Source organism: Hoplias malabaricus, chromosome 5 (assembly GCF_029633855.1).
Source record: "Hoplias malabaricus isolate fHopMal1 chromosome 5, fHopMal1.hap1, whole genome shotgun sequence".
Lineage (NCBI taxonomy): Eukaryota > Metazoa > Chordata > Actinopteri > Characiformes > Erythrinidae > Hoplias > Hoplias malabaricus.
This window is the reverse complement of record NC_089804.1, coordinates 18,460,835-18,532,923: the sequence shown is the minus strand read 5'-3', so window position 1 is coordinate 18,532,923 and position 72,089 is coordinate 18,460,835. Positions and strand designations below refer to the sequence as shown.

The following is a 72,089-nucleotide window of genomic DNA, read 5'->3' as shown; positions in this document are numbered from 1 at the left end:
CCGCCTTGAAATCCGGCCTGAATTAATAGGAGATCCACCAAGTCAGATCCCTCACTTTGAGGAAAAGGAAACTGAGCCCATGGTGGCCACACCAGAGACTGCAGTCTCTTCCTGGCCCCCTAATGCCATGTTAGAACAGCCGAGCACATTTCTGTGCACTTTCACTAAGCCTTTCACAACAGACACTCCAGGCCTTCCCATCGTGAATGGTCTCGCAATGCAGGACCATCATGTTGACAAGGTCATTCTGGCTCTGTGGACTGACAAGTCCGCCATAAGCCAAACCCTCTTTGAGACCCTGCGCCTCACTCAACCAAATATTCCTTTGGTGAGCAGTCCTTGTTGCTTTCCTCTCGACCCGACATCAAAAGTAATGTCACCCACTGATGGAATTTGCGCTCTAACCATCCAGTGGAAAAAAAGGGTACTCACCCATTATTTCTTGGTCGTCCCTAACTTGCCACATGACACTTACATTGGAAGTGACTTCTTGGTGCGACTTGATGTCCACGTAGACACCCTCAATAGTGTGCTGTGGTCCTTGACTGATGTTTCAACAGAAACCTGGTCCTCAGATCCCAGCAACCTAGGCTCAGGACAAACTATTCCCGAGGTATGTCAGGTTACTAACCAAGGTTCACTTGTGGTACCTGCGAACACCGCAAATGTACCCATCCGCTTGGTCATGCGACCTGGCCAACACTTAAGCCACACTCATGCGCTTTTCCAACCGTCACCTCAGTTCTTTCAATTAGGTCTCACCCTTGAAGCCACACTTTTGGTGGAAACACGAGCAAGGTCCACCTATCTGTTCGTACGAAATGAAACCACTCAACCCTTGACAATTCCTCATTCATCTTCTCTGGGTTGGTTGGTCAGTACGAAATTCCATGACTTCGAGTTGCGAATCCCTATTATAGGACCAATGCCTGAATCCCTACTTCTTGATCATCCAGAATCAAAGGTGTTCTATACTCATCCGACACGAGCTGTTGCTCTCTTCTCGGCTCTGAACATGGGTAAAGACGCCATTTGCAGAATAGATCTTGCTGATGATGATCAAATGACGGTCATGGTTCTTTCTCTAGATTTATCCCTGGAATCCTCCTGGGAACCATCTCTTCTTCCCGAAACGGGAGAAGACACTTTAAATCCACGCAATTCAAAAGAACTATCTGACTCTGAATTTAGGATTCAAGTCGAACAAGTTCTAAAGGAGGCAGATGCCCTCCAAAGCGAAGAAGAACGCGAGAAACTCTGTGAAGTGCTTCTTAAATACCAAAAATCTTTTGTCAAAGATTCAACGGACTGTGCTCTCACTGACATTCATTCAGTGCGCATTCCCACTCGTCCAGGAGCACCACCCACATTTGTCCGCCAATACAAAATTCCGTTGGCATCCTATGAACCGGTACAAGAAATCATTGATGACTTGCTGGAAAAGGGCATAATTCGACCCTGCAACAGCACGTACGCTGCACCATTATGATCCGTCATAAAACCCAATGGTAAATGGCGCCTGACCATTGACTATCGGAAACTAAATCAACAGGTCCCATTGTCTCGGTGGCCGATGACACAATTAGAGCAAGAACTTCCCTCGGTCCGAAACGCAAAATACTTATCCACCATCGATGTAGCCTCTGGTTTCTGGACCATCCCGGTGCAAGCAGAAGACCAACACAAGCTAGCTTTCACCTTCGCGAACCGACAGTACACATTCACTCGGTGCCCCTTTGGGTATGCCAACTCTCCAGCGGAGTTCAACATTTTCTTGAACAAAGCATGCCCTGATGCCCGTGAGCGAGGCACCCTCATATATGTGGATGACATACTCATGCGTAATTACTCCCTACAGGCACACATTGACGAGATTGACCATGTTCTTGACCAGCTCACAACAGCAGGTGCAAAAATATCACTCTCCAAATGTCAGTGGTGCAGAACAAAGGTGAATTACGTCGGCCTGCTCGTAAGCACTGATGGTGTTGAACCACAAGTGAGCCGAGTACAAGGTGTAACTGAGGAGTCTGCAACTACTCTCGCCAGTTCATAGAAAACTATGCGGATCTAGCTCGTCCACTTTATGACCTACTAAAAAAGGATACTCCATTCACCTGGGGCGAAGCCCAGGAACAAGCCATGCAGGCACTGAAATTGAAACTGTGCATGGCCCCATGCCTTGCCTACCCTGAGAGTAGCAAAAAATTCTACCTAGAAGTAGGGTTCTCTGACCACTGTCTCAGCTCCGGTCTGTATCAATTACATGACAGAGACAAACGTGTCATAGCCTATGCTAGTAAAACTATGCTGGCCGCTGAACACAAATACAGTGACTGCGAAAAAGCACTACTAGCAACAGTGTGGGCAGTCAAATATTTCTCCAACTACCTAGGTGGTCAGAAGGTGATTGTCGAAACTCATCATCAGCCAGTCACTTTCCTGAACAGCCAACGAATTCGAGAGTGTGTAGTAACTAACGCTCGAGTAGCCTCCTGGCTAATGGCTCTCCAAAGCTTTGATTTGGAGGTACGTTACGCACAAAACTACAAGAGCCCTCTAGGCACAGGCCTTGCTTCCTGCAGGCGATGTGAAGGAGACATTCCTTCCCAAGTGCCACAGACTCTAAAAACCCTCTTACCTACCGTGCCTAACCACCACTATTTCGACCCTAACACATGCAAAGACCTTGTCACTGCATATGTAGATGGTTGTTTGTTCCGCCGAGAACACAACCTGATGGCAGTGGTGGGTATTGTCGGAATAAACGGGTGGCCTCACGAACCCCTAATGTTCAAATTGGGTGCCCAGTCCTCCCAATATGCTGAAATAGCAGGAATTCTCATCACAATTCAATCTGCGGTCCAGAAAAGCGTAAAAACATTGGTGATCTGCACAGACTCCAACTATGCGTGCCTAAGCTTCACATGCCACTTGAAACTGTGGAAAACCAACAACTACACCACATCAAACAAAAAGCCAGTCAAACACAAAGAGCTTTTCGCGGCGTGTGAACACTTGGTAGACACACATGACCTGCAGATCTACTGGAAGAAATTGAGGGGTCACTCCCAAGTCCCGGGAGATGACAAAGAATTCAATGACCAGGCAGATAGCTTATCCAAACAAGGGGCACATCATGGACATTCGATCACTCCCTTTATCCAAACCCGCCCGGCATCGAAGTCCTAGCTATTACACTGTCTCAAACTGTAGCGACGGCGTCTCCTGACAATGCTAAAACCACCATTGTCTCTATTAACCCTGCTTTTTCTGACGCTGACTTAGTTACTCTCCAAGCTCAGGACCCATCTATTTCTAAAATGCTTAGCCATGTCTCTGACCCATCTACATGTCCCATCTCAGCCCAAGATCTTGACACCATACCAGGCCTTAGACCAATACGGTGCCAGAACATCCCTCCAAGTCGTCAAAGGCTTGCTTGTTCATGCCACTGACTCGCACACTTCACCTGCGTTCGTGGTTCCTCAGTGCCACAGGGGGGTGATGCTGATGCACACCCATGACTCCCCATCTGCGGGACACAAAGGGGTCAAAGCAACACACCATGTGCTCTGGCAGGTGGCATATTGGCCCCACATGGTAAAAGATGTGGCTGATTACATTAAAGGCTGTCTGGTATGTTGCCAATTTCAACCCTCAAATCCCCTTCATAGAGCCCCCTTGCAAAAGAAAGGGTTATCCTTCCCTTGGTCAAACCAAAGTAACAAGTACTTCCTCACAGTCATGTGTGCATTCACTAAATGGGTAGAATGCCTCCCCGCACCGAATGACACAGCGCTAACCACTGCATACTTACTGATGAACCATGTCTTCTCACAGTTTGGTCTACCCTGCCGTGTCGACTCTGACAGAGGGACACATTTCACAGGGGAGGTCATGCAGCAGCTCTGGCAACTCTTAGGAGTAAAAGCCAGCCTTCACATTAGCTACCATCCTCAAAGCTCAGGTCAGGTAGAGCGAGCCAACTGAACTGTTGTTAGCATACTGAAAAAGTATGTAGCAGCAAACCAGCAAGACTGGGATGTCAAGCTACCCCTTGTACTGATGGCCATACGGGAGACCCCACATGATGCGGTCGGGGTCTCACCCTTTGAGTTGATGACAAGGAGACAAATGACTCTGCCCCTACATCTGTTATATCAGCCCGGTGAAGCTGGCATAGCAGTAGCCTACACCACTCATCAGTATATGGAGGATCTGCAGAAACACCTCAAAGCCACTTTCGCCTTTGCCCAGCAGAAACTGGAAAAAAGTGCAGAAGGACGCAAAGCGTACTATGATCACAAGGCATCCCACGACGAACTCCAAATAGGGGACAAGGTATGGTACTACATCTTTGTCCAACCTGTTGGAAGGTCGCGGAAAACGGGGGAATCTGGCCCGCAAATTCCTACCCCAATGGTCCGGTCCCTATAAGATCACAGACAAACTGTCCCCCGTTGTTTACAGGATCAAGATAAACAAAGTTCGGGGCAGTACTGAGCTCCAGTTGGTCCACCGTAACCAAATCAGACCACACACAACCCCCATGGGACTTGTAGGGGATACTAACACTTGTGTTAGGTCATAAACAATAGAACCAAAGGCAAGAAGGGTGTTGGTTAACAAACAACTACAGCCTTCTACTCACACCTTAGTTCTTCTATCCTTTTTCCCCCTTTTCCTCTCATTTTTCAGCAGGCAACAAGCTTCTAACCAGACTGAGGACACTCAGGGTGCAAGATCCTAGTCCCTCATCGTCAATTATTGTAGAGTAAAAAAAAATTTACCAAAAGGGGGGTATAGTGGAAAATTTTATAACTTGTATAAAAACGACTCGCCGTAAATACGCTAAATCTAACCATGAGCATCTCTCCCGGTAGGATGGCCCCGCTGCTCATTCTCCTGATCGTCGGCTCCCTAGGAACCGCCGTGCTCCCTGAGGTGATTGAACCGGGTCCTGACTCCGGAATTATTCTGAAAGACCAGCCAGGACTGCTAATCACTAATTGCCGCCTCCATACCCAGAGAGTATTCATACGGTTGAATCCCGCTGAAGCATGTAGTAAAAACCTACTGATAACCACCTTGCAAACTGGCCGGAATGGAGTTAGATGGACTGAGGAAGCCATCAGCCATGCCGAAGCTGACGTAACCCATATGCTCCACCAGCTACAAAAGTTTGCCGTAACGCAATCAGAACTTAATGGTTTTAACAAACGGTCTAAACGTTTCATAGGCGGATTGCTAATGGCAGCTGCAACTGTGGGATCGCTACTGAGTCTCGGAACGTCCGCCATCAATGTAGCCACTGTCAAACGTCAAGTAGGAGAATTGCAGGCTGAAATTCCAAACATTAAAACCCAATTAAACAAGCAGCAGCAACACCTGCAAACAATTGGGCAAACCCTACGTGGCACCGTCGTAGTACTCAATGCTCACAGTGTCGCTTTGAACAAAACGCTCCAGACAGTTAACTCTGTGCTTTCAGTAGTGCAACTTAACCTTGCCCACATTCAGCTTGTGAATATGCTATTGTCTGATATGCTACTCGAGAAGTAGTAACTGATCTCCAGGCCCACCTAGCCTATACCTTAGGTAGCGCCATCCCAATTTATGTCAATCCTCAAGACAGAGAATTAGCATTCATCATTAACCTTCCCATAATGGCGCCTGAAAACATCTACCATTTGAAAGATGTTGTCAACGTTGGCTTCTGGCAAGATTCTGCCTATGTTCGTGTAAAGACGAATAACTCTGACCTATATTTGGTACCCAACTTGCTTATGTGCACACTCACTAAAGACATCCACTACTTGTGCCCTAGCAAACCTTTTATTCGTGACAGCGCAAATGGGATTCGTGGCCTTAAGCCTATGATGAGTAATACTCAATGTCCGGTTCTATTTCAAATGCACTTGAGCCCTACAGAGCAGGTTAGAAACTTGGTCTAATAAAATGGTTAAGTTCGTTAGACATAAGAGAGCCCAAAGAGGCGAACCCCCAAGTTTTAGATATGAAGCCGAAGGCCATGTCAAAGAACCAGCTCTCGAGGTTGCCTAAGACCTATGCCTAAGTAATTAGAATCCCTTCAGCATGCAAACATCAACACTCCATATGCACCCATACACTGATAGGAAGACATCAGCTCTGGAAATGTGTTTGAATATGCTTGCTGATCTCACCTTCCTCCACAGCAAAAGTTCTTTTCAGCTCCATGCTCCCTGCAGGACCATAAAACTGAAAAATGGGGGGAATGTAGTGGAGTATGGATCAAACCAAGAAATGAAAAGTTCTGAATAAAAAACTTCCCTACCCTGAATAAGGATTTTTTGGAACAGAACCCCACATTCCACAGAATGCGTGTGTGCTGAAAGACTCTGCACCCCCCACACACAAATTCACGCACATACATATGTCTGAAACAAAGGCTAAGCAGGACACTTTCCAGTGACCCCAGAATGAATGAGTTACCACCTTCCACCCAGATGACTAACCCCCTCTTCTTAACCCAGTTTATGATGCTTTTAAGCCGAAGGAGATCAAACAAAGTTTTGGAGACCAGAATTAAAGAACAAATCAACAGGTGGCCCCCAGAATTGACCTTGCGGTGAACTCTCCCAACCCTGGTTCAAACCAGACAAACAGCATGGACCAAAACCATACAGTTGATAGCCGAGATGCCCCTCTGTTTAATCCCAGTGGAATGGTTTAGGCATTATGGGTATTTTTTGAAAAATCCATATTTGTATGTATTTAATATGACTTTATGAGAAAAGTATACAATGAAATTTTGCCAAAACCATACAGCTGATAGCCAAGAGATCTCTCTGTTTAATGACAGTGGAATGGTCTAGGCATTATGGGTATTTTTTGAGAAATCGATAATAGTAAATATTCAGTATGAGTTCATGAGAAAAGTATACAGTGAAATTCTACCAAAATCATACAGTTAATAGCGAACAGGTCTTTCTGTTTAATGGCAGTGGAATGGTTTAGGCATTATGGGTATTTTTTGAGAAATCCACTTTGGCAGGTATTCAGTATGATTTTATGAGAAAAGTATGCAGTGAAATCTTACCAAAATCATGCAGTTGATAGCCAAGATGCCCCTCTGTTTAATGACAGTGGAATGGCTAAGGCATTATGGGTATTTTTTGAGAAATCCATATTGGTAAATATTCAGTATGAGTTCATGAGAAAAGTATACAGTGAAATTCTACCAAAATCATACAGTTAATAGCGAACAGGTCCCTCTGTTTAATGGCAGTGGAATGGTTTAGGCATTATGGGTAATTTCCAAGAAATCCATATCTGTAAATATTCAATATGATTTTATGAGAAAAGTATACAGTGAAATTCTACCGAAATCATACAGCTGATAGCCAAGAGGTCCCTCTGTTTAATGACAGTAGAATGTTTTAGGCATTATGGGTATTTTTTGAGAAATCCATATTGGTATAAATTCAGTATGAGTTTATGAGAAAAGTATACAGTGCAATTCTACCAAAATCATACAGTTAATAGCAAAGAGGTCCCTCTGTTTAATGACAGTGGAATGGTTTAGGCATTATGGGTATTTTGTGAGAAATCCACTTTGGCATGTATTCAGTATGATTTTATAAGAAAAGTATGCAATGAAATCTTACCTAAATCATACAGTTGATAGCCGAGATGCCCCTCTGTTTAATGACAGTGGAATGGTTTAGGCATTATGGGTATTTTTTGAGAAATCCATATTGGTAAATATTCAGTATGAATTCATGAGAAAAGTATACAGTGAAATTCTATCAAAATCATACAGTTAATAGCGAACAGGTCCCTCTGTTTAATGGCAGTGGAATGGTTTAGGCATTATGGGTAATTTCCAAGAAATCCATATCTGTAAATATTCAATATGATTTTATGAGAAAACTATGCAGTGAAATCTTACTAAAATCATACAGTTGATAGCTGAGATGCCCCTCTGTTTAAAGACAGTGGAATGGTTTAGGCATTATGGGTATTTTTTGAGAAATCCATATTGGTAAATATTCCGTATGAGTTTTTGAGGAAAGTATACAGTGAAATTTTGCCAAAACCATACAGCTGATAACCAAGAGGTCCCTCTGTTTAATGACAGTGGAATGGTTTAGGTATTATGGGTATTTTGTGAGAAATCCACTTTGGCATGTATTCAGTGTGATTTTATAAGAAAAGTATGCAATGAAATCTTACCTAAATCATACAGTTGATAGCCGAGATGCCCCTCTGTTTAATGACAGTGGAATGGTTTAGGCATTATGGGTATTTTTTGAGAAATCCATATTGGTAAATATTCAGTATGAATTCATGAGAAAAGTATACAGTGAAATTCTATCAAAATCATACAGTTAATAGCGAACAGGTCCCTCTGTTTAATGGCAGTGGAATGGTTTAGGCATTATGGGTAATTTCCAAGAAATCCATATCTGTAAATATTCAATATGATTTTATGAGAAAACTATGCAGTGAAATCTTACTAAAATCATACAGTTGATAGCTGAGATGCCCCTCTGTTTAAAGACAGTGGAATGGTTTAGGCATTATGGGTATTTTTTGAGAAATCCATATTGGTAAATATTCCGTATGAGTTTATGAGGAAAGTATACAGTGAAATTTTGCCAAAACCATACAGCTGATAACCAAGAGGTCCCTCTGTTTAATGACAGTGGAATGGTTTAGGCATTATGGGTATTTTGTGAGAAATCCACTTTGGCATGTATTCAGTATGATTTTATAAGAAAAGTATGCAATGAAATCTTACCTAAATCATACAGTTGATAGCCGAGATGCCCCTCTGTTTAATGACAGTGGAATGGTTTAGGCATTATGGGTATTTTTTGAGAAATCCATATTGGTAAATATTCAGTATGAATTCATGAGAAAAGTATACAGTGAAATTCTATCAAAATCATACAGTTAATAGCGAACAGGTCCCTCTGTTTAATGGCAGTGGAATGGTTTAGGCATTATGGGTAATTTCCAAGAAATCCATATCTGTAAATATTCAATATGATTTTATGAGAAAACTATGCAGTGAAATCTTACCAAAATCATACAGTTGATAGCCGAGATGCCCCTCTGTTTAATGACAGTGGAATGGTTTAGGCATTATGGGTATTTTTTGAGAAATCCATATTGGTAAATATTCAGTATGACTTCATGAGAAAAGTATACAGTGAAATTTTGCCAAAACCATACAGCTGATAGCCAAGAGGTCCCTATGTTCAATGACAGTGGAATGGTTTAGGCATTATGGGTATTTTGTGAGAAATCCACTTTGGCATGTATTCAGTATGATTTTATAAGAAAAGTATGCAATGAAATCTTACCTAAATCATACAGTTGATAGCCGAGATGCCCCTCTGTTTAATGACAGTAGAATGGTTTAGGCATTATGGGTAATTTCCGAGAAATCCATATCTGTATTTATTTAATATGACTTTATGAGAAAAGTATACAGTGAAATTCTATCAAAATCATACAGTTAATAGCGAACAGGTCCCTCTGTTTAATGGCAGTGGAATGGTTTAGGCATTATGGGTAATTTCCAAGAAATCCATATCTGTAAATATTCAATATGATTTTATGAGAAAACTATGCAGTGAAATCTTACCAAAATCATACAGTTGATAGCCGAGATGCCCCTCTGTTTAATGACAGTGGAATGGTTTAGGCATTATGGGTATTTTTTGAGAAATCCATATTGGTAAATATTCAGTATGACTTCATGAGAAAAGTATACAGTGAAATTTTGCCAAAGTCATACAGCTGATAGCTAAGAGATCCCTCTATATAATGACAGTGAAATGGTTTAGGCATTATGGGTATTTTTTGAGAAATCCATATTGGAAAATATTCAGTATGAGTTTAAGAGAAAAGTATACAGTGACATTTTGCCAAAATCATACAGCTGATAGCCAAGAGATCCCTCTGTTTAATGACAGTGGAATGGTTTAGGCATTATGGGTATTTTGTTGAAAAATCCATATCTGTATGTATTTAATATAACTTTATGAGAAAAATATACAGTTAAATTTTGCCAAAATCATACAGTTGATAGCCAAGAGGTCCCTCTGTTTAATGACAGTGGAGTGGTTTAGGCATTATGGGTATTTTTTGAGAAATCCATATTGGTAAATATTCAGTATGATTTTATGAGAAAAGTTTACCGTGAAATTCTACCAAAATCATACAGTTAATAGCGAAGAGGTCCCTCTGTTTAATGGCAGTGGAATGGTTTAGGCATTATGGGTAATTTCCAAGAAATCCATATCTGTAAATATTCAGTATGATTTTATGAGAAAAGTATACATTGAAATTCTACCAAAATCATACAGTTGATAGCTACGAGGCCCCTCTGTTTAATGACAGTGGAATGGTTTAGGCATTATGGGTATTTTTTAAGAAATCCACTTTGGCAGGTATTCAGTATGATTTTATGAGAAAAGTATACAGTGAAATTCTGTCAAAATCATACAGTTGATTGCCATAAGGTCCCTATGTTTAATGACAGTAGAATGTTTTAGGCATTATGGGTAATTTTTGAGAAATCCATATCGGTAAATATTCAGCATGATTTTATGAGAAAAGTATACAGTGAAATTTTGCCAAAATCATACAGTTGATAGCTACGAGGCCCCTCTGTTTAATGACAGTGGAATGGTTTAGGCATTATGGGTATTTTTTAAGAAATCCACTTTGGCAGGTATTCAGTATGATTTTATGAGAAAAGTATACAGTGAAATTCTGTCAAAATCATACAGTTGATTGCCATAAGGTCCCTATGTTAAATGAAAGTAGAATGGTTTAGGCATTATGGGTAATTTCCGAGAAATCCATATCTGTATTTATTTAATATGACTTTATGAGAAAAGTATACAGTGAAATTCTGCCAAAATCATACAGTTGATCGCCAAGATGTCTCTCTGTTTAATGACAGTGGAATGGTTTAGGTATTATGGGTATTTTTTGAGAAATCCACTTTGGCAGGTATTCAGTATGATTTTATGAGAAAAGTATACATTGAAATTTTGCCAAATTATACAGTTGATAGCCAAGAGGTCCTTCTGTTTAATGACAGTGGAATTGTTTAGGCATTATGGGTAATTTTTGAGAAATTCATATTGGAAGGTATTCAGTATAAATTCATGAGAATATTATACAGTGAGGTCCCTCTGTTTAATGACAGTGAAATGTAATCTGTATTTCTACATTTCCACCAGGATTACCATTCAAAGCCAATTAAGAGTTTATAGAAAAGTAAAAAGTACATAAATATATGAAATAATCAATGCATGTTTTGCCTCTTTAAAATGATTTAAAATGAAATATATTCCTAATGACTTGTTAATTTTAGTCCATTTTAGCACTGCGTGCATTTATTTAGTAACAGAGACATCGCTGCTCAAACGTGGGTTTCAGATTTTCTATCTGTCTTAAAGCAGATGCGGTGTTCTCCGCAATGAAAAAACGTAATGACGCGCCTATATATGCATTCGGATTCGAAGCGCAGATGGCTTGACCGTCAATTTTCAAAGTGCGGATAGCTTGACTCCAGTCAGAAATGACAGGAGGGAAGGATGGTGTTAAAAAAAGTATGGTTCCCCAAAAGATGTCAAATAGCTATACAAATTTCACAAGGATATCACTATTACATTGTTACCATATGTCACTTTTACTGTTTACTGCTAACTCATTTTGTTAATGTTACACAATAAATCATCTCAAAACTACAAACTAATTAAGGTTTGATATTGTCTCCCAACACTAAACATAAAACATGCAGAATTACATTAAAGGGAATTTCCACTGATTTTTATTTTTGCATAATTACATTGTAGTGATATAAAGTAATGTTAAGCCACTGAAGTGGTCTGATATTAAATATTTTTTTTCAATTTATATAAAAATAAATTTAGGCCAAAACTATTTTTAAGCAATGTCTCATACATTAGCTTGATGTCAGAATGCTACTAACCCCATACAACATATATCGATTTACTCCCAGCAAAACAGTAGTTATCTGGAAATAAATAAAAGTAGAACATAACCTTTAGTTGATGCTGAGCATTAAAACATGGCATGAGTAGCGTCTCTGAGCAAACTTCTGTGCAGTATCCTGTGTTTCAGTAACGGAAACTGAGGTCTCCAGGTGGAGCTGGCGCTCAAATTCAAACAAATGATTCTCGGGCATTCATTGGCTGAACTGTCTGTGACTCAGTCCAGGCAGAGTTTGTCCAATCACTACACAGAACTGCTTGCCGACATAATTTTCTATTGTTTACTAGTTTATTCTGTAAAAAAAATAAAATAACTGAGCTAATTTTGCAATTTACAACCTATTTTAAAGAGAAGAGTAACAAATTACTGAACAGTTTGATATTATTAAATTATATGATTTTCCTACACCTAGACATTTGAATGAATATATGCTAGGGTTTTTTTATTATTATTATTGTATTCCCAGTGGGTATTTCTTTGTGTGCATATAAAGGACCAACGCATTGCTATAAAATAAATAAATAAATAAAAATATTATGTTCAACATAGGTATTAAAATCTTGTCCCTTTTGGATTGCTAGATTAACATCTTGAAGTTGTGGAGCATTCTTTCTTTGGGCCGCTGATGAAGTAAAGATGGTGAGTGACTTGTTAACCCATCAGAGCCCAGATCCTGTTTACATTAAATGACAAAAAGGAGTATAAAACAGAACAAATGAGCTGTTCATTAGGACCTTTTCTTATTGTGTCACATAGCATATTCTGAAGCTATTTTCAGATTCAAATCCTGATGCTACATGTTAACCATTTTGCTTCATTTCAGTTTGTGACAGATGTCACCATGGGCATACTCTTATTGGGTAAAAGAACTTTTTGTCACTACTGTCCTGTAAGATCAAAGTAATTAATTTACTAAATAGGTTGTTTAGCCCCATAAATGCTTCACACTGACTGACAAAAAAAGGCATTAAGCCTAATCAACTGACCTTAAAGAGTTACAGTTTAGTCACACTGAAGAATAAATATAATTGTTCTGCTTCTGTATTTTTGTATACTATTCTGTATACTGTACTTTTATTGCTTTTATTTCTCACTATTTATTTCATTAAGTGTACTTAATTTGCACGCCATCAAATACTTACTACAAATAAATACACATTAATGTCAGTGAATCTTTGTGTAATTTATAGCTCTTTGCTTAGGGGGAATTTATAGTGAAACAAAGCTCTGTTTTAATGAGTGAGTGAGTAGTTGTGTATTTTATTTAACATATTTTACAGCTGGTTTGGTAACAGATGTATTAATTTGTATTGTATTGAATTTGAGAGAGGAAACGTAACAGATATTTTACTTAAAAACCATAATTCTAGGTTTGATCAAATGCAGAAGCTACTGTTTTTGATTGAATGCCATTTATTTGATATGGAACTTAACATTGGCTGTTTCCAAACAGCCCCTTTTTAATAATAAACTAGGGTGACCAGATCAGAGATGGTGAAAAGAGGACACGTCTCCGGGGTTCATAGAACTCGCTTCTCGAAGTTCTATGTAAGCTCTAGAAAAACAAAATCCCAGACGTTTGTGAAATTCTGCCCGGACATTTTTGTAAGTCTAAAAAAGAGGACATGTCTGGGTAAAAGAGGACGTCTGGTCTAAATAAACGTAATAATAATAATAATACTAAGCTGATTTTACTGAAGTATTAGTGTGTTTGAATTCGCGCATGCGCTTTTGGCATGATACAAGACACGATACCACCGTTTTTAATGGAGATGTTAGGAGCAAAGGAGGAGGCAGCGAGGAGACATTTGGAGCAAAGGAGGAGGCAGCGAAGAGAAATTTTGAGCAAAGAAGGAGGCAGCAAGAAGACTTTTGGAGCAGTTGTGGAGGCGCAGCTTGGCCGAGCTGTCACCAGAGTAATGTAAGTTATTGCCCGTTCTTTTATATTTGTGAAAATATACTGGTCTGTATGCTTTTTGGTAGCTTGAGTGATTGCTCAGTGTTAGCCATTTTCATAAGGAAAAAGTCTTCCATGTTAGTTTACATTAAATTAGCTGGCGATGATTAACGTTAATCTCAAGCAGCTTGCTTCAGTGAGTTACTTAATTAAACTTTAAACACTGTCGCTAGGCCAGGTTGTATGCTGGTTGTGATAAAGTGTAAGACCATTTTATAAGTTGTTTATTGACTTTAGCTCGAGTCACTTTGTCGAAGCATGTCTGAACGTATATCCCGCTTGTTCCCGGTGCTCCGTCTGTCATTTTTTTGGGGCTGTAGTAGGAACTTAAAGCTAGTCCATTTTAAAGGTTACTGTTTTCCACTGCTCTCACCGTTTACCGTGCAGCTACTACACAGGACAACTCTGGAACCACACTCTGGACCCACCACAACCCTGATAACCATTTACAGACAGTGAATGGATGAACGTGCAAATTGTAAACGTTCATTTTACACATGGTAAAAAGAGTATGGCACCGCATTATGTCGTACAGGATAGAGAGTGCTTTCCTTCAAACGTGTAAGGAAATTTTAGTACAAAATTGCTTGAGTTTCCAACTCTAAAATTAACACTTCTTTCTTTAGTCACGCAGCATGGGCCAGATATATTATAGAAATATTCGAAGTTATTTTCAGAGCGTGATTCAAAATCTCTCCCACTGAGCGGCGTCACTACACAGTGAAACGGGAGAAATAAAATCACAGTAAATGGCGTTAGGGAAGAGGAGTCGACTCCCACAATATATATTGAAATGAGTTCAATATTCTAATACAAGTGAAGATCCCCTCACGACAGCTCCATAAAACACAATTAATTCATCTTAACATTTTAAAGGTAGCCTAAATACGAATGTTGTAGTCTGCCATAAAGTAACCCAAAAAACAGTTCATTAGGGTTAATGTTATTAAAGTGCAGCTATAAAGGGAAGGCAACAGGATGAAAATAGAGATTAATCTTAGAGGATTTCTCAAAAAATACATTAAAAAACACGTCAAAATTATTTAAAATTACACATGCTTTGCCATTACAAAAATATAGTGTTACAAAGCAAAGTAAAGCTGCATGGGCACACAATTTATGGCTAAGAGCATGTTCTATAAATGTTTTACTAATGCCAGCTCACCAAAAAAAAAGGTAATTTGAGCTATGTTTAATGATGGTTGTCTTTAGAGTGTGTTGATTTTTTGTCCTAATAATGATGTCATTTAAATTCCAAGCACTTTTGATAGTTTCTTTCATATAATTAACTTGATTTTTCTTTCTGATTGCATGCAGCAGGACAGACGCAGTGACGAAACTTGACACATCAGGATCCTGGTTGTCTGTGGTGATGATGGAGAGGATCCAGAGGATGTGTCCATCCTTCTTGAAAGAAAGATGTTGCCAGGATGTGGTAGTGGATATGGTGTGCTAAAGCTTGCTCACTGCTTATGGGGCTAATTTTTTTCTCTTGCATACCCCCAACACTGCGCTACACAATATAACTATTCTTTTTAATTTTGCAAATAACTACCAACCACTTGCGAAAACATTGTTTGGTTGGATTCTCTGCTCACATACCGCTGTTGTCTTTTAATGAACTTCCACTCTTTGGATGAATCTTCAGATGCCATGTGCAGACACAGACTTGCAGTCCTCAGTTTTGCCTCTTCAAAAGACTGTTGGATATTGTTTGAGGAATGTAAGGTTTTAACTGACTATTTGAAAGGCACCATTTCATATGTGATGCTATAGATTTGTCTATGAGTGAGATAATATTGACACAAAAATATTTACTAACAAAGACATTTGAAATCTGATACAGTATAGTATTTTGGGACAAGAACATTGCATAGGGATAGAAGTGGGTTGGTGAGATACAGACATAGATTTGATGATTTATTTAAGAGACTGACGGACATACCTGGTAAACCCAAACGTGTAGTGAGGGTGTGCTGGGAAAAACTGGCAGATGACTCTGTCCGGATGGATTTCAACTCTCACCTCCGAGAGAACTTCTCACATTTTCCGGAGGAGGTAGGGGGAATGGTGTCTGAATGGACACTGTTCCGGACCTCCATCGTGGAGGCGGCGCATGTAGCTGTGGTCAAACCCTTGTCAGTGCCTGTTATGGCAGCAACCCAAGAACCCGTTGGCTAGCTCAGGGAACTTCCGATTCTGCGGATGGGTACTGGCAGGCAAAAAAGGCTGCAGCTGTGGCAGTTGTTGAAGCAAAATCCAGAGCATGGAAGGAGTTTAGAGAAGCCATGGAGAATGACTTCCAGGCGGCATCAAAGAGGTTCTGGAAAACACTGCAACACGTATTGTTGGGCCTTGGAAGGAGCACTTTGAGGAACTCCTTAACCCGAGAGACATGCCTCCTGTGCAGGATGTAGGGGCAGAAGTGTCTGGGGGTTCAGATTCCATTTCCTTGGCTGAAGTCACTGAGGTGGTGAAAACGCTTTGTGGTGGCAAAGCTCCAGGAGTGGATGAGATTTGCCCAGAGTTACTGAAGGCACTCGATACTGTGGGGCTGTCTTGGATGACACGGCTATAAAATATTGCATGGACCTCAGGAACGGTGCCTTTGGTAAACCAGGGTGGTGGTTCCTATTTTCAAAAAAGGGGACCGGAGAAAGTGTGCCAATTATTGTGGCATTACACTTCTCGGCCTCCCGGGGAAAGTCTATGCCAAGGTGCTGGAAAGGAGAATCCGTCTGATAGTCAAACCTAGGATTTTGGAGGAACAATGCAGATTTCGTCCTGGCTGTGGAACTATGGACCAACTCTTTACCTTTTCACAAAAAAAAGTAATGATTGAGGGGGTGTGGGAATTTGCTACTCCACTCTACACATGCTTTGTAAATTTGGAGAAGGCATATGACCATGTTCCCCGAGAGATTCTGTGGGAGCTGCTCCGGGAGTATGGGGTGCCAGGGTCGCTCCAGCAAGCCATACGTTCCTTGTACTCTCAGAGTTTGAGTTGTGTTCGCATCCTTGGTAGTAAGTCAAGCTTGACTCTGTCAGGGCTGTGCCTTATCTCCACTCCTGTTCCTGATATTCATGGACAGGGTGGCGTGGCGTACCCTGGGACAGGAGGGCTTCCGTCGAGGAGCTCAGAAGGTGGCATCTCTGCTTTTTGCAGCCGATGTTGTTCTTCTGGTTTCTTCGCACGGAGGCCTCCGGTGTTCACTTGAGCAGTTTGCAGCCAAGTGTGAAGCGGTCAGTATGCGGATCCGCACCGCCAAGGCCATGGTTATCTCTCGGAAACAGATGGCATGCTCCCTTCAGGTAGGGGGTAAGAATCTTCCCCAAGTGAAGGAGTTCAAGTACCTCGGGTTCTTGTTCAAGAGTGATGGGAAGAGGGATAGTGAGATTGACCGTAGGATAGGTGCAGCGTCTGCAGTAATGCGGTCACTGTAACACACCGTTGTGGTGAAGACAGAGCTGAGTCATAAAGCAAAGCTCTCAATTTATCGGTCAGTCTACATCCCCACTCTCACCTATGGTCATGAGGTCTGGATAATGACCGAAAGAACAAGATTGTGGATACAAGTGGCCGAAATGAGCTTTCTCCGACGGGTTGCTGGGCGTACTCTCTGTGATCGGGTGAGGAGCTCAGTGACTAGGGAGGAGCTCGGAGTAGAGTCGCTGCCCCTTCGCATTGAGAGGAGTCAGTTGAGGTGGTTCGGGCATCTGATCATGATGCCTCCTGAACGCCTCCAACTGGAGGTATACCAGGCACGTCCAACTGGAAGGAGGTCCCGGGGTCGACCCAGGACACACTGGAAGGATTATATCTCCCGGCTGGCCTGGAAACGCCTTGGGATTCCCCAGGAGGAATTGGTGGATGTTGCAAGGGACAGAGACGTCTGGGCTTCTTTGCTCGCCCTGTGGCCACCGCGACCCTGAAATGGAAAAGCGGAAAAGAAGATGATGATATGTAATTTGATTAAACGTGATATTCTAACATTTAACAATACAGGACAAAATTGATTTATGTAATGCGGGTCTAGACAAAGTATTATTAAGTTATTTTGGGGAGAAATGGCCTATTGAGGAGAAAAAATGAAGAAAGTTCATTGGTAGTTCCAAACATATTTAGGGTGTTTTTTACTCACTTTTGACTTTTGTCTCTTCCATCACATTATTTTTCTGTAATTGATTGCTCTACAGCATCAATTACATGCAAATGGATGATTATACAATTTATGTGAATTTATTTATTGATTTATTTTTGCTCAATAACACAAGTGAAATTTGCCCAAGGAGAACCTGGTGGGTTTTTCTTCACTTAAAGTGTATTTTCCTTCTGGGAAATGTTTTCCCATTTTCGAGAGCACTGTTTGTTGCCTGTGGTTTTCCTCACACAAAATTATTTTCTCTGCTTCTCCGCTTTTGAGGCTGCTTCTCTTAAACACTCCCAAGGGCGTAACTTTCTGGGTAGGCTCTGGACCCACCACAACCCTGATAAGCATTTACAGACAGTGAATGGATGAACGTGCAAACTGTAAATGTTCTAGCTTTCCCAATTTTACAAACACTGTTCTAATCCTTCTAATGTGTTCTAAGTGCAATATGTTTACAGTTCAGCACATGGGAGTGTATATTTATTTATTAATTTATTATTATAAACACTTCTTAATCTATCTTTCTACACTTTTTTCTTTAAACACTTGAGGTGGTACAGTTTTCAGCAAAAAATTTAGTATTTGTAGTGAGGAATTAGTAGTGAGGTACTGGTTCTTGAGACATCGCTAATATAGTAATGAACATTTGGTATATTCAGTCTACATATTTAGGAGGATGTCCTTTGTCACGTTGTGACAAAATGTTAATATTGTAAAAAATCCTCAGATCAATCAATGTAGGAAAACCTCTTGTGATCACCCAGCTCTTGCACACACCAACAGTTATGGGTGATAAGAGAACTTTACTTTTTAATACAGGAATGAATAACAACTTTTTACAGCTTAGGCTACGACATAGGCTAAATTGGCCTATTCAGGGGTCTTCTGCAAGCCTTCATTGAACTTTGTCACTGCTTGCTTTGCAGATTTGATCAGTTTGCTTGAAATGTCAGTGTCATGACACTCGGTGTCAATGAATTTGTTTATCTTACATGACATCATACTGACAAGTGTCTGTTGTGACAACTGACTCCTGAACTCTTGATGTGCCTCACCATATTGAAGGCCCTTTCCATATAACAACTGGAGTTCAGCAGCACCAGTAGCAGTTTCATCAGTTTCCCCCAGAACTCATCAACTTGTAAATTTCTGTCATTTGGTACCAGTGTTTTCAGTCTCAGCCAAAGTCATAATCTGTTTTGGTGTCACATCATCTTGGTTCTCTGGATTGACAACTGACGGTATTTTCTGATAGCTTCTCACATAAAATGCTCTCCCATCTTTGAAGAACTGTTTTGTTTTGTGAGGGGAAAGTGTTTCTTCACTTTGCAAATGACTTTGTCAAGAGTCCAACAAGAAGACCTTCATCTGCACAGTGAATTTCTGAATTTCTCACTCAATATTTTGGAAACAACAAACCTACTTGCAATGTCATGCAGGAGTTCTTCAACACTGCCCTTTGCCTTTTTAAGGAAAGGTGTCTTGTTTTGAAAAAATTGTGATATTGTGAAGAAAACAAGCATAAAGCTTCATTGTTGGGTCTGCCAGCCTCTTCTGAATATCCTTAGGATTCTGATTTTCACTGTGTGACTCAAAATAAGAACTAAAGGCTGGCCATTGGTTCAGGAGATGGTCCAAGCCTTTCCACAAGGAGAGCCAACATGTGGGACAGTGTTTTTGTACACTCTGCTGAGCTATGGTACAGATGTCCTGAAACTGCTTCAGTTCTATGGAAGTATATTTGGTGCAAAACCGCAGAGCACCTGTGACAGTGAGATTTGTAGTTGTAGAAAATAGTCACACATGTGTATCAGTAAATTTGAAGTCACAGAGGAAGTCAATTCAGGAGTTGAAAACCTGTAGATTTTTTTCCTGTCCCACAAGTACAGCTTAAGAGTTATACCTTCACAAACTCTTCACTGCAGCTGCACAAATCCAGTTCTACACACACAAGTACAAAAATATCATATACTCACAGTTTTGATCCATTTGTAGCTGTATATATGGTGCATAACACATTCGCACACTTGTATAGAACTTGCACATTTGCAAACCAACATGTCAATATGTGCAGTGTGAGTTAAACACCTGTAGAATGTCTCCTCAGAAATATATATGTTTTTTGGAGGTGATATTTCTCTTGCACAAACACAAGTCAGTGACTGCACCTGCTCGAATCTGCGGCTATGAATCTCAAATGCTGTCTTCTTCACTCACACATGACTACTTCCGCACGCTCTCACGTTTGCACCAAACATATCAGAGGGAGCGTGGTGCAAAACTAATCTGTATCTGTAGAACTGGGAGGTGGGCACTAACCCTTCTGACCAATCAGAGGAGTTTGTTTGTGCGCATGTCCCTTGGCGCCAAATACAGAGGGGAAAAAATCATTTGGCATTGCTGCTGAAACCTACGACGGATAATAAGATTCTGAGAATAAAGTCAGAATTCTGAGAAAAATCTCGGAATAATGCACTGCACGTTGTGCACACAGTGTAACTGAGGAATGCAGTGTGTTGCTGAAGTCCTACTATGGTATAGATTTCAGGAATAAACACTCAGTTCTCTTCCACATTAGGACCAGATTGTGATTAGTACTTAAACCCTGAATCGGTGCACAAACCCGTTTATTAGGGAGAGGGCATGTAGTTTCTCTAAATATTCTGATTCTTGGAATGATGCAGACATTTTATATTCAATAATTACAAGAATTTTCTTGGAATTATTCAAAGATTTTTCTCAGAATTATGACTTTATTCTCTGAATCTTTTTTTTTTTTTTTTCAATGCTGTGGCCCTAAAACCCTGTCATAGGTTTCAGTAGCAATGCCAAATGATTTTTTCTCCTCTGCATTTGGTGCCTGTCATGCCTGTCTATCTGTCTGTATCTGTTTTGTTATCTTTCCTTTGTATAAATAAAACGTTTTAGCCAGTGGGTCCACCTCTGTCAGTCCGCCCCTCGTTCCTGACAGAATGACCGACCCATTAAAGGACGCAGCTAGCACAGACAGCTATTTTCAGAAGGTAAAGAAGTCCAAGCATCTATAATCCAGCCAATAATCGAGTCGAGGACTTCTGAGGAGCCGACTCCTGAACCGAGTGACTGCTCCAACTGGAGAAATCGGAGCAAGAAGAGTCGGCGAAAGCAGCATGCTGGAGTCTCCCCCTCGCTGGAGGATTACCCCCTCAGGTCCAGGGAAATGTTTTTTTGGTGGGGGGGGGGGGTGTTGAGGGTAGGGGCTATTAGCCTCCATCCTCAGGACAAGGGAGGTGAGGCTAACAGGGGCACACTTCTGGGGGATCCATGGTTGATGAGATCCCTCATGAGTGCGCCCATCAGACTCCCTAAACCCTCAACGGCTCCAGCACATGCCCTGCGAGCAGCACAAGCCCCTGCCTCCGTGGACGTCATCGCAGGGCCCCCTGCCTCCGTGGACTTTGCTCCAGGATCCCGTCTCTGGAGACGTCATTGCAGGACTGCTTACCGCTGCTACTCCAGTGTCCGCAGCGCCTCCAGCCGCTTCTGTTCCCATGACGGCGGCGATCCAGGCCGCTCCTGTCCCCGAGAAGGCGTCTTCCACGGCCGCTCGTGTCCCCGAGAAGGCGTCTTCCACGGCCGCTCATGTCCCCGAGAAGGTGGCTTCCACGGCCGCTCCAGTCCCTGAGAACGCGGCTTCCACAGCTGCTCCAGTCCCTGTGATGGCGGCTCCCTCAGCCGCTTCTGCACCCGTGACTGTGGCCCTGGCCGCTTCTGCACCCGTGACTGTGGCCCCGGCTGCTTCTGCACCCGTGACTGTGGCCCCAGCTGCTTCTGCACCCATGACTGTGGCCCTGGCCACTTCAAGTCGTATCCGTAGGTCGGCCCCATGGACTTCGGGGTTGATCCCTAGAGCTGTGCCCAGGCGGGCTTCTCGGACAGCCCCACAGACTTTTGCCAGTCCTGGGCACACCCCAGTTGTTTTGGTTCCCCTGTCTGTCCCTGTCCTGGTTCCTGTCTCTATCCTAGTCCCTGTACCTGTGTCTGCCTTTGTCTCTGTTCCCATCCCTGTGACTGTGTTCGTGTCTGTTCCTGTAAACGTCCTGGTCCCTGTACCCTTGCCAAGTCCTGTCCAGTCCCTGTTGCTGTCCAGTACCTTGTCTCCTGTCTTGTCTCAAGTCCAGTCCCCGTTTCAGTCCAGTGTCTTGTCTCCTGTCTTGTTACCTGTCTCTCCTCCTGTCCAGTCCCAGCACCTAGCCTCAGTCCAGTCATCTGTTCTGTCTCAAGTCCAGTCACCAGTCCTGTCTCAAGCTTCAGTCACGTCCCCAGTCTTTAATCAAGTCAAGTCCCCTGGTCATTCCCAGTTCCCCGTTCCGTCACCTGTCTTGTTTCCCTTTCCTACACCTGTCCTGTTTCCAGCCTCTTCTCCCATCCAGTTCCCTGTCCAGTCCTCAGTCTTTAATCATGTCCAGTCCATGTATCCATCCAGTGTCCAGTCTAATGTCCAGCACCCTGTCCAGTCATCTGCCCCGTCCAGTCTTCCGTGTCTGGTTCTGTCCTGTCCTCAGTCTTGTCTCCCATTCCTAAACCTGTTCAGTCCCCAGTCTTGTCTCAGTTCCTGTCCAGTGTGCAACCCCAGTCTCTTGTCAAGTCTTGTGTTTCCACTCCCGTTCTGTCTAGTCCGTTCCAGTCCCTAGTCCCGTCTCCTTCTGCCATTTTGTAAGTCACCTGTCCAGTCTCTTGTTCAGTCTCCTGTCGCTACCCTTTGTCAGTCTCCTGTCCTGTCCCGAGTCTGGTCCTGTCAAGTTCCCAGCTCCATTTCCTGTGTCTGTTCCTGTCTTGTCCTGAGTCCTGTCACCTGTTGGTTCGTTGTCTTGTTTTCCGTGCTCTCTCTTGCACCAGCTCCTGGGGGGTTTAGGTGTATGTGTCCCCGGAGTTGCACGTTCAGGAGGGGGCATCTGTCATGCCCTTGTCCTGTTGTGTCCGTTTTCCCTCTGTGTGTTATTGTTCATGTCTCTGCCCTTGTTCTGCCTCCTTGTTAGTGTCCTCGTCAGTGTAATTTGTATCCACCCCCCTCGTTATCTGTCTCAGGTGTGTCTGGTCTGTGTTATGTATTTAAGTTCCCTTATCTCACTTCCTGTTTGTCGGTCATTCGTTTCATTCCCCAGGTCATGTTGCTTAGCCCTCTAGTCTGTCTGTCTCTGCTGTTTCTCGTTTCACTTCCTAGTCATGTTGTTTTGCGTTTCAATCCCTAGGTCATGTTGTTTAGCCTTCTAGTCTGTTTGTCTCTGCTATTACTCGTTTCGTTTTCCATTGTCTTGTTGCTCCCAAGTCTGTCTGTCTCTGTTGATCCTCTTTTAGGTTTGTTCTCTGTTTAGTCCTCTGTTTATGACTCTGTGTGTTTGTCCCATTTGCTCTAGCCCTCCGTATTCTAGTTTAGTTGGTTTAGTTCCATTTGTCTGAGTCTCTGTTAGCACACTCTGTCTTTTTGTCATAGTCTATCTGTCTGTATCTGTTTTGTTATCTTTCCTTTGTATAAATAAAATGTTCGCTGTGTTTTGCCAGTGTGTCCACCTCTGTCAGTCCGCCCAGCATTCCTGACAGCGCCAAGGGACATGTATAGTGAAAATGGTTATGCACACGTTGCGGTGGCATACAGTGGGTACGGAAGTATTCAGAACCCTTTCAATTTTTCACTCTGTCAATGATAATTATTATTTGATTAATAGTTAATTATTTAATTCATTTTGTTAAGATCCATATTTGGGTGTCATTAAATAATATGTAGAGTCTTTACTTGTCCAATTTTAGCTTGGACAAGTAGTCCATCCTCACATATTATACTGCAGAATTAGCTATAATTAATTATTGTTAATGAATTATTATGCTCATTGACCCGCTGTAGGTTCTTGTCTCCGAAATTGAATCTGAGCTAGAAGGAATAATCCGGTACAAGAAAAGTGCACACACAAAAAACCAAGGATTGGTTTTATCACACAACTGGTTTAGTAAGTGTAATAATAAATAATGAATATTGATTATACATTCATATAATGAAATGGATTACAGTGATACATGAGGGAGCAGGGAGATTAATATATGAGTGAATTTCTGTAACCATATGACCTTACGTATTCCTGGAGATGGACTGGAGATAGCTGGGAGCATGTCGCTGACGTGTGGTGCTTTCCGGCGTGGCTTCCTGGAGCACTGCCGCTTTGTAGCGCTGCAGTCGCGGGCGTTCCTTTTCTCCCCCTTTTCAGAGACACGATGACCCCTTCTTCGGAGCTGGTGGCGTTCTGAAGTTCTCTGTGGGGATTCTCTGTCATCACTGATTTTCCGCCTTGTGAAAAACATGTCCATGCAGGTCTCTCCTGGGCCTTTTTCTCAGAAGGTTATTCTGAGGGTGCGTGTGGCCTTCCTCGCTGGTCCGGAAGCTTTTGTCATCACTTTGAGGGTCAGAGGTCTGAGGTCTCCTTCATTGCTCTGGCTGTGGCATTGAATTTTTGCTGGAATAACTACAGTCCTTTTTACTATAGCTTTCTACTAGAGACACAATTAAAATAGAGCTTCTGTTCTATCTGGACGATGCTTGAGGGTCCCAAGACTATTTTAGATTGCCATAAGACTAATCCCTGCAGAGGGCTGGAGAGTCATTTCAAAACCCGAGTCATTTCTTTCTTCAGCCTTGAAAAAGGCTTAAAAAGAGAAAAAGTGTGAAGTGAAGCGAAGGGATGTGAAAAGAGAGGAGCGAAGCTTCTCTCTTTCTCTCAAAAAGGGTATGAAAAGAGAGCATCATTTGGCCCCACTGGATTTTTAACCAGAGTTTAGAAAACCCGCCTGGAATACCTGATTGGTCCTCAGAGATTGAGGATTGGAGCATCTATTGCTCCTGATTGGCTGTTTCCTGCACCTTGGCAGTTAAATCACATAAAATTGATGACACTTGACAAGACAAAGACGTTTCTTGTTGAATGACCATCCCAAGATTTTGAATCATACTTTTGCAATATAAATGATTATATGTTAACACCAAGCAATATCATTAAGACAGGCCATGTTTTACATAATTCTTAACCAAATAACACAGAGAGTATGTGGCTAACTTGGTTCTACATATGTTCATATAAAAAGGTGATTTAAAACATATGTAAATTAATTTGACCTATTTGGATTTGTCTAAAAGGGAATTAATTTCACGCAGTGGTACACAAAGGCAACTTGTTCATCAGAGAAACAAAAGAATTAAGGAATGTGTGATTCTTTTGTTTAAGTCTTTCAAAATGTGTGAGAAGAAGGTTGAGCCTGTGTGTCTCTTTGCATTCTGAAAGATTCTTCTCTTGACCCTGTGTCGTAAACTGTCCTGAAAAGGGCCTGTAGTAATCTGGGTAATCTCACATTCCATCTGGCTTGTGTGACATGGAGATGTCTCTGAAAATGAAGAAAGGTCTTTCTGCATATTAAGATAATTTCGGCATATTAAGTCCCCAAAAAATATAATATCTTTTATTAAAAATTAATAATCTGTTCATCGCCACTACGCATGTGCACAAACAAACTCCTCTGATTGGTCAAAAGGGTTATTCCCCGAACAGTGACCGCCTCCCAGTTCTACAGATACAGATTAGTTCTGCAGCATGCTCCATTTGATATATTTGGTGCAAATGTGAGAGCGCGCGGAAGTAGTCACGTGTGAGTGAAGAAGACAGCATTTGAGACTCGTAGCCGTACTGACTTGTGTTTGTGCAAGAGAAATATCACCCCCCAAAAAACTATATATATATATATATATATATATATATATATATATATATATATACATATATATACATATATCTGAGGAGACTTTCTACAGGTGTGTAACTCGCATTGCAGATATTCACATGTTGGCTTGCGAGAGTGCAAGTTTTATACAAGTGTGTGAATGTGTTATGCACCATATATACCGCTACAAATGAAGAAAAACTGTGAGTGTATGATATTTTTGTACTTGTGTGTGTAGAACTTGATTTGTGCAGCTGCAATGAAGAGTTTGTGAAGGTGTAACTGTTAAGCTGTACTTGTGGGAGAGGAAAAAAATATACAGGCAACTCCTGAAGTGATTTTCTCAGTGACTTCAAATTTGCTGATACACATGTGTGACTATTTTCTACAACTACAAATCTCATTGTCACAGGTGATCTGCAGTTTTGCACCACGTATACCTCCATACAGTTCCTCTGTTCCTTTTGAGCTTTTCTCAGAGTAGTAGTAGCAATTAGCAATTCTTCAGGTGACACCGAGAGCTCCTTAAATGCTGTTTTGACACATATGTTCACCAAGTATCTTGGACAGCCAACACTGTATATATGAGGGGCTTGTGCTTTCATGCTTGATAAGATAGAGTTGTCCTTACCTATCATGACATTGCAGTTGTCACTGCTGACATTCTACCCAACTGGACCATTCAAGGCCTTTGTCATGCATGGGTGATTCAATACAGTTAAAGATGTTCTCAGCTTTGGCATCATTACACACGGCATGTCTACAAATCCAACTGTCATCTTATCCTGTGTACCTGACTAAAATGGCACAAATGTCTACAAATGTCTACAAATCCAACTGTCATCTTATCACTGTAGTACCTGACTAAAATGGCACACACTCCTTTTCACACATGATGTCATTGCTTTCATCAACCTTAATACTGTATGGCCTTTTTTCTGTGTGAACTAACTTGTACACATCATCTGATGTGATTGTGACAAATAAAATTACTACATTTACCATCTCTGTAACCTCTGTAACCTAAAATTCAAGAATTTATGCATTTCAAACTGACCATCAGCGCATGCTTGGCAACCAGTGTTGTATGTGGTCATATTTTTTATGAACACTGAACTGAATGACTGAATGACTGAACTGAATGTTTATAAATAATGAATGTGAACTCTCTTGCAACTGATCGCACTCATGTTTACAGCATGCCATATTACATTATCAAAATATAGCCAAACTCAATCAGTTTTTTTATTGAGCACTTACACATTGACTCAGATGGGAAAAACCACATGTTATTGTGCAGATTGTGTCCGCCTGGTTTGAAAAAATAAAACAAGCCCGGGTGTCAGTCACATCTGCATTGAATTTAAAACAACACATTGAACTGAAGCATCAAAGCAGGCTTGTGGAATACATGCAAATTATTGAAGTCACAGTAATGAAAGTACAGATTTCTCCATTCATTATAATAAATGTTGTGGCATTAAACTTCTGCATAAGTTAATGTTGTCTAAATAAAATGTTCATATAAATATACTTTTTCATTGTCATCATAATATACATTGTTTAAGTGTTAAAACATATTCTCACTCTCAACATTGGTATACACCTATGTTAGCGAGCGTGGTATATAATAATATAATTATTATGGGAGTAGCAATGATTTTGTGCTGGTGATGGATGGGTAGAAAGGGGCTCTACTGAAAAAGAATAGCAGCCTATTTCTTGAGGGAAATAATAAATGAACGTTGTGAACTGTTAACTTATAAAAACTTTGAATTAGTATGAACTGGACATTGAACTAGTTCATTATAAATATGAAATGGCACAACACTGTTGGGAACTAGCCAACTAATTGAGAAGGCTAATATTTTTTACATGAACTCACCACAACATGCCTTTTAGAATCATTTAGCCTGCCGTGGGCAATGCTGAAATCACTATTGCAAACAAGGTTGTAAGAAACCTGGGTGTCATGGTTGATGAGCAGCTGACCTTCGCAGATCACGTTACCACTGTAGCTCAATCGTGCCGCTTCTCCCTATTCAACATAAGGAAGATTGGGCCATACCTAACTCAACATGCAACACAGCTCCTTGTTCAGACATTAGTAATCTCCCGTCTTGACTATTGCAACGCCCTCCTGACAGGTCTTCCGGCCTGTGCTGTGAGACCGCTACAGATGATCCAGAATGCTGCAGCACGCATGGTTTTCAACCAGCCTAAAAGAGCACATGTCACACCCCTATTAGTTGAGCTGCATTGGCTACCCTTAGCTGCTCACATCAAATTTAAATCACTAATGATGGCCTTCAGAGTATTAACTGGCTCTGCTCCCATCTACCTCAATAGACTCTTAAAACCATATGTTAGCGCCCGCCCTCTCCATTCCTCAAAGGAGTGCCAACTAACACGGCCACCTCTGGTACCACGCTGGTGGAACGAGCTTCCAAGCACTATCAGAGCAACAGAAACCCTCTCCGCTTTCAAGAAATCCTTGAAAACCCAGCTTTTCCGAGAGTATCTCTTGCACTGAAAGTCTTTCTTTAATGCACTTATTACTTCCTGGCATATTGTACTCAATATAAGGTATTTTGTTGTGCTAAGGAATTGTGCTGTAGTTTGAATGTTAGATCCTCTTTTGTAAGTCGCTTTGGATAAAAGCGTCTGCCAAATGCATAAATGTAAATGTAAATGTAAACAGAACAGCAAGCAGGACCTTCATTGTTTTTCACTTTTATCAATCATGGTTACGCTTTCGAGTAGTCAGAGGTGAAATGAGTTTTGTATTTACTATTTTTGGAAGGCCCTCCCTCTGCTTTCCCTGCCTCTGCCATGGTGCTCCTTCTCTCACTCACTGAACGCATGCAGTCCAGAAGATAAAAGTGATTGGCTAACTGACAGACTCTTTGCAGAGAACAGGCCAACCAGAACCCTCTCTGTTTTGCATGCACTTCATCAAATCAAATTTATTTGTATAGTGCTTTTTACAACTGATGTTGTCACAAAGCAGCTTCACAGAATTCCAGTAAGACAAAGAAAACCCCCAAGTGAGCAAGCCAGGGGCGAAAGTGGCAAGGAAAAACTCCCTCAGCTGAGGAAGAAACCTTGGGAGGAACCAAGGCTCACAAGGGGTGACCTATCCTCCTCTGGTCAATCTACTGGTAATAATAGTTAGGAGTTCTTCAGTGTAGGGGCAGCTTCAAGGTACTTGGTGTTTGCTGGAGTGTGGGCAGTTGGTCTGAAGCGTGGAGGAGGATCTCGACAGTCATCCATCAGTGTCCAGACAGACAGGTGGGCAGTCGTTTACTCGGAAAAATGTAAAGGGATGGAATTAATTTTGAACTGTTTGGTGTTTAGAAAGCAGAAAATGTGAACATTTCCAGAGTGTGGCTAATGACTCCGGCAGATCTGACTATGACAGCTTTAACTAAAAGGAGAGAACCAGAAGGACACACTGACATGGGAGCGTCCTGAAACACTGGCATCCCTCTGCTCCACCTTCAACAAACCTGAGTGATCGCGTGAAGCGGCGGGACGACAGCACCGGATCTGCCACCTTTATCTATGAGGGAGCATTAACTACCAAAAGATAAACTAAACAAATGAGTTTTTAGCCTAGATTTGAAGATTGCGACTGTGTCTGAGTCCCGAACATTTTCTGGAAGATCATTCCAGAGTTGGGGGGCTTTATAAGAAAAGGCTCTTCCCCCAGCTGAGGCCTTCTGAATTCTGGGAACAATTAAAAAACTAGTATTCTGTGATCTGAGTAAATGTGGAGGCTCATAATAGGAAATTGTATCTTGAAGGTATTCAGGAGCAAGCCCATGTAGAGCTTTATATGTTAATAACAGAATTTTGTAGTCGATGCGGAATTTATCAAGCAGCCAATGAAGTGATGATAGAACTGGGCTAATATGTTAAAATTTTCTAGTTTTAGTGAGGACCCTGGCTGCGGCATTTTGAACTAGTTGAAGTTTTCTTAAATTGCTGCTGGTGCATCCTGACAGTAGTGCGTTACAGTAGTCAAGACTTGATGTAATAAAGGCATGTACTAATGTTTCTGCGTCCTGCAGGGATAAGGAATTTCTAATCTTAGCAATATTACGAAGATATAAAAAAAGCTGTCCTAGTGATACTGCCTATGTGTTGATCAAATGATAAATCCGGGTCAATTATGACACCAAGATTTTTTGCTGCTGAACCAGGTTTAACTGGAAAGTCAGCGAAATTTAAAATTAAATCTGATAGTTTATTTCTTGCCACCTTTGGACCCAAAAGCAGGACCTCTGTTTTGTTGCTGTTTAGAAGGAGGAAGTTACGCAACATCCAGCCTTTCACGTCTTTTACACAGTCCTCTATTTTCTTTAATCTGTGTTTGTCATCGGGCTTGGCTGAAATATACAATTGTGTGTCGTCTGCGTAACAGTGAAAGTTAATGTCATGGTTTCTTATAACTGTGCCTAGCGGTAACATGTATAATGTAAATAATAATGGTCCTAAAATAAAGCCTTGCAGAATTCCAAATCTTACTTTAGAATAATTTAAATTTAGATTGTTTACTTTTACGAATTGATAACGTTCCCTTAATTAAGATTTGAACCATAATAGGGCTGTCCCTGTAATTCCAACCATGTTTTCTAAACTTTCTAGGAGAATATTATGGTCTATTGTATCGAAGGCTGCGCTGAGGTCAAAAAGCACCAACAGGGATACGTGGCCTTAATCAGAGGCAAGAAGAAGATCATTTGTTATCTTGACTAGAGCTGTCTCTGTACTATGATGTGGCCTGAATCCAGATTGGAATTTTTCATATATATGATTCTTATGTAGATATGAACTAAGTTGTTGGGCCACGGCTTTTTCTAAGATCTTAGACAGAAGTGGCAGATTTGAAATAGGCCTGTAATTAGACAGTGTACTAGCATCAAGATTTGGTTTCTTGATCATAGGCTTAATAACTGCTAGTTTAAAAGCTTTGGGTACATGGCCCAGGCTAAGGGATGAGAGGATTGATAATAGCTGGTAGTACTTCTTTGAGTAATTTTGTGGGAATTGCATCAAGTGTGCAAGTTGTACAGTTTGCAGAGGTGATAATCTTCTCTAGTTCTAACTGTGGGAGTGGGTAAAAGGTTTCAAGTCTTTCTTTTACAATTACATTATGTTTTATATCAGTCACATCGGGTGGCAGCCAGGTCGGATTTAATCCTGTGGCTTGAGTTTGTTGTCTAATATTCTCAATTTTATTATTAAAAAAGTCTATAAAATCTTTACTGGTGAGAGTTGCTGGAATTAGTTGTTCGGAAACTGCTTGATTTTTTGTAGTTCTGGAAAACACACTAAACAGTACTCTCGGATTATTTTTATTATTGGAGATCAGCGAGGCCAGATATGCTGAGCGAGCTTTAATGAGGGCATTTCTATACTCTATAAGGCTGTCCTTCCAGGCAGAATGGAACACTTCTAGCTTGGTTGATCGCCATTTCCGCTCTAGTTTCCATGATGTTTGTTTTAAAGTACGGGTTTTATCATTATGCCATGGTGCGAGCTTTTTCTGTCTTATACTTTTATGTTTAAGTGGTGCTACTTTTTCTAAAGTAGATCGACAGGTATTTTCTATGTAGTCAGTTAGTACATCTAGGTCCATTGGGTCCATTTCTGGGAGGTTTTCTATAAATTGTAGGGTGGTAAATGGTTTTATTATACGCTTTGTAGAATAGCGAGGGGTCTTACATATATTATGGCTAAGACGTAGCTCATATGAAATTAGGTAATGGTCGGAGATTGCTGAGGATTGCGGTAAGATATTAATTTTGTCAATGTTAAGACCTAGTGTCAGAACTAAGTCTAAAGTGTGACTGCAGTAGTATGTTGGCCCTGTTACATTTTGAGTAATACCAATAGAGTCTAAGATTGAGGTAAATGCCTTTTTAGTGGGTCACTTTCCTTCTCAAAATGGATATTGAAATATCCTACAATTATAACTTTATGATTGCAAACCGCTAGGTTTGCAGCAAAATCGCTGAATTCTTTCAGAAATTCTAAGGAAGGCCCTGGTGGTCTGTAAATGTTGCATAATAAAAATGCGTCCTTTTTTGTGACCGGGTTTGTAATAATGGTGGAGAGAACCACAAAAGAAGTGAAGGTGTCACATTGTTTAAGATTAATTTCTAGGGTATTTTGGTAAATTACACATACTCCACCTCCTTTGCCTGATAATCTTGGGCTATGTACATAATTATAGCCTAGGGGGATGGCTTCATTTAGTGCTGAATATTCATTTGGTCTAACCCACGTTCCCATGAGACAGAAAACGTTGAATTTATGATCACTTATGATATCATTTATGTTCAAATTTTAGTTTTGAGGTGTTGCTGCTATCATATGTGTATGATTTAATATTGATTAGGTTGCTGAAACAGGCTGATTTTGTTTTAGTTCGGGGGAAAGACACAGTCTCAATACAGCTGAACCTAGGTGACGCCCCAAGGCAGTTCGCAGATGGTCGGTTTAGCCTGTCTGTCTGCGGCCTGGTCCCGGCTCTGGATTGTCAGCAGCTGTCTACACTACTCTGCTGACTAACTAAAAGACTATGTGCTATGCTGCAAGAAAGTAAGGCAGCACCCTCCCACATGGGGTGGATACCATCCCTACCTATAAGACCAGGCTTGCCCTCGAAATGTAACCAATTGTCTATAAAGCCCACTTGATTTTCGGAACACCACTTGGACATCCAGCAGTTTAACGTCGAAAGTCTGCTGTAGGCTTCAGCGCCACGCCGCATTGGTATGGGACCAGAGCAGATTACGGCATCGGAAATCGTCTGGACCAGTTTAATCACCTCTCTAATATTACCCTTAGTTACCTCAGACTGCCGCAGACGAATATCATTGGCCCCTACATGAATGACTATCCTCGAATATCTCCTATTAGCTAACAGTCTAAGGTTGCCACTAATATCCGGCGCTCTGGCTCCCGATAAACAGCTGTTACTGCCAGCGCCCCTAAAGGAGTAGCTAATTTCACGTGTCGAACAATAGAGTCTCCTATAACCTTCCTGCTGAGACAATCTATAAGATAGATCTATGGATGGTTAGTAAGTTGTAAAAACAGAAATAAGTACTCTTCATGAATATGCACACGAGGTGGGCACATTACCACACAGCAAGTACAGCCTTTCTCTCACTCTCACTCTCTTTCACACACGCAATCGGGAAAAAATGTCTGTGTCACCTGAGTGTGTGTTTGTGTGTACACTTGGTCGGTCATTCTAGATTCCGGGAGATTTTATCTGACTTGAGGGCATCAGGGATCCACTATGTCATATCATATAATATGCGGGAGACTCCCAGAACTTCCAGGAGACTTGGGATGTCAATCAGTGCCAAGAAGGATGTGCTCTTTGTTATTTTCTGAAGAATGACTGAGTGTAGACTGCTGAAAATCAGTGTGCCAGTAGTTCAATTAATTCTTAAATAGCTGAGTTTATGTTTTTTACTGTGTGATAAGAACATTTGATGCAATCAACTAATAAATTTTGATAACACCACAACCGGCCTCTACAAGGTGTTTTTGCACGATGGGTTAACTTCTTATCAAATGATAGACTGGACTGGCATTAACAAATTTTCGTTGCACAAACAAAATGCCCCTCTTAGTCACTTTTATTGCTCGTGTTTTTTTTGTCAAGCATCAACTATCAGACATTCATTTTAAAGATGCATACTTCTCCTTAGCTTTATTGGGTAGCAGTATCTTATATTGATATCATAAAATATATGCATTTTCCATGTAGGTCACTTTATTTGTAAACCATGTATTCCAAAAGTCTTGGTTACAGAATAGCAAGAAAACAACTGATTCAGTTCATGAAAATGCTTTGCTCTACTTGTAACTGACAGTCTAATCCTAGGCAAAATGTTTATACTTATTCAGACAAAATATATTTACATTAAAAACAATGTGATTACATTCAGGGATTTGCCATGAAATTAAGAGCAACATGCAGAATGGCAAAGGCTCATATATATTCTATAGCTCATATATATATATATGCATTTTCACAAATATCTTGAATATTTTACATTTTAAAAGTGAAATGAGCACTTGTGAAAATTATAAACCCTCTGTGAGATGAACGACAATATACATATTGCTAATATACTGACATGTACAACATGGGACAGTCAATTGCAAGTGTTTTTTTCTTCAGTCTCCTCACAGAGAAATGGATGCATAAATCTGTTAATAAAAAAGGCTGCTATCATTAAGGCAAGGTCTATTAACTCTAACCCACATCTATATCTATAACCCAGATAATAGCTAAAGGCACAAAGGCTGATACAATGATTGTTTGATTATTTACAGAATATTAAAAAAGTTGCATTTTCTACAACAGTAGACACAGATAAAATAGTATAAAATATACAAGTGTAAAAATATTAAAAATCTAATTTAGCTCATAAACTATACACATAAGTAAGTAGAACTCTCTGGCATGAAATGAAAACTTTGCATTTAAGGATTCTCTGTAAGAGCATTGCAACTAATTACAAGCAATAAAAAAATGCATGAGGCATTAAAAAAAGTCAAAATTAATATCTGGTGTGATTTATTAAAAATATAAGTCACAACTAAATTCACTAGATTAATCTTCTATTTGAGTATCAAAGGTGATCAGAGTTATGGTTCATTGTAAATGGCTTTTTACAATGCCCACATTTTGGAGGCATACTTGCAAACTAAAGCATTTCAGACATACTAAAGCAAGAGTGTACTACAGTGAGCTAGAGTACTATGAAATCTAAAAATAGAGGAGAACAAAATGGATTTAACTCATTTTATATCACTTAAACTGTGAATCTTCAAGAACATAAATGACATGTGGTCAAACCTGGGCACATTTCACCACCAGTCCTGGAACCACTAAACAGTTTAAACATCAACACACTGGTGTCATCAGCTAATAGCTGATTATGATGGTGTTTGGTCATGCAAACCAGGAAGTTTTGTCCATTTGTCATTAGAAATTTCGCAGTTCAAAAAGCATTAAGGCTTAGATATTGCAAAGAGTGGATGAGAGTGCAAGAACAGAGTAATGTGGTGCAATATGCAAGCTGATCTAGAGAGAAAATCTCTCTGCAGAAGTCCCACATTCTTCCTACTGTGTTGGTACTTTATGTGTTGGTCTGTCCTCTGCTGTGAACGCCCGTCAGATCCTTCCTTATGATCTCATTAACTGAGGAAAAGTAACAGAAAAGAAGGGAGGTTGTTTAGAACATGAAAGGGGCAACTGCACTCAACAGCATGGCATTTAGTCAATGCTCAAGAGACAAATGGTCAGTTCTCTGAGGCTTCAATTAAAGGAATAAAAATTATTTGCCTTGTCCTTGACTTCATCCTGCAATTCTACATTTAGGGTTTTGGAAAGTGCTTCCTAGTTGTGAGGAAAACAAACAAAGACCATTTTTTTCACTCAGTGCATTATCATTCATTAAAAAAACAAGACAAATATTAACATTTACCCTAGTTGTAGCTGATCAGCCAAGCTTTTTTGTTTAACACTAGTATTATGAGGCTCACATTGCTAAAACTTGTCAACAGTCACCCAAAACCTTCTGTAAATGCATTCCCTAAATTTCTCTTAAACATTTCAAATCTTAGATGGAGTCATGCAGATTTGCTGATATGATTTAAAACACAAAAGACAGTCCCTTATGGAAATTAACACTTTACCAGTAGCTGGATCCACTTTTGTTTATGTACTCAACACTTACACACAGAAAATATAGTCTGGGTTTTTACTACTTGCTGAAGGTAAATGTACTTTTAAAGAACAACAGTGTTGTTAAAGTCCAGTTGTGTTCCCTAAACATACAATACATTCCCTTCTCCAGAAGGAGAGGTGAATATTTGTTTGATGTCATTATGAAACTGTGTAATATAAAAATCTTGGAAATTAAGTGGAGTGTTTGAAATCAAAACAACATTAAAATCTACATTTGCTATAGAATATGGTACAGTTATGTTCCCAACTAAAGGTAATGAATATGTACCCTTAGGAGTACCACCACAGATTTTCTGAGAGGGCACACAGTAGGGTTGATTCCCATTTTCAGTTGATTTCTTAGTTAGAAGATTGCAAAACACTGGCACACCTACAAAGAGCCCTACATATTTGGCTGTACACCTATAGCTGCCTGAGTGTTTGGCTACACTGTGAAGTCAAGTAAATATTTACAGCCCAAAGTAAGTCTTACTGTGTGTTAAACTGTTTTTTGTTTTGTTTTGTTTTTTTACATTATGAACAATAAATTAGAATATTTTATGAAGAAGACAAAGAAAAACATACAATAAACCATATCATATTCATTCATTCATTGTCTTTAACCACTTATCCAGTTCAGGGTTGCAGTGGGTCAGGAACCTACCCAGAATCTCAGGGAGCATGGTGGGAACACACCCTGTAGCCTGTCCTTCGCAGGGAGACATGCACTCAAATTCACTCATACATTCACACCTATGGATACATTTGAATTGCCAGTCCACCTGTGTTTTTGGACAGTGGAAGGAAATCTGAGCACCCAGAGGAAACCCACGCAGGCATGGGGAGAACACACCAAACTCCTCACAGACAGTCACCTGGAGCAGGGCTCAAACCCACAACCACAACACCAAGACCCTGGAGCTGTGACAGCCACACTACCTGGTGTGCCACCATGCCACCCACCACATCATAGTGTAGGGAATTTACAAAAAAATCTGAAGGACTTGTACTAGGTACTTTCTCAGTGAATCTAACTTCAATTTACTTTTTGTGTTTAGATAAAGAGAAGAAACACAAAAAAGGGAATACAGTTGAGTGCAAGAAAGAGAAGTATTCAGGTGGCGTGATCTGACAGCTGGTTTTGGTGGGTGGGGGGGTTAGCTGGGTGTGGGGGAGTTAGCTGGGGGGGTGCATTTGGTACTAGAGGGCCTGGTTCTTGCATAATTCAGTGGATTTCTTGCTCAGGTTTAGCTTTTGGGTAAGTGCACAGAAATTAGCAATCCCCAGTATCCCCCAGTGTGTTCCCCACTGCTGCACTGAGACTGACCAAACTGCACTTATTTACTATGGCCACTAGAGGGATGAGCTGTACACCATAACATTGCCTCAGCAAGCAGTAAAAGCTTTGCACTGAAGACCACTTCCTGCCCTTGACTCCAGTAACCAGGGGGGCACATGGAAACTTTTACAGCCTCTGCATGCTAAGAATAGCATCAAGGTGTGTGGGGTGATTTGCCCCCTCCCCCACCATCACCACCTGAGAAACTGCTCCTGGAGTCTGACCTAATGTAGCCACATTGAGACAGGAACAATTGTGTAACCAGAAAATTTACAACAATGGGATTAAAACATTTTTGTGATTATTTTAAGTGAACAAAAAATTAGCTACATTTTCAAGTAGAAAAGTGGGGAACAAGTATAGTCAACTTATTTTAAAAATGTTTTATACTAAATGGTTACACACCTGTCCTGATTTGTCATTAGGATTTGTTAGCATTGTGAACATAAAAAACTGAAGAAAAAAAAAAGAAACAGTCCAAAATTTCTTATAGGAAAACAGTTTTACATTCACTCATTAAAATGTTTTGACATTTAACTTTTAAGTGCATTCCAACACAACAAGTGGTGTCTGCTTAAAGGAATGCATAGCATGAAGAGTATGTCGTCCAGCTTGATAAGCCACATCCTCTTGAGTTGTGTGAGTTTTTATTAGTGTGGGGCAGCTTGAAGCTGGAACCTCTCAGTGTGCCCTGACACTGCAACACAATGCTCAGCGATGTGTTTTTTCGAGCAGAGGGGTGGGTTGCCACACAGGAATAACAGGCACCTTGGCACCAGTTCACTTTTTACAGCTTAAGTAAATAAAGTCTAACGTTGCCATAGAAGCTGTGTAATATTTGTGGCACTTGTGAGATACGGATTACAGATTTGAAGTAAATACTAATGCTAAATTTCAATATTTCATGGAAGTTGAAGTAATGCTGCTTGTATGAATTTGAACACATGGATGTATGTTAGACATGAACAAAATAACAGTCCAATACAGAATTTAACCAATGGACCACTGTGGTAAACATGGACACATGTCACCCAGTCCAAAACCAGATGAGCAGAAATTAAAGCTGTTTTTGATTAGTGTCTTATGGTGAGAAAATCTGCATATAGGACACAGAGCAGAAGGTATGGCAAACTGAAAGGCAGTTGTCATGAAAATTAAAGCCATGAAACGAAGGCAAAATCATCCCATGTCCTGCAGTACTGTAGAAAGCTGGCAAACTGTTAGAGATAATTAAACTAATTTATTTAATAACATTCAATAAAACAACAAAAGATAACAATTCTTAAATATTAATGAAAAATTTAAGAAAGTATTCAATATTCCAGTTTATGTGATTCACAGCAAATAAAATCACATCGAATAATGAGTCTTTAACAATTAATATTAAACTGACTAGGTAAGAATTGGATATAGTCATTATATAATGAAATATTCTCTAAAATCTTCAAACAAACTGCCCTTTAAAAAATAAATATATATTCGAAGGAATGAATGAACCTTTATTGCCATTGCACATTTTACTTATACAACGAAATTGGGTTACAGCCCCCCCCCCTCCCCTTGGTGCAATTAATAGAGAAAAAGGAGTAAAAACAAGGAAGAATTAAAAGAACATTATTTAAGGAAGCAGTAAACAGATTAAAGAGCCTAACATAAATGATTAACTATGAGTTATCCTATGTACACCAATCCAAAATGCTGTACAACTGCAGCATCGCTTATTGCACAATGTAACTTTTAGCAGCATCAGTTATTGCAGTGAACCCATTTAAACAAAACCAGATCTGTTTATACATTAACTATTTGGTATTTAAGAGCATAACATAAATAATTGCCTATGAGTTCTCCTATGTACACAGTCCACAACTACAGCATCGCTTATTGCACAATGTAACTTACAGCATCGCTTATTCCAATCTCTTAGGTAGTTACTGCTTGTTCTACACATGTAAAGATGCCATCTGCATTCTCCCTTTGGTGGTTTATCTTTGACAGATGTGTGAGGGATTTAAACTAGGAGCAGTACTAAACAGTGGACATTAAATCTAAACATAAGGCCTTGCTGTTGCCACAGCCTCCATATCCCTGTTTATACAAGCAACCAGTAGACTTCCCTCTCATAGCTGAATATTCCAGTGTGTAAATTGGAGGGGGGCTGGATCACGACAACATGGCTACAGTAGGTAGCTCATCAATGTATGGCACAGGTGTAAGGGCTGTCTGCAGAGGCGTTAAGGCATTGGTTGTTTAAGCCTGGCAAAATGGACTTTTTGACTGGCCTGTACTATGGATGAGTGCCTGGGTAGAGAGTGAAGAACCACTGAGATGACTTTTAGCAAAAGTGGAGAGTGAAATCGAGCACACTAGTCAGCTTAGTCCCTGTGTCCTCTTTGCTGTTTCACCATGGGCATCTTAACACCATTCACATTCTAATACTGAAACATGGGCCCACTCGATGCACTTCTTGGCCAACAATATCAGCTGATGTAGAGTTCATCTGGATTCTGTCACAGTAAATCAAAAAACCTCTATGTCTGTTTTTATCTACTTTTAGTTTAACATTACTTTGTTTAGCACAGCAGCTGACTTTCACATTGTGTGAAAACTTAATGATGACTGGACCCGATAGAAATGCTCCAAAATTACTTGAAATAAAATCTTGTTACATTGACCTCCTCTAAAAGTAAAAAACAAAAATCACACGATCCAAAACATAAACTTAAGCATATAATTTTTCAGAATATAGTAAGCAGTCTTTTCTTGCTTACTCAGCTGCCCCAGAACTATGAACATTTTAGTAACACTTTATTTGGATAGTATGCTTCTAGAAACTCTACAAACAGTAAACAATCAATGTGTCATTCAACTGTCATGAAAATGCTTATCAATTGATCCTCAATAACATGTGAACAGATCTTTATTTTTCAACTCAATCAACAGACTACATGTTGTCAACTAAGAATGCAATAAATTTTAATATGACTGTCAACAAAGTATGTAAAGTATAGACTGCAGTAGATCAGAAATATATATCACAACAGTGACACAGCTAGTAGTGTCACAGTCACACAGTTCCAGGGACCTGGAAGTTGTGGGTTCAAGTCCTGCTCCTGTCTGTGAGGAGTTTGGTGTGTCCTTCCCGTGTCCGTGTATGATTCCTCCGGGTGCTCCGGTTTCCTCCCACAAATCACAGGTTGGTAGGTGGATTGGCGACTCAAAAGTGTCCATGTGTGTGAGTGAATGTGTGAGTGCGTGTCACCCTGTGAAGGACTGGTGCCCCCTCAGGGTGTGTTCCTGCCTTGCACCTAATGATTCCGGGAAGGCTCCGGACCCACCGCGACCTTGAATTGGATAAGTGGTTTTAGACAATGAACGAATATCAACAAGTGTTCGATTAGGGTACATGTGAATTCCTGATTTTAGACTTACATTGTATACTTGATAATTTCATTCATATTACCTAATCTCATCACTAAAAATCTACAAATATCATTTGGACAAGCCAAAAGATTATAGCAGGAATAAGCTAATAGTCTGAAGAATATCTCCTCCATGTCTACAAATATAGACCAGACTATCCAAAATATTAGATGGCCAAGTTCATAGTCTACAGAACATCTACTACTGTAGACTGGACTGTCCAAATTAAGTGTCTTAAATTAAGTGTCCTAAAGATCTTTTCACAGTTGTCTATAATCAGTTGATAAGCTGGTGCATGATTTTCAGCCAACAGGTTATTGACTGTCTGTAGATAGTGTGTTCACTCTTTGTAGAGTGTATAAAGGCATAAGTTTAAAAAAAAAAAAAAAAAAAAAAAAAAAGAGCAAAGAGTATCTAGGCAGGCCTAGTTTGCCAGACCACCATTAGCCATATTGCTATTGTCACAGAGGTGTTATTTAAAATACAGGAAAGCCCAAAATACATACCCTTGTCATTGGAACATCTGGAGAAGCTTTGGTGCTTCATATCAATGTCTTTGAAAAATAACAAATAATAAGAAACTAACAAAAATAGTTTATCTTGTCAGTTGTTGACAGTGTATGTATAATCATGGAAAGCCTGTTATTACCAACTGAAGCATTGTGTTGAGATGATATTAAACCAACTCATTTACCAGAAACACTGACCTACTATCCACAGTGGATGGTGGATCTACAGTGTTGAAGCGGCGTGAGTGTGTCTTAATTCATCTCTCAAATCTGAACCCTGGAACACTTCAACCCTTGTGCCTTCTGCTCACCTTTCAACAATGTCATCAAAGTGAACAATTTAATGAAGGGTTATGGCAAGAAACGGGACGGGGGAAATAGTGCAGACAGCAAAATCACTGACATTTAGGCAAATTAGAAATCTCGTTCTTAGGTCCCAAAAAGAGTACTTGGAAAAGGGGAAAAGAAACGTTTAGTCACTGCCGAATGGTTCCAAATTTAGTTCACGAACTGGAATGTGAAATATGGCTGAACTAACAACAGACGGTGTAGTGGCGGCAACCAAATGTTCTCTTTGTGAAATACAGCTGAATTAATAGTTCCTACTCGTGCATGCACGTTTCAACATTAGGTGTCAGTCAGTCAGTCAGTAAGCGTAAATGGCTTTTATAGGCTGGCCCAGTAAGGCGGTCCAGCAGAAAAAAAAATCTGGTCAAATCATCCCACTGGTTTAGGATTTTATAGTATAATAACTAGCCAATAACTGGTTAATAAAGTAAAATAAATAGCAGCCTGTGATAAAACTATTTTTTGCACAAAATATTAGTAAGCAGCTATTAAATTTAGAGTTTACTTTATGCCACAAGAGGCTTGGCATCAGACAATTTCAAACTGCTTGAAAATAAAACTACTGCTTTCTCCTTTACTGGCCACAGCATGCAACTATTGGTTTTAAACTACTGTTAGTAGAAACAGCAGGTTCACACCTGAGAGAATGTGCTTGAATGAAAGCAATATAAATCATAGAGGACTCAAAGTAGTTATTTCACCAAATAAATAAATAAAAGTGTATACTACTATATTCACACACATAAGCACTTAATAAAACTGTCAACACTGTGTATACTAAAAATTAAGTAATGTGAATTCACATTAAAGTCAGATTGCATAAGGCAGGGGTCATGAATAGGCGCACCGTGGTCCAGGTTCGAACCCAGACGCTGTACTATCCGGACATGGACCTGTAACTTATAAACTATTAAGAGCTCTTTAATTTTGAACAGTGTTTGTTTTAAATGGTATGACTCTTCTAGTCATTACGGACTTTATTTAAAATATGAAATATGCATTTAAAATATATATTTTTTTCCGAATCATTGTTTGTCATGTACAGCCTTGTCTAGTGTTTTCCTGGTGTCTGTGTATCATTGTTTCCATCGTCTGTCATGTATGAATAAGCACATGGCTCTTTGTTTTGTTCCTGTCTTCCTGGTCTCCGCCTTTGTTCCTCCCTCTTGTGCCTCCTTTGTGTTCCTGCCCCCTCGTTATCTGTCCCAGGTGTCATTTTAAAGTCACGTCAGTGTATGTATGTTTGTAGTTCATGTCCTTGGTTAAGATTATTGCTATGTTTAGTTTCTGTGTTCTGCTCTGTTTATCGGTCTTGTTTAGCCATCTTCTTTAATGTTCAACGTATGGTTTAGTGTCTTGCCCCTTTAGATCTGTTGTTGTTTAGTGTTTAACCCCAGTGTTTAGCCTCTGTATTTAGCTCTTGTGTTTAGCATCTGTTTTGCCCTTGTGTTCTAGCCTTTGTGTTTAGCCCCTTTTCTAGTTCCCTAGCCTCTCTGTCTAGTTTCCTTTTGGTTAATATTAAAGTCCCTGCGATTACCTCCTTCCTGTTCCTCACTCCTTGACCTCCCCTACACCCACCCTCGTGACAAGGACAGAGTATTTAGAGTATTTGTTATTTATAATTATTAATCTTGCTGAAATATATTGAAATGTAACTGAAAGTGTAATTTGATTTGACATTCGGTTGTTAACTACATAAAATAATATTTTACACTGTACAGACTTTTTCATTAGGCCATTCATTCATTCATTCATTATCTGCAACCGCTTATCCTGCTCAGGGGGTCCAGAGCCCACCCGAAATCATTGGGCGCAAGGCAGGAATACACCCTGGAGGGGGAGCCAGTCCTTCACAGGGCAACACAGACACACACACAAGTTCACTCACACACTCACACCTATGGACACTTTTGAGTCGCCAATCCACCTACCAACGTGTGTTTTGGACTTTGGGACGAAACCGGAACACCCGGAGGAAACCCATGTGGACACGGGGAGAACACCCGTGTTATCACTAAAAATCTTGACTAGGACATTGCCTTAAAACTTTTCTATAAGACCAGAAGTTCCTGTTGGTTGAACAAGGCACTGTTTAACTACAGGAGTTGATTTAATTTCTGACCATAAAAAATTATATAGGTCAATATTTCATTTTGTTCCCTTTATTATTGGAATTTTCTGATTATTAAAAACATCAAGTTACCGTTTCCGAACACACTCCAGCATTTCCTTTACACTCCTCTGTGTCAGCCAACAACAGACATCTCTGCAATAAACTGCTATTCTTATTTCTATGCTTAAGTGAACAGTCTTATTCTCAACTAAAACAAGTGACCTGTAACTAATGTGCACACCTTACGTGCTCTATCTAAATTATTGTCACGTTCTCCATCTGGAAGAACTTCACCTCTCCATTGCCTCAGGGTTAGATTACAGTCTGGAAAGTCTTTGAGAACTGTGTAACTGAACACAAAGGACTGGGCCTGTTTAATGCCCCCACAACTGTATCCAGCCTATTTTTTGTTTATGTCTTGAAGACAGGAGGAAATGTTCTGAACTAAAATCAGTTGTTTGTGGCAGACAGATTTTTTGTTTATATTGAGTGTGCATAGTTAGCAGGCACCATGTACCCATTCCTTTTTAATCTCTTGGCAAAGAGTTTATACTAAGATGGCTCTGGTTTATTGGCTTGCTTTGCAGAAATGGAAACATATATTTTACAAAAAAGAGAATGGGATGTCAGCTGAGTGGTTCAGTAAATCTCTTTTGAAAAATACACTGGTTTGCTCAAACTGAAATGTGTAACAACGTGCCTTGTGCAGTGTTTCTATCAGAAGCAACCACAGAAACCTTCTTTGCCCTTAGCAAAGCCACTAACGAAAAGGGTGATGAGAAACTCGCAATGGTTGACTCATAAGAAAAGTGAATGTGTGTGAAGGCTTTAGAGGACATCAAATACTGAGATGTTTGTGGGTGGATCCATACCTTTACACCTCTGCTCTGAAAGATATATGGGACTTTCTTCAGTACTCATCCTTCTTGTACATAGTGGCCTCCCCCATAAAAGAACTGCTACTGTAGCATCACTGAAACTCAGTGGCCTATATAGGGGGTGGTAGCAGTTATTTCTGAATTTATTCACTGGAAGCTCATGTTTAAACATCTCTGTAGCCATGCTTTTAAAAAGCACTTACAACCACTGAATGAGGGAATTCCCCAATTAGAGACTTTATGAGATTTCCAGAGTAGTGTTAAAATTCTTATAGTCCTACCAGATACATTTGAAGATGAAAGCCAAACAACAGAAATGTATTAGTCTTGTGCCTGGTAGGAGCTCCCTGACCAACACCTCATAATGAAAACATCAAACAGCTGTGGTCCGTGGCACATCGCATAGTAACTCACTTTTAATGTGGCAACAGCAGCCCCGTTGCTGTTTACTGAGGGAAACCCTATTAGACTATCCAGAAAAAATTCCATCTCTGGCCTCGTCTTTTTTTCTGTCATCTGCTTCATTTTTTCCATCCAACATGGCCCCTTCCTTTTCCTGAGGACACCCACACAATCACTATCTTGTAGAGATCATGTTGGCTTTCTGGAGGAGCACAGCAGCTGCAAATAGGAATCGTGTGTGCCAGATTGGCAGGACCATGGCTGGTGGAAAAAAATCAAATCCTCTCGTGGGTTCCCCTCATAGAATTGAGGGGCACAAGGCCAGGGGGAATCCCTGGCCAAGTATAACAAACAAAAAGGCTTTCCCCAGCTCTCCCAGGCAGCCAGTTCCACTGCTTGACAATGGTTGCCATGGAACTTGTTTTGCACATCATAACAGTGTCAACATATCCAAGAAGTCCTGAACTGTGTTTTTCTATTTTTTAGTTTTTTGCTGGTACCTAAGGTTGAAAACGTTTGATTTCCTGCTCTGAAGTACAGCCAACCTAACCCTCCAGCTGGGATATCATAAAGTAGAAGGGAAATTGTACCTCTTAAACTACTAACTTGTTTTGCAAAAATTATGTTGGAATTCCTGTTCCAATTCCTATAATTTTCTATGCATGATATTTGCCAAATCATTGTATGGTTTGGCTGCTTCCATGGTCATTACAAATCAATTGAGCATGACACATAACTAAAATAGACAGAAGCTATGCATAGTAGATGAGATCATTTATTGTGTAATTAATCCCTTATATTATCTCTGAAATTAATTTAGGCTAATGGAAAAAGGCCTCTTCTCCTAGCTGGTGTCCTTGGGGCAGATGCATGTGGACAGCATGTGAGAAGTTGAGTTGGAGAACACCAATGGGCAGAGAAAAAAGATACACCAATGGAGAGGAGACAGAACTGACAAGGATGCCTCCTGCACACACTGAGAAATGAGCACTGTAAATATGGAGAAAATGAAATCAAGAGCTTGTGCTCCTTACTCTTCACTCCTGTACGCACTTAACTGAGCTGTGGCTTGTTCTCATTTAAAGGAATAGGCACTGAAACCAGTCTTTCTGAACAGGGCTGTTTAGACAGCGGGAGAATGCTGCGGTGGTATTTAATTCTTGTGATATTTTGACCAAAGCAGGTCACAGAGGTGTTTCATTTACACACCAGAATTCTTTTATGTTATGAATAAGGGATAATAATAAGGGATAGATTATATCTTTTCCACTGCACGGAACCTACAACTCTACATGACTCTGTATGGCTCTTTTGCTTTTTCACTGGCCAAATCTGGTATCTGGTCCCTGGAACCGGGTAAATTTTTAGTCCCAGCTGGTTCTAGGTTCTAACCATGCCAAGTAGGTAATAAATGCTGAATGTGTAAACCCTGAAGAGCACCGATTGGCCAAAGAGACATGTCTTATCACCACAAACTGCCGAGCTCATTCAAATCCAGCGAACAAACGCGGCTTGAAAAAAGTTACAGTAGCTTTCACATTTATTTTTATCGGACTCACAACCACAGCTCGTAGCTTTACAGTTTTTCCAGTGAAAGCCCAACATGCAACAAAAAAACTGATCAATAAGAACTGGGGCGCGAAGCCATGTTCGGCTCCATTTCATAGAGGAGCCCTGCCAGTGGAAAAGCGTGAAGATTGAAGTGTGACGAGCCGAGACGTGTTGAGTCGTGTAGAAGTAGACCCATTTGGTGGAAAAGCACCATATGTCCCCTCTAAATCCGTACACAAAAACAGCTTCGCCCCTAAAACAAATAAACTGTTTATTAATCATATTGTCTTGGATAGTGTAACACTACAGTGAAATCCAATAGAATGTCTTGTTAAATATGTCCAATGGAAAAGCAGTCTGTAAGTCCAATATAAGAATCTTGCCAACTGTAAAAACAAACGTTCTTGTTTTTTGTTACAGACTATACGTATGAATATATGATAATGGAAGCAAAAAAGCTACCAAGCTATTTATTATCAGACATGTAGCTGACAGGAGAGATAGATGGAAATGAAGTGGCCTACAGGTACAAATGAGCTTAGGCTAAAATCTGGTGAAACGACCCACACCAGATGGTCAGTGTTTACAGTGCGTGACAAATAAATATGGATGTGAAACACTTCAAACTCTGTCAGGGAGGAGCCACAATGCACCATTCTGTGTTGAACTAATACGTGTTATATATTTTATGAACATATGAGGGAATTGTTTGTAGTAGTGTTAGCTTCTTTGATTCTAATGGCAACTGGTTATACACAGTTCTTTGGAACTCCATTCTACCCTCAAATCTGTTAAACCATAGTTTAATCTGTAGCTGATTGGGAGGCTTTTTTCCAACATGACAAAAATATGGCGAACACACATGCCCAACAAATGTTTACTTAAAGCTAAACATATCAAATACATATCAAAATGCTGATATGCCAACATACTGCAGACAAGCCTTAGTTCTTGATTCTTCACTAAAGCCTGAGAACGCTTTAACCACATATGGTGGAAAATGTGCTTTAATAGTTCTAGTATGTTCACATGATTTGTATTAAAAATGCATTTTGAAATAAATATTCCAGGGCGGTCCAGTTTCACTTACCCCATATCAATACTTTTAGGTGCCCCTCATTTGTGAGTGTTCACCTACATGTGCAAGGCTTTAGGGTGCCCCAGTTCTTTCATTATCCTCAACAAACAAATCATAGTGCACTATGCACTATGCACTATGCACTATGCAGTTGATGCACCTCTCCCATAAGTCCGCAACAGACAACACGTTCATGAAGAGAATTACCCACTATCCACTGAGGGTCTGAGATGTTCCTCACAGAAACCAATAACAAGACGCCTCGGAAAACAGAGGAATATTAACCCTTTAATTGTAACTGGAATATTTTTGGATATTAAGTATTAATATTAAAAGTGGCATTAACATGATGTGTGAGGTGTGTTTTGTCATTCTATCTTGATGCATATTTAACATTAAAATACTTACTACATACCATCATCCAAATAAGCCTGATCCAGGTTTTCCTGCTTGACAGTAACTCTCCCAGGAATGGATGCTCTTGGTTCATCAGCAGGGGAACACCTCTGTGGATCAACCTGGTCAGAAGGAGACCTATCTTTGGGAACCCTCTGCACATAAGGCTGCTGCTGGATGACAGTGGGATAATGCGGTGGGTTTGGGGCCTGTGCTGGAGCTGGAGATCTTGTAGTTGCTACTTGAGACCCATGCTGAGTGTAACCCTCACAGTAGATGATATGCTGATGTTCCGGAGGTGGTGGAGCAGGTGGGTCACCCACTCGCAGCAGGTGATGGTTGGTAGGGGAGAACTGAATTATGGAGGGATGCTGGGTAAAAGCATGCTGGCCACTCAAGGGAGAAGACTGGGCTGAGGAACCAGTATGGACCAGAACAGAGCGATGTGAGTCTGGAACCATGCTGACTCCAGCATGGGAGTAGAGGCTTCCGCCCAAGTCCTTCTCACTACGGGAGTACACAATAGCAGGACTGTGCTGCTGGAAGCGGTGGTCTGATTGGGAGATGCCGGAGCGTATCTGCTGACAGGATGCTAAGCTGGGTACCAGACCATTATCTGGGTTGAGGACAGAGCGTGGGTTTTGGTGGTAGTAGGACTGGGGTGAAACTCCCAGGATTTGAGACATTGCGTAGCCCATATGTCCAGGCTCAAATTCATCCACTGGTTCTGTTTTGATGGATGGGACTGTAGAAAGGAAAAAGCATTGTCCATTGTGGTTAGGAGTGGAGGAAATGGCAAGATATCACTAGGCCTGTCATGGTCTAGAAATTATAGTAAAAAACAACCATAAATATAATCACAACTAAAAAAAAAATTCTGGTTTTGTTTATAGAATGGAGCAACCTGAAGTAACAATTTAGTAACAATTTAATAATTTTGTTTAGTAACAATTAGCAGACTAACTTGATTTCTGGTTAGCTATACTTCTTATCTCCCAACTGACCATTACAGAAAAAGACTGCAGGTTATAATTGCAAGTGATTTAGATAATTTGTCCATTTGGTCCTTGACCTTTTGTTACTGTTAGTAGACCTGTGATATAATAACAATATTTTAATGCATTCATATTTCTCATTATTAATTATGACATAAACAGTCCAGTCATATTATGACCACCATGTTTCTACACTCACTGTCCATTCTCTCAGCTCCACTGACCACACAGGAGAACTTTGTAGTTCTACAATTACAATTACAGTCCAATCTGTTAGAAATGCGACGTTTTTGGTCTGCCATGCAGATGTAAAGTCAGAGACAGTAGCTCATCTATCACTGCACAGTTTGTGTTGGTTGTCCTCTAGTATTTTATCAGTGGTCACTGTTGGATGGACAGCAGTGACACTAAGGGCTTTAAAAACTCCAGTAGCGCTGCTGTATCTGATCCAATCATACCAGCGCAACACACACTAACACACTACCACAATGTCAGTGTTACTGCATTGTGAAGTATGATCTACCAACCAAATCATACCTGTTCTTTGGGGGTCCTAAGCACTGAGGAATAGAGCTGTCACAAGAACCAATACCTCGGTATTAATTCGATCCCTGAATTCTGAAAACGATATGGTTCTTGTTGCATTTTTTTGGCTGGAAAAAGCATTTATGTTGACATGCATTCATTTAATTGGTTTATTTTTAGTTGTGATATTGAAATTGGTATCTAGAATTGTAGAATTTTTGTGGTACTGGTACCGACTTGTACATTTTTGGTTTCATGACATTCCTACTGAAGAACAGGGTAGCTAACAATGTATTGAGAGCTGGGTCTCTCTGAGCGCTGCTCTGGTTTAACTCTGCTACAGGTGTGGGATGAAAATCACATCTGCATAGTCAACCAATATTACTACCCCTGATGACCACCAATGCCATGACATAAATATGAAAACCATATAAGCCAAGCAAGTATTTCAGTGCTGGTTTGCGCTGTCTACATATCATCTCTTGTTCTAAGTTTGTAGTTATATTTGTATTGAAGCACTATTGGCTTGCATACATTTCCCACTGACCCAGCACTATTATCAGCAAGTAGTTATGCATAATATTTATGCATCTTAGTAACAAGAACATCAGCATTCATGCATTTCTTGTTTGTGCACTGTGCATTTGTTAAGTATTTTTCAAAATTGAACTAGGGGTGGAATTAGCTGAAACCAGCAGAGTGCAGTTAATCTTTAAGCTTTTTTTTTTCTACTTAACCATTTTGCTCTCTTAGTTCACTGGCAAGACCTTTCTGACCTTAAAGCATGTCCTGTGTGATTTAAACAGTGTTTTAATGGTGCATATTGCCAAATTACAACACTGACATGATCTATCTACAGAGAGGATCTGACAGCATACCTGGCAGAGGTGTGTACGTGAAGTGCTGAGGCTGACTGCGCTTCCTCTTCCCATTGATCACATAAAAGTTGACCTTAGCTGCATGGCAGATAGATGGGTCTTGATAAGGAGGCACTTCGATGAATAACATGTTCTGAGAAAGAGACACATTTCTTACACAGGTGCTCTCTGTGGACTGTGCACACTAGTAGTGGCTTGGTTTTTGTATTTTACCTATATTAATATATCTACCACTTTCAGAAATATTTAAATAGGAAGCATAACATTAACTGTAGGCTAGGCATCAAGTCGTTAAATGTGTGTGTGTGTAGGGTGTGTGTGTGGGGGGGGGGCTGTTTTAGAGCAATTGTGGTTATATTTAGCAGCTGTACATACTGCCTGACTTTTGTCTTTGTCAACTGTAGCCTCCAGTTCCCAAATTTGCTGGCCATCTAGGAGGAAAAACAGAGTTAGAGAGATCAGTCTTGTTTTTCAATAAATTTGTTTTAAACAGTGAATCAGTTTTGGTGTGCCATACAGAAACATAGGGAAATTCAGGTTTACCTAACAGATTTGTGCATGTTCTTTGGCCGTTGTGGTTTGACCTTTCTGAAAAGACATGATAGCAAACACTGCCCACCCCCACAAACCTGTCCTTGTACCTAATGAGTCAACTCCGTATTGTTGCTATGACAGGTGAATGTGGGCAATGATGTTTCATGCTTGTCTCTCAATGCCATGGTTCAGAGATTGCTTACACCATGTTGCACCTATAGTGTATGTCCTATACAAAAGAAATGTTAGGGAGAGATGTTGTCTCTAGCCTCAACCACTTCCTCTTAACACCTCTGACCCACCTCTAGGCAGAGCAACAAAACAGACAACCTATTAGGCCTATGCATGCTGATGCAGTCCCACAGCAAGTGATTCTATGTAGTCAGTGGAGTGGACTGTAGGGAAGTTTTTTGTTCGAATCTCACACAAACCTAATGAAAGAACAACAACTGACTATTTTAGCGTGAGGACTGACAGTGTGTGTGGCATTACACTTTTGTTTAAAGTATTGTTCTGTTCTACAGATACTGTAAATAAGAAATGTATCCTGCCAATAATACAGGAATAAAATCTGTTAGGGATTTTAGGGAGTTTGACATGGAGTCCTAGGATCAGAGGTGGTCCATCACTCTCCAACGAGTTGCCATACCATAATGATCTCCATATACTTCTATCTGCACCTATATTCTCTATATCCTACATGTCATCTTCCCCTATTCTCCGGGCATCATATCCAATAGGTTTGCCATTTGTCAATTTATTTGATGTGTCCAGTCAAAACCAAATACAGAATTGTAAAAAAATAGTTTATTAATCATTTTTACATCCTTTTCAGAGATGCGGGAAACCCCTTCCTTGGTTTAACGAGATGCATATGGCTCAAATTAGTCAGCAAAAGAAAAGGGGGATTCCAGACTAACTGCTAGGTTTATTTCTCAAGGCCATTTTATTATCAAGTCACTCCACTAAAGACAGGTGAGAATTACTCCTTTTTCCATTATTGTTTGTTCGGAATTCGTTCCAATGCTCCCTCTGCAGGAGCCTATTTTTTAAATATAATTCAGCATAAAGATTTTCAAGGGGTGGAAGCCCAGCTATCCTCTGGCTCTGCAGAGCTACAGTGGTAGAAGCCAAAGGAGAGCTGGCCAAAAACAGCTGTCTCCTATTCAGAGGGATTTCAGAGGTGGCCGGTTCCAGAAAATTCTGTCATACAGAGAAACCCTCCAAAACAAAGGCAATCCCTCCACAATTTTTTATTAATTAAAATTACCATTACAGCTGAGTGAAGATAGACAGCAGGGAACCCAGTTAAAACATATATATATATATATATATATATATATATATATATATATATATATATATATATATATATATATATATATATATATATAAACATATATATATATATATTTTTTTTTTTTTTTGATAAATGTGAGTGAGCCTGTGTGTGTGTGTGTGTGTGAGAGAGAGAGAGAGAGAGAGAGAGAGAGAGAGAGAGAGAGAGAGAGAGAGAGAGAGAGAGAGAGAGAGAGAGAGAGAGGAAAAGGGAGGGAGAGAAAGAGAGTCTGCTCTGTTGAAGCAGACCCCAGAGAGTTCACCTCTAAAAGCTGCCCTTGTGTAGAACAAGTGGTCACTGGATTCTATGAGTCACAGCTATACACTGACAGACTAAGCATCTTACCATGGACCTGTGTCCAGGCAGGCCCTCAGACACCACATTGAACCATAAACAAAATTTAGACATAAACCAGACAACAAACACAAACTAGACAGCAATCCTTTATCCTTATACACCAGTATAATTTTGGAATTATTTAATCAAAACAAACTGAAATTTAGAGTAGGCCATGAGTGAACTAAAGTTAGTGAGCCCAAACAAAGAAAGGCAATAACAAGATCTGTACTGTCTGATCTAGAAATTAATCTCTGGAAACATCCCAAATTTTATGTCGTTCATAATGTGGTTAATTTGATCTGTTGTGTCTATGTTATGTAACTGACCACATGTCTACAATTTGTCAAACAAAGGGTAAAGTTGTTGTAACAATCCATCTGCTTCTTACAGTCAGTGCTCATCGTGCATGAATGACTCTTAACATTTGAATGCACCATAACAATGGCACCTGCAGATGACTCGCCCTGTCTTTTAACAACATAAAGCTTTGTGTGGTGAAAACTATTTTAACCAATGTCAGTGACATTACTTTGAAGTACATGTATTATTCACTGAAATGAGCTTAAAGGACCTCAAACACATGTGAATGTGACTGCAGGAGACAAAGATTCACAGAGGCCTGCCTGTTGGCCTGTTTAAGCCTAAGGATAACACTACATTTTAGCAGTAATCTAGATGTCATGCAAATGTAAGCAAGACAGATAGGAAAGGTCACAATTCAAATGCCATACCTACATACTGATAAGTGAGATTTAGCCTGAGGCTTTGATTACAAATACTTTATAAACTAAATTTATAAAGTATACTTGTTATCCAGGTCTTTATGAAGACTGTCCTGTGCCTCTTACGTTGCTGTTCATTGTATTCATTGTTTCTGTCTATGTTTCTAGTGCCCATATTCTTAGTGTTTGCTGTGTGCTTTGTTGTCAGTATTCAACCTTTGTGTTTTCCCCACAGTGGGGTTCCAGACTGGCCATAGTGCTAGGAGTGTGTGGGAGGAGGTGCAAGTAATTGCCAAAGAGCCTCATGCTTCCCCAAAAGCCTGTCCTACTCCTCTTGTGTGTGCTACCATGATTGATGGGGACAGTTCTGCATTAGGACCTGGGAGGAGGATGACGCTAGAGAGTCTGCCACATGACCAGTAACAGATAGCTTTGGTTGACTTGATTCAGGAGTCAGCACCTAAGAAGGTTAGTTCCGACACAAGGCAGAGAATTCTGGGAGGACATCTTCAAATCTCTCAGAGCAGCGTCGGCTCTCAGCTACTGCAGCCTCCTCCGAACCAGCGAGTGTGAGAAAGCCAGAGGCTCCAGAGAGGACTGTGCCTGAACCACACGCTCCAGAGAGGACAGTGCCGAAGCCACATGGCGTAAGATGCCAGCGCCAGGCTCAAGGCAAGCGCAAGGGACCTCAAGGCTCAGCGCAAGGGACCTCGTCTGGCATTGTGGACTGGGACAAAAGAGTGGGTTACCCCACATGTAAACTCGGTTATTTCCCGCATTTTGTCTCGGAATGTTTAATGTTTGGTTGTCTTTTGTTATATTTCCCAGTTTGTGAAAATTTTGTCTGGCTTGCATAGTGCATTGTTTTTTTTTTTCCCAGGGTTTTGTTTAGTGCTTTTTGAGTCTGATGTCTTTTGTGGATTCTGGCATTGTCTCCTACTCAGTTGGGCCTTGATACCCTGGTGGGGTATTTTTTTGAGGATCATAAAGAGATAACACTGATTGCTTACATGAGGCAGACATACTTCAGTATTGTCCTTTTGTATCACAACCTCAACACTTTCTTCTGCCTCATGTATTCCAGAGACCCAGCGTGACAAGTAAAATGCAATTTTTAGACAAGAGGCAAGGCCTTTCAACTGTTTCAGAACTTGCAGATAATGATATCAAGTTTGCAACCAATAATAATTATAACAAATCATTTCAAATCTCAGTCATGGCAAGATATTATTTAAACGTTATATGAGATTATCAAAAAATGGTGCCTACCACCTACAACAAAACATACATTACTGACTGTTTATATATGCAGTGGTGGGGGAAAATGCATCCTGTATATTTACTGGTAAAGCACTTTTTGATGCAGTACAACCATTAAAAATTTAGTCCAGACTCTACCTGTCACACCTGTCTCTGTGGACGTCTCGCTTCCTCCTTCACTTCAGGCCACATTAGCACTTGAGTCTGTGAATGACTCTGGGGACTTCAGTTCCCATGGTTCAACGGATGGTCACATGACTCCATCAACCAATGGGAACTCTTTCGTGCGCTCCGGGTCACCTGAGTTTTAACTTACAGCTGTTCTGTATTTTACATAATCATTCACTTTCCATATAAACCCAGGCTGTTGCATCTGCCACTTGCGAAGTATTGCTAACCTTATGTTACTTACTGAGCGAACCTTGTTTATGAAAGCCAACCCGTGTATGGCCCTTTCTTACGTTCCTCTTGACTCTGTGTTTTTGGATCCGGACTGCTATTGTTTAGTACGTTGTGTTTTTGACCTCAGCCTGTACCTACTATTCTTTGGATTGCCCTTTTTGCTGTGACTGCTTTCTCTTTACAGTGGGCTTTGCACGTAAACATCTCTGAAGTAAATCTGTTCCTGATAAAAACCCGCGAGCGTTTCTCCTGTTTAACAAACCCTGACAGTACCCTTAAAGACATTTTAAAAATGCTCTGAGCAGGAAGCTACTCACCATGAGTCTTTTCAGTGAAAATCACTTTGGAGTCAGCACTGAAATTCTGCCCAGTCAGAATCATCTGTTGACCTCCCAGGACTGAACAGCTGTCCATATCCTGCTTCTCCACCATGGGCAGTTCATGCGCTGATCTCTGAGCTGCGGTATATAAACAGGTGAAAGACATAAAAGTACATTTAGGATACTTTTGCTTCAAGGGTGTCTTAAATGAAGTATATCCACGCTGTTTAATTACATCAGTAGATAGTTCCATGGTTTTGTATTCAGAGGTATAGTACATACTTTTAAAGTTTTCGAAAAACAGGAAGACATGGCTCCAAGATTATGCAACAGGGTTGAGTCTCAGTTATGAAAAACTCACGTGATCTCTCAACGAAATAGAAAAAGTCTGTATTTCTTTGAGTCAAAGAGTCACTGTTGAATGCCAGGCCACAGAGGCAATATGTAAGCGTCACTCTAAAGAACCGGCCTGATTTACATTTCATCATATAATCATACACTCCCCTTACAAGTCAGGGTGTAACATAATGAAGAATAATATATATATATATATATATATATATATATATATATATATTCCTCTGCCAGTATAAAACATCTACATCTGTTACTCAAGAAATGTCACAAAAAATCTCAATCATTACTACAGCCCAATGTAACTTTTATTTTTCTTGCTTTATTCAAAACAGTGATTGCAAAAATTTTATAGCAAACTCTGGAATTTCTATAGACACAAACTTATAGCTTATAATCTTTTCTTTACTAGCTTCCAAGGTAAAAGGTGCTAAGTTAAGCTTTCAAGGGGTTGAGAACTAGCTTATATATTATCAGCAACAAATGCAAGCTGTTAACTGATGAAACCATGAAACCGTGAATCAGCTTCTGCTGTCTTATCAACTTTCAACTCCCGATTCAATATCCGCTGAGGCAAATGGAGTCAAACCAAACAACAGTGACCTTTGGACAGATGTGAGGCTTGCTATGATCTGAGTCAATCAGGTGAATAATACTTAAACAGCATGGGTAAGAACAGCAATCAAGCTGTGCTCCTTTTGACAGCCTGCCTGCATGAGATGACTATGACAACTGCAGATTGTGCTATGTATAAGATGCTGTATTCAAGAGGCTCAGTTTCTGTGTATTCCTAAGAATTTCTGTCTTCAATGCATGCTGATTCCTGCTAAATATTCATACATATTCAGGCTTATTCATATAAAAATATTGTGAACATGCAATACCCCTGCAAAGAGTAAGTATGCTTGTATCGTATATTTACCTTATTACAACATAAGTATTGTTATTAATTAAACAATACTTACAGCATTCAATAGGATGTGATGCCACCTGAAGAGATACATGCTGGCCTCCTGGCTGGGGTATGTGTATGCGGAAAACTAGACGTACACGCGTATTCTTCCTTCCAATATCCGTCTCACCCTTCCTCAACTCAATATCAGCATTTCTCAGCTTAAGGATTCCTGCACAGTCAATTCTAATACATAAAAAGGGTGCTGGGTTAATAGCACAATCAGGGCATATACAGTTCCTCTGTGTTCAATATGCGCCTAAAAGAAGGCTTTTTTGTTAACAGTGTATGCAGATTTTTCTCACATTGCTTTCATGTTGTTCTTTGGCTCTAGAGGAATCTCCAAGACCTTGGTGCTGTGGATCATCTTCTCGTAGCTGGTGGTGGTCACTGTCTTGCCCGTGATTCTGTGCACCTGGTAGAAAGCATGGGGCTTCAAGATCCTCTCATCTGCTGTGCCAATGAAGATCTGCAAGCCCAGCGGCTCTTTGCCTTTATATCCATGCAGCTTAAAAAACAGATAACCAAGGTATAGCTCTTAAGTTCTATTTGCAAAAGTTTTCAATTTTTATTTAAATTTGCAATTTTTAAGGATACCTCAACCATTCTACTTTATTTTAAATCAATGTATTTAATGTACAGGTTCAACAGGTTCTACATACAGTCTGGTCCCACACTGTCAGACTCTCTATGAAGAGTTTTGTTGCCTATAACCACTTAATGTGACCTAGAAACACTTACTACTGCAGGAAAAATTTGCATGACTTGTGGAGGCAGTCTTTCATGTGGGACCAGTATCAGAGCCAGAACAAAATGATACACAGAAGTGTGTAAATGCGGAAGTACAAATAGCCAGAATACAACTGGCAGAATCCTGATAGTGAGGCTAAGTTAGAGGGCATCTGTGACTGAGGATATATACAGTCAAACTTTTGACAGTGTTTTATTGGCTTCCTAAGTGAAAATAAAGAAATCTTCTTCAGGGAAATAAATTCAGAACATTTTAAAGCATTTTTATTGATAATTTCCAGCATTTAACACAACTGGAAGAAGTATTTTTCCACTATTATATCCAATGTGCAACAGGGGACATATTATGGACAACAAATGTTTTCAGTTTTCAAAGAATTTGATAAATTAGAGTGCTCTCCAACCACAGACTGTGAATTACCACAACCCATTCATTAATTTGGTGGGCTGTCTGTGTCAGAATGAGATACACCAAGCAATTCTGATTCAGTGCAGGTACATTAGAATTATACTGTTCTCTTTTTTAAGTGCACCAGACCCACATTTATATTACTGGAGAGCTCCCCTGCATGCACCTGTGTTTACTTTCTGTGCTCTGTTCTATATTGGCTGTTAATTGGACTCATAAGCTGATGAAGAGTTTACACTATGCGATCAAGTCCAAATTCAGGTTGAAAAGGTCAAACAACTTTTATATGCTGTGACTGGTCTGAAACGTGATTTGGAAGCAAAAAATCTGAATCTGAACCCATCGCACACTACACAAATTTCCCCCTGACTGTGCATTTGTTGCTGACAACTGCGATTGCACGAGGGTCTGCAGACTAGAGCCCACTAGCACAGACTCCGCCCTACTAGAAATCCGGGTTAAAATCGGGTAAAAAAGAATTGTGTAGTGTAACCCCAGCTTAAAGCATGTCACAGAATTCATTAACACTCCAGATATATGTTCACTTGTGGAAAAAGGACAATGTGTCCCCTTTAAAATAAATGGAAACTGTGTACCCAAAACTGTTCCCTTCCTAAAATTCACCAAAATTATACTGTTATATGACCAGGGGTGTCCTGTATACAGTCTGCAATGGGTTGGGTATCACTAAGCGTGACCATTTTTACTAGACAGGTAGGCTTGCCTGTACAACCCCGACAGTCCGACTTCCTTTGACACCACACTATGGTAATTAAGACTTCAGATGTACTGATGGTCCTGAACCCTCCACGAGCTCCAGTTTTCTGTTCACAGCGAAGTGTCCTTGTCCAATGTACTAATTCTGCCCTAGTTGTGCTTACATAGTGAAACTAAAACAGTTATTGCTTTGTTAAAGGTTCTTAGAAGAACCCCATATGCCCATAAAATTTTCTTGACACATTAAAGTGTCCTCTAGAACACAAATAAAAACTCTCAGAGAGTCCTAGTGGAACCTTCAGTTTTTCTTTGTTTTTTGTTACTTTTATGTTACTCTCTGTGACAAAATAGAAACTGCACCAGAAATATGGCATTTTTATGGAAATGATATTTTACAATATACTCATAAATCAATAGACCATGTCATTTGTCCAGGGGTGTCAAAGCTTTTGACTTTTCACACTGGATATTTAAAATCTCACTTGACCCAATAAAGGTCTGGTTAAATTAAAAGAGAGAGATAGAAAGAGAACAAAAATTTTCTTCTGCATCAAAAATGAATTTCTATGCTGAAGAATGTATACTCTGCTCTACTGTGCAAACTAAAAAATGTTTATATATAGGAAAAACAATTGCAAATCATCTAAATTTTAGAACCAATCAGTGTTTAAAGCTTTTACTGAACAAGCAGTATAAAAAACAACTCAGTGTAAGGAATCCTGCTCAAATTACTGATGTGTAGTTCACTCATCATTACTATTTCTGCAGTGCATGATCTAAGTGTTTATGAATGGAGATTTTATATTTGTGCAGGTTTTCTAGATTTATTGTAGCACTTTACTTGTAATATTAACACTTACACCAACTCCCTCAGACTCTACTGCTGGAACACCTGGGCATTTTTCAGAAAAGGATTTTGTGTAGACATCTGTGCATCATTTTAGCTAACCAATTGGTCTTAACACTACTGAGTACAGTACAGGCCACACCCTCTACACTATATGGCCAAAATGTTGTGAACATCGGCTTTTTCACATTAAGTATATTTATTGGTTGTTAGCTTCTCCTTCTCCTTTTATAGCCTCTGCTTTTCTGGAAAATCATTATACTAAAATTTGGAAAGTTTACTGTGTGTATTTGGTTTTATCCAGTTTTGCATTGTGAGGTCTTAGCATATTCATTACTATGACATATTTAGTAAGTTCTGTGACACTTTCAGTATTTTTAGTAAAATGTTTTTTTTAAAGTGGTACAAAATAACCTTATTATTAGCTCCACTGACCAGACAGGTGCACGTCTTTTATTTCTGAATTTACAGATTTTGTAGATTTGTTGCTCGGCATACTTTGTTTGCACAGTTCTTCAGTGGTCAGTCAGGACACAGGACAACCAGTAGGTAATATTTGGGTGATGGATCATTCTCAGCCCTAAAGTAGCACTGACATAGTCAATGTGTGTTAGTGTATGTTTAGAATTATAGTTTGGTTCCTTTGATTAAAAAAACTGAAAAGGGTACACTGTTAACTGTGCACTGCAGTTAATTTAGAAATAGACCAAGACCCACCTGCTTTGGTGGTCTTGGTCCTCTTGTTAGGTGCACACAAGTGTTTGAAAGGAAGTGTTCACACTTACTCTAACAAAGTGTACTAACATTGCAACCACACCAGGGTTCATTTTAATTGAACCAATGCTAAAAAAGAAATAAACACACACTTAATATTTATTGCACTGGTACATATTACTGCTGTGTCTGATCTACTCAAACAAGAGCAACACTGACTAACACACCACCTGAACACTAACACACACCTGCAGTGTCACTGCAGCACTGAGAATAACCCACTGCTCACAAAAAGCCAACTTTTATGGAAGAGCTCATAAAATGGACAAGGAATTTAGTTATTTTAATGTTATAGCTGACCAGTGTATATAATGTGGACAGATAATACTGATTACAGTCCCTTTCTGATATTTATTTTTATAGTAATGTGTTACAACATCTACAACAACCCGGCTAACAGAGAAGGTTTTAACCTGGAACCGACATGTCCATGTCACTGACCAAAAGTTCTCCTTTTTAACCCTGATTCATAAAAGAATCAGGAAATTCTATAACACCAACACAAAGTCATGTGAATTCTGAGAAAGAAGTGTACTGTGGAGTACACACAGACATACCCCACAAGCAAGACAAATTAGATCTCAAAAAAAAAGGACCCAGCGGCATCGGAAGGAAGTATGCAAAAACCACAAAGCATGAAGAAGCAACTAAAATTACCCAACCCTGTTAAAGCTAAAATGAATAGGTGCTGAATAATACAGAAGAACACTGAAAGGAATCGCAGAGCATAACAAAGCGCTGTTTTAATTTGTTGGTCATTATCCGAGGTCATATTAACTAACCACCATTAATTGTGCCTAATCCTTTAAAATACAATATTCTTGCTTCTGTGTTATCTTTAATCAAATTTGGTGATTTTTTTCTTCCTGTAAATTGCTTTCTGATTTGTGATTACATCTGAGGAAATATTATACTTAAAATTATATCACCTCACATGACCTCACCCCAACTGCCACCCAAACCAGTCACACTAAACCATCCCCATTGATGCTGTTAAGCATCCAATCAAATCTCAAATTACTTTCTGTCTATCCAATATCATATCCCACAAAAATTATATCACTGTAAGTAAGTAAAATGCATTCAGATTTCCATTTCACATTGACTTAAAAGATGCCATATTCAGAAAACATTCTAGCTTATAAAACATACACATTATTTCATGGTTACGAGGTAAACAAAAATGTTTTTCTATGTGAAATGCAATGTTTGGGAGGGACTTACCACTCACAGCACTGCTGACAGCAACCAGAAAAAATGTGTTTAAAATTATAACACAAAATGTTATAAATCATTGCCTGATGCCAAAACATAGAGGGGCACTTAAAAACACTTAAAGAAAACTGTTTTAAGATTTGCACATTACTTACCATTACTACTATTACATATACAAATGAGTATGTAGGTGGTATATTTAATATACACTATAGATGTTATAAAGGTATATAACACACATGGACAAAATTGTTGGTACCCCTTGGTTAATGAAAGAAAAACCCTCAATGGTCACAGAAAATTTTTTGAATCTGACAAAAGTAATAATAAATACTGAAAATGAACTAATGAAAATCTGACATTGAATTTGAACCATGGTTCAAAAGAATTATTTTAAAAAGTATACTCATCAAACAGGCCTGGACAAAAATGATGGTACCCCTGAAAATAATGGTACATATTAAATCTAGAATCTTGTAATCAGTCAGTGGGCCGGTAGCCACTGTGCTGTTTGGTGACATGGTGTGTACCACACTCAACATAGACCAGAGGAAGTGAGACATTATAGACAATTATAGACAAGCATGTTAAAGGTACAAGTTATAAGACCATCTCCAAGCAGCTTGATGTTCCTGTGACTACAGTTGCACATAAAATTCAGAAATTTAAGATCCATGGGACTGTAGCCATCCTCCCTGGACGTGGCCACAGGAGGAAAATTGATGACAAATCAAAGATACGTATAATACAAATGGTAACCAAAGAGCCACAACTTCTAAAGGGATTACAGGTGAATTTCAAGCGCAAGGAACATCAGTGTCAGATCGCACCAGCCGTCGTTGTTTGAGCCAAAGTGGACTTAATGGGAGACGACCAAGGAGGACACCATAAAAAAGCCAGACTGGAATTTGCTAAACTACATGTTGACAAGCCACAAAGCTTCTGGGTGAATGTCCTATGGACAGATGAGACAAACATGGAACTTTATGCCAAGGCACATCAGCTCTAAGTTCACAGACTGAAAAATGAAGCATATCAAGAAAAGCAGAAAGCTTGGTCTCAGTCGCAGGTCATGTCTTATAACAGGATAATGACCCAAAACACAACTAAAAACACCCAAGAATGACTAAGAGGAAAACACTGGACTATTCTGAAGTGGCCTTCGATGAGCCCTGACCTAAATCCTATTGAGCATCTTTGGAAGGAGCTGAAACATGCCATCTGGAAAAGGCATCCTGAGACAACTGAAGCAGTTTGCTCATGAGGAGTGGGCCAAAATACCTGCTGAGAAGTGCAGAAGTCTCATTGACAGTTACAGGAATCATTTGATTGCAGTGATTGCCTCAAAAGGTTGTGCAACAAAATATGAAGTTAAGGGTACTATTATTTCTGTCCAGTTCCTGTTTCATGAGTTTATTTTTTAAAACAATTCTGCTGAAGCATGGTTGAGAAGCAATGTCTGACTTTCATTGGTTAATTTTCATAGAATTTTTATTTATTATTTTATTTATTATTGAATTTGTCAGATTCAAGTTATTTCTGTGACCATTGTGAGTTTTTTCTTTCATTAATTGTTGGGGTACCAACAATTTTGTCCACGTGTGTATATAATTGAAGTTATGTAGTAACATAAGTTTGGGAGTAGGACCAAGCCCAAACTCCTCTCAGCCCTATATATACCCCGCAAATTCACGTCATTTCTGCGGTGGACAAACTCGCTTCATTTAGTTCAGTAGACGGATCTCGACTCAACTGCTTCACTACGTCAGCTCGCTACTCCGCGCTGGGTCATTCCTGCTGATCCCCATATTCTGAGCCGTATTCGGTCATTATCATTATCATAATCCTGTTTTAAAACTTGCTCCCCAATGGGAGAACTTCTGAACCCTGAACTCCTCCCCAAAGACTTCTGAGTTCACCTCCCCGTTTCAGCCTCTACAGGCGTGGTCCGTACTAGCAAAATAGCTATATTTGAGATGCAGATATTACATCTCATGTTTCGTATTACCATCATTGTGAGGGATCTAATAGATAATACATTATTAAATGTCTTTAATACTGATATTTTAATACATAGGTGGAATTACCATTTAACTCTCCATTTAAAATGAACAGCAACAAGAGAATGGTAAAAAGCAACAGTGCATTATATGCCAACACCTACTGTAACTCAGCTGCACTGTAACATTTACAGTGGTAAATGTCAGGATATTTTTTATACTGATTAAAGCCATGTAAACACTGACTTTTTTAAGTCAGTTTCTAAAATGGGATCTCAAAGCACAGGTGACAGTAGCTCCCCAGTGTGAATTGAGCAAACACTGCCATTTGCACGAGTCATCTGAGAACCTTGTCACCATGGGAGCAAGCAAGCTGTGAGTCAGAACAGGGGTGGGCAGCAGAAGCGAGGCAGCAGAAAACAGAGGCAGAGTTCTGCTGGCTCTGATTAACTCCCAGCCTTGTGATTGGCTTTCAGTGCATAGCTGGGATCATTGTAAGAGCAGGAGAATGGAAAGCCATAAACACAGCCAAGGCCTGCTGCAACCTATACCAGAGTTCTGACATCAGAAACATTCTAGCCACACTTTTCTGAACATCCAAAAGAGTTTACACTGGACAGGAAAACAGAAACAAGAGAGTTCTCAAGAAAGCTGTTGCTGAGGGAATACCAAAGTATAAGCTGTAAACAACCTGAAGATACAAGATATTTGTAGAAATGGACCAAAAAAAATAAAAGGTTGCCAGGATGTGAGTGTAGACTGTCTAGCATGATCTACATTCTGAGAAATATCTTAAGCATTTTAAGAGCGCTTTCCTAAACCACCCATTAATAAGTGGCAAAATATTTCCAAAACAAACCCAAGTCATGTCCTACAATTGTTTTAGAGCTTAGCATACCATATTTCGTCCTCCACAATGATTCACAGAAAGAGTGGAGTGCAGTAAAAATGAGTGATTTATAATCAACAGTTAAAAGAGCACAGCAAATTCAGACAGACATTTCCATAATCTAGGCCCGAGATTCCCTACTGCATAATGACTATAAAATAACATTACACGCAACGGCTGCCAGAATCAGCACTCACCTGCAGCACTGGGTGACCACCAGTGGGAGCTTTGACAGCTCCACGGCTGCCCTCTGTTTCGTAGTGAGCTCTGTGATGGGGTTTAGGCTGCACTTCAATGCGTAATTCATACTGGTCAGTGCGGCTGGGCAGAGGCCACTCCAGAGGGGGCAGGGAGGTCACAGGGATGCTAACAGATAAGAGAGGCATGCACAAACATGAAAGCATTACAAAGTATTCATCCTATAATTGTTTACTAATAAAATAGACCTTCTTAGGGAATTGCAATGTACCTTCTACATGAGGCAGATTCACTGTATTCAATACAGAAGTGCTACAAGTGCCTAAACCTTAACATAAATCCTTAATTTGATGGAATATCATGTACAATTTGGATCATGTACAAATTTACTTACAAATATTGTGACTGCAATTTAAATGGTGATTATTTTCTAGAAATCCAGATAAACACCTGGTTGTTGGCTAAAAAGTCACTCAGTTTATGAACAATGTTTCCTAAAGTCAAGTCAAGTTAAATTTATGTAGTGTATTTCTTTCTGATTATTTTTGTTGATAAATTAAGCCACTTGATTATTGATATTAATCAAGCCACTGTCCAGGTCACTGTCTATGAGAACTTTGGTGTGGTATCACCATGTCCATATGGGTTTCCTCCAGGTGCTCCGGTTTCCTCCCACTTTCCTGAAATCAGTGGGAAGGGGAGGAAGAGGGGCTAATTTTTACCCTCCTCAGTGGGTAGAACAACTACTCAGTGTTGCTTTAAGAGAAATGTGTTGATAATGTATGCTTGAGTAAAATATTAATGTAAATTTTACTTGATTATATATCTTGTAACTCAAAAATTTACTCTTGCAAATTGCAATTTTCACATAAAAGATCACACATTGTCACGTTTTATTAACGTGTTCCAAGCGAGTTCCATTGGGTGATTTGTCTATAAAAATGAATATGTAGTAAACAATATCTAAATAAATACATACATTTGAATGACAAGTTTTTTATAGCAAAATTTGTATATGGCATTTCCAGTGCACTTCACCGCTTTGTCAAAATACTGTGAATTGTCTACCATGAAAAGATGCCACTGTGTTCTAATATGATATTTAAGAGATATTGCCACTCCAGTGTGACCCTAACAACTTTCCTTTAGAAAGCTATTCTGTGGTTCATCTTATATGTACCTGCAAATTCCAGGCACCAGTTGCTTGGACCAGATAGAAGGGATGACAAATATAGGCTCAGCTTTGGTTTTGATGTCTTGATCACATGATACTAGGTAGCTCTCGGCATGGTTGTTTGGGTAGAGAGTGTACGCTTGCTGGTTGGTTTTCACTATCTTGGTGGGTACTGACCCTGTTTGTCCATACCCATTAATGACTTCAGATAGGTTGCCAGAACTGTAATGGCTACTTTGGTGGTGATGGTGGTGGTCATCCTGGCCAGCATGGGGCGAAGGGCTACGAGAGCGAGCCCCCTGTATGTGGCAGGGGTTCTTGTACATTTCGTAAGTTCGCTTGCCTTGGGGGGATGTGGAGCGAGAGCCAGGCCTCGGGGAAGGGGTGCGGCCCAAGTAGCTGTCCTCAGCCAGGATGGTACGAGGTGATGTGCCTGGACTTGTGCGTGGCGATCCTGTGTGGATGTTTTGGAGGCGAGGGCACAATTCCCCAGTCACTGACTGGCCACTACTGGGGGACACGCAGGGCGAGGTGAAGGGAGAGTATGTCTCGGAATGCCACGAGGCAGAGGAGTTGCTGCTGGCAGGGCTGAGGCACAGAGGTTCGCGATAGATTGTACTGTCTTGGCCAGGCACAGTGAGAGTGGGTCTGGGGCTGGTGTTCAATAATTGGTTCTGGAACGAGTCATGGCCATGGTTGTAGTGCTCCCGAGATGGGGTGATCTCAATTCTTGGACTCAGGGCTTGGCCTCCAGGCCTGGTGTGTTCCAAGTAGCTTTTGGCCTCCAGCAGCTCAAAGCCAGAGAGGGCCTCTGATGTTGCCTCAGTGTAGGGCGTGGGCTCTTCCAGGTGGTATGGAAGACCACCTGGGGCATTAATAACTTTATGTTGGGGGAGACTGATATCATCTGTTGAGTGAAAGATGAGAGAGAGAAAGGGGAAGATGACATTAAAATGAGTAACATGAAGGGTGTTATAATTTGCTGCAACATAAAATGTGTTTGTGCAAAAGGAAGAGTTAAAAATATATTATTTGTATGAAATATTTGAAAGTTATATTTTTAATGGCCTGTTATTCAGTCACCATCAAAGCAAGAGATAAAAAGAAAAGCAATACACTTTGCCTGATTCAGACAATTACAAAGGATCTTCACATTTCTTAATCAGTAAGTAAGATAAGACCCTGTAAAAAAAATACCCATGAGGAACACAAAAATTCAATGAGGAACAGCTGGCCACAATATATGTTATTTCCTGAGGGGTCATCACTCTCATCACAAACCTAAACCTGCCAAACAAGGTGTGAATCCAAGCACTCTGCATTTTGAAACCCTCTATCACAGTGGAGTTCCTACAGATTAATAAACTCACTAAATCAGGTTCATATATGTATATATATATATATATATATATATATATATATATATATATATATATGTATATATATATATATATATATATATATATATGAGATGAACTAATATATCTCAAAACATGATTAAACACTATGTTTAAGACAGAGAAGAGAGTTTAGCAATATCTCCTAGCACCTAGCAATAGCAGATCTCAATCCTAATTCTCAATCTAGAGCATGTGAAATGCTGAAGTAGACAACAGGACACTGGAGTTGTTTGCATCTGAAAAGACTGATGTTACATGTTATGCTGAAATTAACACAAGTAAAACACAAGTTAGTGTTAGAAAATAAACTATGTAGTCTCTTCAATAAATATAAATAAAAACATTATTATTACAAAATAAGCATTGATTTCACATGTTAGCATGGTTGTTTCATCTTTTCCAAACTAAAGACCAGTCTTACTTTTGGTAATAATTCGGGTTTGGGAATTTGTAGTTCTCTGTGTTATGTTTGGAATATGCGTGGATGAATAAATCTATTTTGGGATTTAAGTGCTTATAGAAAGCGAATGGAAGTTTCACTCATAAGTGTATAACATTTTTTTCAAATCTATTTATATTTAATTACTTGTTCTAAGGACATATGGGTTTTCAAAATTGTATATAAAATGACCATTTTTATATATCTATATATAGGTATAACATTTAAATCTATAGAGCATATGTTAAATAAAATAACTTTTGTATACACGACTTTACCATCAAATTCTCCATAGAAATGATCACAATCACAAGTGAAGACACAACGACGGGGACAAACCTTTAGAGACCCCCGCTGTAAATTCCCTGCACGGCGGCTCATAGTCAAAGAGATAATCAAACTCCAGCTCATCTGGGCAGCTGACTTGACCAAGCTCAGTGCAGCTTTTATCTTCGTAAAGGGAGCTCATCTGTACCGAGGCTTAAAGTGGTATCATGAAACAAAGAAGGAGCGCGAAAGAAAGTAGTAGGAAGATGTCTCGGCGGGGTGTGAAATTTAAGCCCTGGCGGAGGATTGTATAGCTCCGTGGAACACCGCTCAGTTAGTTCGTGATATGGCCGTGACTCGGAGCCTAATCTTCCGCCTGAAGGCGTGTTCCTGTGTGGTTTTTTTTTTCTTTTCTTTTTTTTTGCCTATGTGATATGACATGCAGGAGCGGCAGACTGAGGCCTCCTGTTGATGGCTCACAGTTATGAGGAGGCTTTTTTTCACTCACACCTTTCTCTCCGTGACCCTGAGTAGTGCTGCCCCCGGCTGTTCAACTCCAAACACTGTCCTTCACTTTTTGAGCCATCATTATCACTGCTTCAGCTGCAGTTACAACACTGCCCCTGCCCCTCTGCTACAGAGTAATGTAGTATTTATTCACCAGGAGGTGGGTGTTAACTAGTTACACTCACTCAAGTACATGTACTTAACAGGAGTTTAGGTACTGCTTGCTATATGATGAAAGTTACATCTGAAATATTATTCAATATTTTATGTCCACAGAGAGTAGTGTGCAGTAGTTTGTCACTTTATGTCAAGTGCATTGTGATTTCATGCACACCTCAGCTAAATTTAAAGTAACTTCCATTTTGTGTAATATTTAACTTGTACTCAAAATGGAAGATACTTTTAGCTGAGGCATTATTTTGACCAAATAACCATACATTTATCTGAGTATAAATTCAAATATATTGATTCATGATATCTCCCGGTTTCCTTCCATGGTCCGAAAACACACATTGGTAGGTGGCTTGGCTACTCAAATGTGTCCAGTGTGAGTGTGTGTCGTCTGGCAAAGGACTTGTGCCCCTCCAGGGTTTGTCCCTGTCTTGCACCCAGTGATTCCAGGTAGGCTTCAGACACACAGCAACCCTGAACTGGATAAGCGGTTACAGACAATGAATGAATGAATGATTCATGATATTCAGAAACACAAGTCTATAGCAAATGAGCAGTTTTCCAGCCATTTATCTTGGTGAAACAGATGTTTTTTTTTTGTTTTTTTTTTTTATAATTATCCTATAGGCAATGTTTTCCTTTAAACTAGTCAAATTACATTTTGTGGATATTGTACAAACTTCATAGAAACTGAAATAATTTAGCACATTAAAATAGAGAATGCATACTTAATTCCACGTAGGAAATGAACCAAATATAATTTTACTAAACATTACCAAACGTTCGCACATGATTGTCTTTGGACAAAAAAAAACTATCAGTAGTATTATATCTATCTATCTATCTATCTATCTATAAAATTATATCTATATTTCTCAACTTTTTATCCCGCTGCACCGCAAATATTTGTATATTTTAAAAACTGAGGATGATGCACTCCCTCCATATTATGTGTATAAAAAATCCAATGAAGTAGGACTTTCCTTCCTGTAGTTGTTCACTGACTAATGATATTCATAAAACCATATGCTAAAGATATGTGGTGCAATGTTTCACCATATCAATAGACATTATTATTTCGCCCACCCTTACACCACCTACCAGAATACCAACTAACTAATGGTCCAGTCCTGAACAGACTTCTCCAACACCAGGTTCCATTTGAATAACAGCAACCAGCTCCAGCTCAGATCATATTCGTTTATCACATTACAGTGGGAGTAAGTATAATAATAATAATGAATGAAATATTTTGCCTCAGAATAGCGCACCTGGATCTGCAGCATGTCTTTTTGGACGAACGGACGTCAGTATGTTTGTTCTTAGTCCAGAAATCAGCCTCATTTGCACAAGGCAATGGTTCAGAGAGCGTGAAGCGAATTCCTCTGACAGAAATGCACCTTGTGTTTTTTCCGCGTAGTATTTAACGGGTTTCCTTGCGCGTGGGCGTCCACCGGCCTATAAAAGTTGGAGGGCTTCCCTGCCCTGGCGGGTCCCCCCTCTGAAATCACGACCACGTTGAGCACTACTGAGGGGCAGATATGCTACTGTATAAAACCCTTTCCTAGTTACTTCCAATAGAGAATGCTAAACTCTTAGCAGCGCTTTAATAACATTCCTTCCGTTCATGAAAACACAGCCTCGTCCTTCGAATCTGTCAGTCAGTTTGAATGCCTTTTACACTGGGATAATTGATGTTTCCTTGTTCAAAGGCGTCATATTCTCAAAAAATATTAGCAGACCATCACTGAACTGGTACCTTCCAAGTTGAGTCTTCAGTAAATACAACATAACTATGCCATTCCTATGTCATCACATTCATTACACTGACCATATCCATTTTAAAACTACATGTTAGGAAAATGCATGCAATATTCTGTTTTCACGGTAAAATATATGGGTTATCAGTGAAGATAAACGTTCAAAACTTAAGTTCAAGATCTGAAACTCGACTTTGAATTTTGAATCTCAACTTTAAGCATTTTAAGTCACGTTTAAGGTTTAAATTTCAAATTTAAGATTCAGAAATCAAGCTTCAGATTTAAACTCAACTTTAAAGTATACAAATAAAGATTAAGTCAACCGTTGTAGCCTATAATTGTAGCATGGCAGTTCCAGTTTTCAGTATCTTGAACAAAACGCAAACCGATCATACTTAAAGTCCTGTATACTCAAACTGTGAATATGGAGATACATATTTCTTTATAGAATTCCTGTAGCAGCTTAATACGTCACAATACACAATACACTGAAGCTAAATAAGTAATTCAGGCAAAAAGAAAATAATCTGTAAAAGAAATCAAATACGTTGATTACCAGTTTAATCACAACACCTCAGCACGCGCCATCCATACCTTGATCCTTCGACCTCATGTTGTGGTACTGTGCAAGTCTCCAAGTCTCTCTAAACATTTGGGGAAAAAAAAAAAAAAAAAATATATATATATATATATATATATAAATCAGCGATTAAGGAGTTGGCTCCTAGAGTTCGTAGCAGGGCAGAGAGTTCCGCAGGAGGACAAACAAAAAGAGCTTCTGAAAAATATTTTAAAAATCAAAATTCATCTCTAAGATATAACACTACTGCTCGGAGGGAGGCTCGAGAGCGGCTTCCTTCCTCGCGCCGCCTGTTTATAATGGTCCAGTGCTGTAAAATAACGGGATTCCCTCAGTGTTTCCTCCTGTTTGTGCGCTTCGCCATGGAAACCTGGAGCGGCTCCATGTCGGAGACTCGGGGCTTTTCCTGCGGAGCGCACAGACACCCGCGCTTACGAAACCATGACGTATCCAACTGCTGCGAGCGCGCCAAAAATGCCCTCCTGTACTCGCCTTTCCTCTTCACTTTTTTTTCTCTCTTTCACCTCCAGTATTTTCCTCTCCTCTCCTTTCTCTATTTCTCGTTTTTCATCTCCCCTCTTCTCCTCTCCTGTCCTCACCCCTCCTCTTCATTTTCCCTCTTCTCTCCTCCTCTCATCTGTCCACTTTTTCTCTCCTCTCCTCTCACAAGAGCTTCTTTGTGGAGTCAAGCAACAGAAGCCATGTTTAATACATTAAAGAAGACAAGAGGGGTCTGAGACCTTGCATAAACGAGGTTTAGGTTAAAGATGGACGTGTGAAAAGTTTTAGAGGAATAAAGTGAGTGTGAAAGAACAGAGGAGAAATTTGACTGAATTTCATCTCTTTCCTCCCAGACTCAACCATATATCTCCTCTTTTCTCTCTCAGACTCACTCACTCACTCATATTTCTCCTTAACTGTCTTAATGGAGTCAGCTCCTCCAAACTTTTATTTCGCCACCAAAAATTGTTTCCTGAAGTTCCACACAGAATAGGAATTCATAATTAACCAAAAAAACAATTTATTAAATAATATCCCACAAAAAACATGCATTCCAGCACACACACACACACAAAATACATACAGTAAAGAAAGAGTTTCAATGTTACAATATTGATATATGTCTTATTTTGTGATGATTAATAAATTCTGGCTGAAGCTTGATGTAATAAAATAATACATATATTGCATGTTTTTATATTATTTCATATATTGAATATATTATAAAAATCCTTTGTGTTTTAGTACAATTGTTGCACTGAGGCAACAAACCAAAGTAACAGTGGCTTGTGGTGTGGGGGGGGGGGGGTCAAATTTTATGACGGATAAATTATCAGGGACCAACAATCTTCGAAAAAATAGGCTGTAATATTTTTATCCTAAAAAAATTACAATTTATGTCAAAGAGGGTTAAGAAGATCAGTAAGATTAGAGATTTTCTGACAAAACCAGACCTGGAGAATCTTATCCATGCTTTTATTTCTAGCAAATAAGAGTTAAATCAAATTCAATTAGTGTTAAATTAACACTGTTACTGTAATAATTTAACACTCTAAGTGTTAAGTTAACACCAATAGTGTTGATTTAACACTGGAGAATTTGCTGTACAGGATGGATTACTGTAACAGTCTCTAAAATAGACTTCCAAAAAAGACCATTAAACATATTCAGCTGATTCAAAATGCCACTGCCAAAAGAAG

At 39.9% G+C, this 72,089-nt stretch overlaps 1 protein-coding gene across 1 annotated transcript; it reads right to left on the bottom strand.

The window, feature by feature from the left end:
• Positions 1 to 33,606: 33,606 nt before the first annotated feature.
• nfatc2a (nuclear factor of activated T cells 2a) lies at positions 33,607 to 67,677 on the bottom strand. The gene is made up of 10 exons (XM_066672759.1): positions 67,444 to 67,677; positions 65,272 to 66,172; positions 64,091 to 64,259; positions 56,598 to 56,800; positions 56,306 to 56,478; positions 54,984 to 55,124; positions 50,446 to 50,501; positions 50,071 to 50,203; positions 47,692 to 48,417; positions 33,607 to 35,110 (listed from the first exon to the last, which is right to left on the bottom strand). Exons 1-10 carry the CDS (start codon positions 67,571 to 67,573, stop codon positions 35,049 to 35,051), a joined length of 2,694 nt encoding a protein of 897 aa, XP_066528856.1. The 5' UTR covers positions 67,574 to 67,677; the 3' UTR covers positions 33,607 to 35,048.
• Positions 67,678 to 72,089: the final 4,412 nt, after the last annotated feature.

Coding starts and splice junctions, on each gene's coding strand:
- nfatc2a (XM_066672759.1), bottom strand. CDS start 67,573: ATGAGCTCCCTTTACGAAGATAAAAGCTGCACTGAGCTTGGTCAAGTC. Junction 50,502..54,983: donor TTTCACTGAAAAGACTCATG/GTGAGTAGCTTC, acceptor TTTTCCTCCTAG/ATGGCCAGCAAATTTGGGAA. Junction 35,111..47,691: donor TCAGGCTTATTTGGATGATG/GTATGTAGTAAG, acceptor ACTTTTCCTCAG/TTAATGAGATCATAAGGAAG.